The sequence below is a fragment of the Canis lupus genome, chromosome 12 (assembly GCF_048164855.1).
Source record: "Canis lupus baileyi chromosome 12, mCanLup2.hap1, whole genome shotgun sequence".
In the NCBI taxonomy this organism is placed as follows: Eukaryota; Metazoa; Chordata; class Mammalia; order Carnivora; family Canidae; genus Canis; species Canis lupus.
In genome coordinates this window covers 36,822,463-36,894,551 of record NC_132849.1, presented here as the reverse complement: position 1 = coordinate 36,894,551, position 72,089 = coordinate 36,822,463, and the positions used below count along the sequence as shown (strand labels likewise).

Below are 72,089 nucleotides of genomic sequence, written 5' to 3'. Positions count from 1 at the left end.
TAACATTAACATCAAAGAGCTAATATATCTATGATTAGAAAATAATGCTATAGATAAAAAATAATTCCTTGATTGGAATGAATTAGTTTCCTTAGGGGTTTTGCCATAGAAACTGTTTGCAGTCTCAGTGAAATTGTTTCCAGATAGTTTTGGGTCCTGGCTTCTTTTACCTGGTTTTAAAAGGTTCAGATATCTAATCTGAATATAACAATCCAAATAGGAAATAAATAAAAGATATGTGCACAATAGATTTATTTGTTTTTAGTAGCCATATCAAGATCACTGTTGACCACATGAGGTCCATGCCAATTAAAATTCTCTGCTAATTCAAGAGTCTTTCAGAAACAAAGCAAAACATAGTTTGTATATGGGACAATGTTTTATTCAGTTCAAATTCAATATATTATATTTGTCCTCTTACAGTTAATTGCCCGCCATCTCCTGACTCATGTAGAAGCCATCTACACACATGCTTTTATGACCCTAAAATTTTACATGTCATTCTCTTTACTTAAATGCCTTCTCCTTGTTTTTTTTTTCCCTTCTAATCAATTTCCACCAATACCTTAAACATCAATTCAAGTATACCTTGCCCTTGGTAAACTTGCATTACCTAAAAATAGAAGCAAATTTGTTGAATTGAATTGATTCTTTCCCAAATCTTACAATTTCAATCCATAGACACAAGTTGCTAGAAATGTACTTTGCTGATCCATGTTGACTATTTGACCTTGAAGGACGAGTTAGACTCTCAAAGTAAACTAAAGCAATCACTGAAGTAAAGTTTACTCTCGAATTATATTCTGATAATATGGGATCCAATGATCAAATAAAATAAAATTAGAAAAAAATAAAATTAGTTGTTTGCCTATTTGTAAATGATTATGATACATGACCTCATCAGGAAGAAGACATTTGCAGACTGCCAAAGTTGGAAAATTAAAAGAAATTATAGGATACATTATATTAATAGCCAATTCTGCCAATAATCACTTTGCTATTTTGAGAGGCAAAAGAAATGAGGGAACCAGCAGTTAATTAAATATTCAGGTGCTCTAGGCAATTTGCTGAGCACTTTGTTGTACATTGCTTCAATTACCATTATAATACTATCTTATAGACTGTTATCCAATGTTTATAAAAGGAAAATTGAGAATAAGAGAAATCAAGTAACTTTCTATTGTAAAACTGATTCTCTTGGAGGCCCACTCTGAGCCAGAGATTAGCATGCCGAATTTCTTAGGCAATGCTCTTGGGATCAACATCTTTGGAAGAAGTTAAGGAACCCAAACAAGGAGAAATTGGGCTGCAATTCAGTCTGAACAAGGATTCAGCTACCATGAGAAACTCAAGCTGGATGGCCCTTGAGACATGGTCAAGTTTGGGCTTAGGGACACAAACATGTGATACCACTGCTTTGGCCAATCATTTGATGAAAGGTGCCTCATATAATGAGTGCAAGCTTAGGCAAGGTGCCTTTCTTCATCCAAAGTGAATTACTAGAAAGGACTGACAACTGAGAGATTTAATTGAAAAATATCCCCAGCAATATGGACTAAACAATCTGGAGAGTACAGTTGAGCAGCCAAGATATTTCACTCACTGGGCTTCTCTGATATACCTGATTCATATACATCCTGGAAGTAGCTATCTTGGAACCCCAGTGAGTCTCTTTTCTTTGGGAAGTTCCCATTATAAGAGGGATAGTGAGTTGAACTGTAGGCCTTGCCAGTGAAACTAGTCTTTAGAGCAAACCAATATTTAATATAAAGTTTTCTAGTGAGCTCATGCAGATCCTCACGCTTGAGAAGTCTGAGCTCTTGCTTAGCATGACATCTCAGGTCCAGACTGCTGCACTTACCCATTTGCTATAAAAATTGGACAATAGAATAATTAGGAATGCCCAAGTAGATCCCTGAGATGCCAAACATATTACTCTTTACTGCCATTATATATCATCAGCTTTATCTCCTCCTAATGATTAGAGTCAATTACCCTTGCCAGATGGTTATTTTTCTTCCAGCCTCATCATCCTTCTGCATGAGGATTCAAAGTACCCAGGTGGCATTACAGCTTAAAGCTAATTTGACTCGTGCTAAGTCTACTATAGAAGTGTTCTCCCTTTAGAAACAATCACTTTTCAGCATAGAGAACTCAAAGTTACAGGAATTGAAAGAAGAAATTCTCCAAGAGTCACTTGGAGTGAGCAGTCAAGGTCCTTTTGCTTTGAGAGATTCACCAAACTATCTGCTCTACTTATTATGGATGAAGAACAATATAATAATGGTCAATGATTTAGTGTGCTTGTAACTAAGAGCATTTTACCTTGTCTTCCCAGGATATTGCCTCTGAATTAGGGCTTCAGCTGCCCCATCAATAGGCCATCACAATGCTGTTATATATTGAACAGTCCTGGGTTTTGTAATATGTGATAGGACTATAGGATTCCATGGTGATGTGCACATTACTGCATCTCCTTTGCTACAGATTGAGTCTCTTGACCATGATACTCTTTGGAAGGCCATGTAAGCATATCAGACACCTATAAGTCCCTGGAGTGTGGTCCTGAGTGAGGCCCTTTGCACAAGAAAAAAAAGAAAAACAACTTCACACTTAAAATATGTACCAATTCCCACAAAAATAAATCATTATACCTTTCAAGCGAAAGAAATCTAATGTAGAAAACCTGCTACAAAGGAAATGATTGGTTTCCTTGAGGGATAAGACCATATCCAGGGTTTATGTTTAGACTGTTGTTGACAGAATGAAATCCATTAGTTGCAGTACCTATATCAGATTGGTAAATGGGAACTGATGCTGTTGGCCCATTCTTGCCACATGACTCTTCTATTCAGTTATTTACCATGCCAGAACGGGGGAAGAAGGGAATAACAGAGGTTGGCTGATGTCCACCAACCAAGGCACACTCTACTTAGCTATTTAGTGCCACTTCCATGGTGGATATTCACCAGTGGGCATAAACATGAGATGCAAGGATTTTTACACTTTGTGTCCATGCCTAGAACATCCCATGCTGCTATTCTACACATCCTCACCAATTTTCTAATTTTTCTCTTTTCAGTTTCTGACAAATTTGCCAACTTGCCTTTGATGACTCTCCAAGCCATTTGCTACTGCCCCCGGAATCTATATACAGACTCAGGTCCTTTCTATTTAACCCAAAGTTGATTATCAGCTGCAGTAGTTTTCAGCTTGCAGTCATTTTATTGGAGACATAAGCATGGCTCTTTTTTACTTTTATCATTTGGTTGTAAGGAATCTACCATGTTGGTGTAGAGGTAACTTGAGGGGGAGATGCTGACTCAATAGTATTTCTTACATGAAGTCTGGGCAACTAGTTTGTGTGATATACTTAGGGTTTCTGGCTCTGTTTATGCTTGACTCCAAATGCTCAACTTCCATCTTACAGTGGATTTCTACTAATCCTCTTTGATATCATGACTTGGTAGGTGCAACAGAACCAAAAACATGTGGTTACATGGTAACTTGGTATTTGTCATTCTGTCTCTACCAAGGCATGTTAGTCTGCTAATTTCAGCTAGAGGCTATCTTTTCTTCACCTACCACTATGATGAAGTTTTTATTTCCAACAGGATTGGGGTGCTTTGTCTCCAAAATCTCATCTAAACATGTTCTTTCTTGGACTGCTCTGATCACTGACTCTTATTGGAAACAGGGCTGAGATGGAGATTAACATGGTAATTCAAGGGTGCTCTTGGAATCAATTTCGGGGAAGGGAGGAAAGGATTAGACAGAGACATAATGTTGGTTGTCGACCTGTCATAAGAAGGCTTAAGCCAACCTTACGTGAAACTCTGAAGACTGAGAGTTGTCTCAACTTGCGACACAGGATCTAATCCTCTATACAATGTATTGAACAAGGATTGATTAGGGGCTGCCCTGGAAAGAGGGCATGATTTTGGGAGAGGTGATCTCTTTAACCAAAGGCAATTTATTGAGAGGTCTGACAGCTGACACCTGCCAACCTTCCTTCCATGGGAGTTCAAAAGGAGAATGAGCCCCTCAATCTTGAAGAAGGATCTGAGCCAGCACCACATCCCTGACACTTTCAAGCATTACTTTACCAAAATAAGATTTTAAGCCAAGTTTTTTTTTTTAATTTTATCTTTACTCTAAAACCTTTGCTTTCTACCACAACAAAGTTTTATTTGCCATTCTGTGTATGGTATTAAGAAATGTCAAAGTGTTTTCCGAAGGAAGATATATTATATATAGCTATAATCATTATTTAAATGCAATTTTTATCCCACTAGTTTCACTTAAAATGGTATTTTTCAATATATCCTTTGGCAAAACAATTGCCTTTGTTTTTATCTTTGGCATATTTTGAACGTTCAAATTATAGAACTTTTTTATCATCTTTGCAATTATGACTGCAGGCAGGTAATTCTGTGAATTATGTTTAAACAACTGCTAAAGAGATTATAGCTCTTCTGTGGACATAATCAAAACAAATCAATCATTTCCTAGTCAATCTGTTTCTTTCTTTTTTTTCTTATAATGGCAGGTCAATGAATGACTTATTAGATTGCCACACAATTACTTTGGTTATTGGATTGACTAAAATAACATGGGTCACCCAGAATCTTTTTAATTCCATAACCGGTTATTTACTCTGAGGCATATAAAGAGTAAGGTAGTGTTCTACTGGAGTGGGTAGGACCAAAAGCCTCCTGTGACCTGTGACTCAGGGTAATAAAGCATTCACAAGCATTGCTGAATCAGGATCAGACCCAAGAATGAGGAGAAGAATCTAAGTTTTATCTCTATCTCTTAGCTAAGAGGTCAGATGAAACTACATCTATGCTGAACCACTTCTGTTTCCCTGAGTTTTCAATAGAATCTAATTTGAAGGATTTTTCAGCATATGTATACTTTTCCTTATTACCAACACATTAGTCCCTGAATTGTCTTTTATGACTGTTTTGAACACCAGTATTTACCTCTCTGCTGGTCACCAGAGGAATTTCAAATTTTAACATAGGACCTGACTTTTACCATTACTTTATTTGTTATGATACTTCAACAAAACATTTACAGTTTACTATACAGAGGACATGGGATTGTAAACTTTTCCTGTAAACAGCCATATAGTTAATATTTTCAGCTTTGTAGGCTATCTGGTTTCTGGTGCAAGGACCTAATTCTACTGTTGTAGCAAGAAAGCAGCCATAGATAATGCCTACAGAGGTATGACTGTTTCCAATAAAATTTTATTTATAAAAATAAGAGGCCAGAATTGACCTGGACCATAGTATATCCATGGGATGTAGTTTGTCAAGTTCTGACTTACATAATGGCAAAGAACAGAGCCATGTGAAAAGTAAGTCACTCCCATTAAATGCATGTTTGGTTTACTGAAACCCCCAAATTTTGATAATTGAAAATACTCAGTGATGGAGTAAATATCCTTAGACTAAATCTGACTGTCTGAGATTATGTAAACAGAGCCACCCAATCCATCACAGACTATGGGTGAAAGATGCAAGCAAACAAAGTTTTTTGAAATTCCATGTGTCTCTATGAAATCTAGCAATAAATTCCACTGAACAAACATGTAAGTTCTAAACACTTTCCTAGACATAGGATCATAAAAATACAGAATATTTTGTAAAACTATAGGTACCTATGTTTTGTAGGACTCTACATACAACAACATATATTTGAGCATGTCTCAAATTAGGTTGATAGGGCAGCCCAGATGGCTCAGTGGTTTAGCACTGCCTTCAGCCCAGGGCGTGATCCTGGAGACCCGGGATCAAGTCCCAAGTCAGGCTCCCTGCATGGGGCCTGCTTCTCCCTCTGCCTGTGTCTCTGCCTCTCAATCTCTCTCTCTCTCTCTCTCTCTCTCTGTCTCACTCTCAGGAATAAATACAATCTTTAAAAAAATAAAAAATAAATAAAATTAGGTTGATAAAAGCGTAGTTCTCATCATTCTAGTCCCTCCCCCAGGTAATCCATTTGTGGTTGTTGTTGTTGTTGTTGTTGTTGCTGTTTTCCTGGAAATATAAATGTATTTAATGTCTAGAAGGGTTTTTTTAACATGAAAAATCATTTCTTTTAATAGCCTATCAGCTTCGCATGGATTTTTTTCTATATATGATTAGCTAATCCACCAGATCTCAAAATTCGAGAATCTTATTACATCTTCCTAAGGAAGTCATATGCTGATCTATCATTTCTCTTGAAACATGTGGGGATTGCTTTTGAGGTGGTATGACTCTCAGATTTATTCATTATTATATTTAGTATCATATTTTTGGCACATCAAATTCCAAGCTAATGTTTTATACTTCTTCACACACAACTTGCAGTTCAATTGATGTCTTTAGTATATCATTTCTCTCATCTGCTAAGTGTATTTCAGAATGTTATATGACTTTTCTCTAGATCTCTAAAATTGTCACTGTAGTTTATGTGAAGCATGAAATTTATCCATTTTTGTCTAGTCCACCTTTGGAATGTAAAATTTGCTGCTAGACAGCAAAGTCTGAGACAAAATTTTATCTGACAGTGAATAGTACAATCTCTCCCATCCATATGCTTTACATATTTTTTCTTTGTTTCTGCCTTTAAGTATAAGAAGTTATTTATATAGAGATCATTATTACTTCTCTAATGCTGCATTCACTTTACACTATGATCAGGGATATGATACTTAGCATAATTAATAGTAATGACTGATACAAGGCCTCATATTAAACTTTGTCTTTGCTTAGTTTGCCTAAATTTCTTGGAAATTTATTTAAGTAAAATTACAGAAATCATTTACATCTTTCTTATAGTACTTCACAGATTTTTTTTTCTGCAATGTAAAATAACTGTGTGCATGTTTGTTAGAGCCTGGAAGAGCCACATCATAATCTCCCTCTAAAGAGAATAAACTACTTAGATAATGTCATTTGATCAATTACAGGAACATATGTGGAAACAATCAGATTTTCAAAATTTGACATCACTCTTTTCACTAAGACACCTACAAAAGACAACTACAGGAAATAATTCAAGTTTGAATATTTGTTTTGGAGAGTTCTGTGGGTACTCACTGAAGCACATTGAGAGTCTGGCTCAGTAGGTTTGTCATTGCTCTCCAAGAGGTAAAACCACGGCAGTTTTTAAAATGATCATTCTTTGTCATCATCATCATCTAAAACAGAGGCCAGACATTAAGCCAGACCTATTCATTGGCTATGGGACTTTTGCTGCTCTCTGGTTGAAAGAGAGCAAGTAGCACAAAAAGAATGTTCATCAAAGGGAAGTCCAATGTTCTCCACATATTGAAGGTATGAGTTCATGTGTTTATGTATGTGTGTGTGTGCATGCATGCAGAGTAAAGGGATGGGCTAGAGTAAACATTTATTTATTTTCTTCTGTTCAGAAAAGCTTCTCCCTTCTTAAGTGAATTATTCAGGTAGTATTATTAGTGTCTGACAGCCACAAATGTTTCTTCTATATTCAAAGGAATAGTTATGTGAGTCACTTTGAACCAACCATGGCCTCTCATCTCATAGTAATGGTGATTTGTTCAAGGACTGGGAACCAAAATTGGAGAAAAAGGAGTTTCTTTCTCAGACATAAAAAGTCAAGTTGATTGTCCATCTTTCCTACTAGATCTTTTGTCATATGGCATTAGATATACTGACCTACAGAATGGAGCTAATAGAAATGAGATAAGAGAGAAAAAAAGCAGAGGGAAAGATATATTTTTAAAAAATCTTCCAATATTGCCATATACCACATCTTCTTTATCCATTCATCTTTCGATGAACAAAGAAGATGTGGTATATGTATACAATGGAATATTACTCAGCCATTAGAAAGGACAAATACCCACCATTTGCTTCAACGTGGAGGGACCTGGAGGGTATTATGCTGAGTGAAATAAGTCAATCGGAGCAGGACAAACATTATATGGTCTCATTCATTTGGGGAATATAAAAAATAGTGAAAGGGAATAAAGGGGAAAGGAGAAAAAATGAGTGGGAAATATCAGAAAGGGAGACAGAACATGAGAGACTCCTAACTCTGGGAAACGAACAAGGGGTGGTGGAAAGGGAGGTGGGTGGGTATGGGGGTGACTGGGTGATGGGCACAGAGGGGGACACTTGATGGGATGAGCATTGGGTGTTATGCTATATGTTGGCAAATTGAACTCCAATTAAAAAAAAAGGAATATTCTATCACCATTGGTGTTGGTAGATGTATCTTATTAGTTTAAGAAAGGCTACTTGTATTTCAGGATGAAAAGTTTGTTGCTTACTGATAAATCCTCATTAAAATTTTTTTCTGTATCTAAAAAAAAAAAAATCTTCCAATATTAGTTTCCTGGAGCTGCCACAAACTGGGTGGTCCAAAATAAAAGAAACTTATTGTCTCACAGTCTGAAATGCAGAAGTCCCAAAGCAAGGTATTGTCAGGGCCACACTCTCTCTAGAGGCTCTGCCGGAAAATCCATTCCTTGCCTCTTCTGACATTTCCTGATCCAGTAGCCCATCATTTCAGGCTCTGCTTCTGTGGTCACATTGTCTCCTCCTCTTCTATGTGTTTGTCTTCCTCTGTGTTTCTTGGTCCAATATCTCTATATTTTATAAGGTTACATGTGATTGTACTTACGACCCACCCAGAAAAATGAGGCTAAAGTCTTGCTCTCAAGACTCTTAATCACATCTCAAAGTATCCTCTTATTGAAATAAAGTAACATTCAGAGGTTCTGATAATTAAAATGTGGACTTATCTATTTAGGGACCACCATCCAGCCCAGTACAGAATCTTTCCATAGTTTGATTATACAAGTCAGAATTCTCTTTCTCACTCCTCTAAATTTTTTTCACTTATTAACTTAGCTAAAATTAGATACTTCCTACTCATATCATAATAGTTTTCCATGTTTCAAAAGTAAAATGGTGGAATAACAATTATATGTAGTCTTCTCTCTTGTTTTGTTGTTTCTGTATAGTAGTAGAACTTATTGCTGGTCAGTATGTCAGTATAGAATCAAGAGTTGCAACTACATGTATGCTATTTTACCAATCAATTCCACTTACCTAATTATTTGTATAAATCTATTTAAAGTTATGCACAAAGATGTAGTAATGTTTATAGTAGAAAGTAAATTAGCATTCCAACAATAGAGAATTAGACTTCTGTCTCTGGTAATTTAGAAAACTGGATTATGTTCAATGTTTCTCTTCATTAAATCTATTAAAATGTTGAATGTATTTTTAAGTATATTTTTAAATACACCACTAAATTAAAAGAAAGAAAGCAATCCTCAGAGGTCAAACATAAAGTGAAAAGTAGAATCCAGAGAGATAAGTAGAACAGTGAAGCTGTGTTTACCCTGTGGGCATTTTTCAATTCTAAGCAACTTTAACTTGATTTTCATGGCTTTGCAATCCATGGGATGCAAGACCTGTATAGAGGAGTCTAGTGAAAATGATTTTCATAGAACTAGGATCACAAAGGCCTAATCTCTCAGTTTATGGGTGAAGCAAAAATCTCATCAACCTCCACACCCACATATAATGTATCATTAGAAGAGGAAAAAGGCATACAAGAACAAGCTCAAGAAAAGCTTGAGTTTTGTTCCTGGATAGAAGAAAAAAGAACACTTTCCCACACAGCTTCCCTTCCCCAGTTCACACTACCTCGGTCGTCTGAAAAAGAGCAGGCCAAGAATTTGGCTTTAAGAAGCCCAATTTCTTGTGTTCTTGGGTACTTGGTAGAAAAATAATGCAAATCTTTATGGAAATGCCCACTTTCAATAGAAGCCTCAAAGTATTGCCTCATTTAAAACTCCAAATGATATGAGTTTAGTGATTGAAAAAAAAAGTGAAGAAACAAAGAACAAATGAAACTAAGCAGGAAAAATAAATAAAAATGAATTCCCCTAAGCACAGAGTACAAAATAAGCATATTTATTCAATATAGAAATAAATAAAATGAAAAATTAATAATGTAAAGCTAAATAGTGTAATATACTTAGAAATTAAGATGATTGAAAAGTAAATGAATGGATCAATATCAGATTAGGTCTAAGAAAGTCGATTAACTTCTTTGTTCCAATTTCTTAATTTATGTGATTAAAATACTTATAATTAGTACTTACAGGCTTTTGTGTGAATCTAATGCAATATATGTGAAAGCACTACAGAATAAATAAAATAGTATTTGAATTCAATTATTTGTTTGCTGCTATATATTTATATATTAGCCTGTTATCTATATGCTTCCCATTACCCCTCAATTGGAGCAGACCAATATTCTGTTCTCCTTGTCCTAGGAAAAGTGCAAGACAGTCAAATAATGGAGGGAAAATTAAATCTAGGTCCTGGGCATGTGACAGAAGACATGAAAGAATATGTGATTAATCCTAGCCATTGTGAATAATTCTGAGGAAAGTACTAAGAACCGAAAGCCCACTTCTCCTAGCATAGTCCAGGGAGGGAGTATGGAGATGACAATAGTTCTACACAGGCAGAGAGAGAGACTGAGGCAGTTTCAAAGCATTTCCTTCCTGATCCAGTAATGTGCAATAGGTAGATGATTGGACTCCAATACACTAACATGGGATACAAGAACAACTTGCAATTGTGAGGAAAGCTTTAAATGGGGAACAGGGCCCATAAATGAAGATAAGACTGGATCGCAGATGTCAATATGAATTCCATCATAAACATATGATGACAGAGGCTACCAAATTGATATCACTTCCACCAAGTTACTTGGTCTTTTGCAATTTCAATATAATTTAAATTTGCTTCAAGGAAAGAATAGAAATGACCTTAAGTTGATTGATATTTCATTGTTTCCAGGCAGAATAAAAGACTGGAAGGATGATTAGATTTGATTATCATTATCAAGGGATGAGTTGTATATTATTAGCATTATATTACTTTGAATTTGTGGCTGAAGATTAATATTTATCACATATTCAGTATTAAGTATTTATTGCGATCATGATAGTGTGTTTTCAAATACTATACAAGGATTAAGTGATACAAAGACAAGCAACTCAGAGTATACCTTCAAGGATTTTATAGTCTAATAGAAGAGCAAGCATTATTACTCACTCAAGGAATTTTGTTTACTCCTGGAAAAATGTGAACATCAATTCATTATACCTTTTCAGGTCTAGTATCCTACCCAACTCTTCAGCTCACATTTGATGTATTTTTACATGTATCTCATACATTGCATAAGAATCTTTGCCATGGAGATTGTTTATGTGCTGAAAAGCTCTCAGCAAACTACAAGAAAAAAACAGAAAAATATCCAATGATTGCTTCAGCATTAGCAGTTTTTCAGAGATCAGCTACCTATATTAAATGCTTCAATATTTATACGAAATTATAAATATTTAAAGACTACAATCAGGTTGAAATGTTCATATGAAATAGAAACCAGAATGAGATTTCAACATGGGTACACAGAGCGGACAATGTTTCTAGCTCAATGGGAGTTTTACTGAATTCTTCAGTTATGTCCTGGTTGTATTTGCATATAGGAATGGGAAAAAAATGGAGAAATAAAATACTCTGTGAGCAGGTAAATGACCAAAGAATTTCTTTTTTTTTTTTTTTTTAAGACTTTACTTATTCATGAAAGACACAGAGAGAGAGAGACACAGTCACAGGCAGAGGGAGAAGCAGGCTCCATGAGGGGATCCCGATGTGGGCAGGACTCCATCCTGGGACTCTGGGATCATGCCCTGAGCCAAAGGCAGATGCTCAACTACTGAGCCACCCAGGCTTCCCTAATTTCTATGTTGTTAAATAGTATTGACATGGAGACAGACTATAATGGTCAAGTAGCCTGATTTAGGTTGAAAATTTCTCAGAAATTTTCTGATACTCTTCATGTAATGAACTGCCAACATATAAAATGAAAAAGGATGTTTAACATTTGATAATGATGAACTCTGAAGACTAGAGAAATGCTTACTGGATTATTCTTGATATTACTTAAATAATTCTATCTCCTTCCTTTAGCTCAGTTTCTTCAGCATATATTTAAATATTCTCCTAGTTATTTATACCTGGAGTTTGGTTTCTCTGGATGTATGAAGCACAGAAATCTCACGCACATATCTTTACGTACATCATTTACTCCCTAAATAAAAGCCAAGAAAATGTTAGCTCATTTACACCAAGTCGTCCTCCTTTCTTTCTTTCAATGTATTATAGTTTTATCATTCTCTTCCTTCATATCCTCTCCAACACTTATAACTTTAAAGAATATTGCTAAATCTTTCTCAGTTTATTATCTTTATATCTACTTTCCACTCTATAAAGTAAGGCAATTATTGTTCCTATTTTTTCTTAATCCTTCCATTTTCTAGTCCTCTCATCACACTATTGCCAACATTGTCATCATTATTAATAAATAGTTCTCGAAGCACAAATCTATCATTAGACTGGTTTTAGTCACATGTAGTGGGAGGAGACCCATTTTATTGGATTAAAGAAAAAAGAAATATCTCTATTTTTCTTTTTTTAAAGATTTATTTATTTATTTGAGAGAGAAAGAAAGCAAGAGCGTGCATGAGCAGGGGTAGGGACAGAGGGAAAGGGAGAGAGAAAATCTCAAGCAGCCTCCCTCCTGAGCATGGAGCCCAATGCAGGGCTCAATCTCTTGACCCTGAGATACTGTCCTGAGATGAAACCAAGAGTTGGACATTCAATTGACCGAGCCACGCAGGCATTCCATATCTGTTTTTCTTTTTAAAGAAGTATAGAGGTAGGTAGTTCTGAGTTCAATACCAGATCTCTTCTCACCAGATTTCCTCAGTCTGTTCTACTATTCTGCTCTACCATTCTAGGGCAGAGATGTCATTGTCAAGATCAAATGTGGCCCAAAGCAGCTCATGTGGCTCTAGGTATCACAGAAGCAAAGCAGGCAGAAAGTTACAAAAAAAAAAAAAAAAGAAAGAAAAAAACAAGGTGGGGGGGAGATGTGAGCCTCTTCTTTTTAAGAAGACTTCCTGTCGTTTCATCACATTATTCCCACTTTAATCTTCTTGGTCGTATGGCCATATTCAGACAGTTGCAGTCTGTGGTGGCCAGTGTATTTGTCTAGCAAAGTAAGTTCTTTTAGGAACTAATTATTTAGTAAGTAATAGAAGATAATAAAATTGTGAGGCAACTAGCATTCCTTTATACAACAATCATCCTTAGCACTTGGTTTATTGGTTACGTTTCAAAATTGGAAATTAGTAAACAATGTTTTCATTATGAACTTGGAGAGGCATTGTCCAATGGCAGGTTAGTTTCCTAGCATTATTTTTTTTCTCTCTGAATTCAATGCCAGGATTCTAGTTTGCTGACATAGATTCTCTTTTTTTATATTCAAACAATTGTCTAAAATTATATCATATCTAAGTTTGCCTTCCATGATTTTCTTGTAAGAATTATGCATTTCCTGGAATTTCAAATTATCTCCTTTTGTTTTGCACTTCTGTGCCTTTACATAACCACAAATAATTTACATTAAGTTTTCTTTTTTAATATTTTATTTATTTATTCATGAAAGACAGAGAGAGAGGCAGACACAGAAGTAGGCTCCTTGAAGGAAGCCTGATGTGGGTGGGACTTGATCCCCAACCTGGGATTACCTCCTGAGCTAAAGGAAGATGCTCAACCACTGAGCCACCCAGGGTCCCTACATTCCAAGTTTCAATATATCTATTGATTACTGTAGTTTGATTTCTGTTTTACTTATGGCTTTTTAAAAAAATCATTTTAATTTTTTTCTAGGACTCTAACTCTTCCTAGAATCTGGACTTGCTATCTAACTTTAAATAATGATTTCATCTTAAGACTTTTGATCCACTGTTTCATAAAAGTAATTTATATCATGTAATTTTGGAGAAGTACCTCCTCAAGCAAATCCCTTATAAAATCGATGTATAAAATAATTTTTCTGGTGTTGCAGCATGGTTCAAAATGTGTAGTATATACTCATGTAGCATTTTCTCATATATTATTAGTAAGTTGACAGTGAATAGAATTTGGCATTGAAACTTGTTTAGATTATACAAGACAAAAAAAATTATTCAAGGCATATTTCCTCTGTCTTCTAATATTCAAAGTTACTCATGAGAAGTTCTGATGTTGTTAATTTGTAGGAAACCAGCTGCTTAAACAAACAAACAAGCAAAACAAAAACAATAATAAAATATACAGTATTCAACTAAGGGAAATCAATTCCATTTTAAAAAATACACAGTATCCCCTTGCTTTCCTTCTTTCAGTTCTCTCTGCAAAGTTCCTAGACATGATGTGTTGAATTTCCTGAGCTGATTTCTAAAGGTCTTATATTTTCTCTTCTTTTTTTAAAGTTTTTATTTTAATTCCAATTAACATACAATGCTATATTAGTTTCAGGTATATGATACAGTGTTTTAACAGTTTCATATATCACTTGGTGCTCATCACAAGTGCCCTCCTTAATCACCTGTTTAACCCATCCTCTCCCCAACCTCGCCCATAACCATCAGATTGTCCTCTATAAGTAGGAATCTGTATCTTACTTTGATTTTCTTTCTCATTTTTTCCATCACTTGTTTTGTTTCTTAAATTCTATATATGAGTGAAATCAAATGGTATTCATCATTCTCTGATTTATTTTACTTAGCATAATACTCTCTGGCTCCATCTATGTCATCGCAAATGGCAAGATTCCATTCTTTTTATGGCTGACAATACTCCATTTTATATATATATATACATATATATATATGTGTATATATATATATATATATATTATGTTATGCATTATATATATGTTTCTTTACCCATTCATCAATTGATGGACACATGGACACATATCTAAATAATGCTGCTATAAACATAGAGGTGCATGCATTCCTTTGAATTAGTGTTTTTGCATTCTTTGGATAAATGCCCAGTAGTGTGACTGCTGGATCATAAGGCAGTTCTATTTATGGAGGAACCTCCGTACTGTTTTCCACAGGGGCTACGCCAGTTTGCATTCCAACCGACAGTGCACAAATATTCCTTTTTCTCCACATCTTCACCAACACCCATTGTTTCTTGTGTGGTTGATTTTAGCCATTTTGAGAAGTATGAGGCAATAGCACATTATAGTTTGGATTTGCATTTTCTGGATGATAAGTTATGGTGAGCATCATTTCATGGGTCTGTTAGCCATGATTCATGCATGGCTGTTAGCCATGAATTGTCTATTCATGCTTTCTGCCCATTTTTAAATTGAATTTTTTGATTTTTGGGTTTTGATTTTTATAAGTTCTTTATATATATAGGATACTAACCCTTTTTTGGATATGCCATTTGCAAATATCTTCTCCCATTCCATAAATTGACTTTTGGTTTTGTTGATAGTTTTCTTCATTGTGTAGAAGTGGTTGCTTGTTTGTTTGTTTGATGCAGTCTTAATAGTTTATTTTTGCTTTTATTTCTCTTCCCTCAGGAAGTATATCTAGAAAGAATGTGCTATGGCTAATGTCAAAGAAGTTGCTGCCTGTGTTGTCTTCTAGGATTTTTATGGTTTCAGGTCTTACATTTAGGTCTTTCATACATTTTGAATTTATCTTTGTGCTGGTGTAGGAAAGCAGTCCAGTTTCATTGTTTTGCATATTGCTGTCTCGTTTTGCAGCACCATTTATTGAACAGACTGTCTTTTTCCCAGATTAATTGGCTGCATAAATGTAGGTTTACTTTTGTGTTTTCTATTCTGTTCTATTGATCTATGTGTATATTTTTGTGCCAGTACCATACTGTTTTGATCACTACAGTTTTGAGCTCTGAAATTGTGATGACTCCAGTTTTGTTTTTCTTTACAAGAATGCTTTGATTATTCAGGGTCCTTTGTGGCTCCATACAAATTTTAGGATTATTTATTCCAGTTGTATGAAAAATGCTGTTGTTGTTTTGATAGGGATTGCCTTAAATGTGTAAATTGCTTTCTTTCAGTAGGACAAACATTTTAATAATATTTATTCTTCCAATCCATAAGCATGGAATTATTTCTATTTCTTCGTGTCATAAATTTCTTTCATCAGCTTTTTTTTTTTATTGTTTTCAGAGTACAAGTCTTTCACTTCTTTAGTTAAGTTTATTCCTAGATATCCTTTTTATTTTGGGTGCAATTGTAAGTGGGACTGTTTTCTTAATTTTTCTTTCTGCTGCTTCATTATTGGTGTATAAAATGTAACAGACTCTGTACATTGATTTTATATCCTATGACTTTACTGAATTAATTTATCAGTTCCAGCAGATTTTTAGTGCAGTCATTCAGATTCTCTATAGAGTACCATGTCATCTGCAAAGAGTGAAAGTTTGACTTCTTCAGTGATTTAGATTCCTGTTATTTCTTGTTGGTGTCTTATTGCTGTAGGTTAGGCCCTCCAGTACTATGTTGAATAAAAGTGTTCTATAGTTTAGGAAACAGTCTTTACCTTCCAGTAAAGTTTAGGAAACAGTCTTTACCTTCCAGTCTTTACCTTCCTGTATTTTAACCATCAATTATTTCTTTTTCTGTATCTATTTTTCATGATATTTTGTTTCTTCTAATGACTATGATATATTTGCAAATCTAAATTGGTTACATTACAGATTTATTTTCCAAATGCTTTTCTGTTTGCTTAATCTATATTTATTTGATTCTCTACATGACTACCAAGTCTATATTCTCTCTACAATTCTCTCTTCAATGCAATTATAATTAACAACTCAGCTGTAGTTTAGTAAAAATTGATAAGATGTTTCTAAGCCTTATATGAAAATGCAAAAGAATAGATATTGAAGAAGAACAGAAAGGAAGGATTTACAGAAACAGATAATACAATTTCCAATAGGGATAAAACTTTCCATTGTTTGTAGAAAATATGATTGTATGCATAAAAATAAATAAATAATATTAAATACATGTATTTAGAAAGCTTACTGGATGCAAGTTATAAAAATATGTACCTAAAGACAAATCCAAGAGTAATAAAACAGCATTATTTGTAATACAAAAAATGAGAAACAACCCAATGTTTTGTTAGGAATATATTAAGAAACAAATTGTGGTGTGTTCATACAATGGAATGCTATACATATCCTTTCCATGTAGCTTTATAGATCAGCGAATACCCAGTCATTTCAATATAAATGGCCAGTTGACTTGATTACTTTTTAAAGTATACTTTTCTACCTATATTTTATTTTGTATAGCATAAAAATCCATTCTTTTTTTTCATTTATTCATAAAATATTTGTTGAAGACTCTCTTCCAGGCACAAAGGTGGCTTAAAACACCAAGTATGGTTTATTAACAGGGAAATATCAATTAAAAATCCAGACAAATGTTAAATTATTACTGGAATGAACATCACCAATGAGAAGCATAGTGACCTTAGAGAATTCTTAATAGGGAAAAAATACAGTTTGAGTTGAGAGAAGTCATGATTGGCAAAGTCATTGTGGAGCTGATGTCTCAGAATTCTGAGTGGAAACTCAACAAGGGAAACGGATTGGGAAAAAATGGTTCCAAGGAGGGTCCCCTGTTACACTTGAGAAATGCAGTCTGATGTGACTATAGCAGAGACCGAAATGAACTATATATTCTGAGATAAAAGTCTGAAAATCATTGGAAGCTTAAATATTTAAGACCTTATCAGCCACATGAGAGATTTTGTTGAGGGCCTTATCAGCCATGTCAGAAATTTTGCTTTCTTTTCCCCCTAAGAGCAATAAATGTCCATTGAAGGAGAGTGACATGTTCTCATTTGCATATTTAACAGACCAACCCTGACACACTAAAACATCTCTTTTTCCTATGACTACTAGGCAAAGGTCCAGACATCAGGCAATGGTGAATTAACAAAGTTAAATGCTACCAACCTTAAAGCCATTCTATCCTCAGATAATCATCTGTGAAGATGAGTTCTCTACTAGCTTCCTTTCTGAAGATGCTCTTAATATATCCAACATACAAGGCAAAACCACAGCTCTGATTATAACAATCCATTACTAAAATTAAAAAAGTCTTACTTTTAACTGACAATGAATTAAGTATAGATTCATAGATCAAGGTTTATCCACTCTGTCCCCTCCCTACATCTTAAACCTAAATTTCCTCTGCTCTCCCACTTGTATATCACTGGTATGTTACATGTTATACACATTATTGAACAGTCTGTGCTTTTCTGCCTCTTCCTTCATCATGCTATTCTCTTTCCTAGAAGTCTCTGCCTATTGTTTGTTTCTTGAAGTCCTAGTAATTTTCAAGGTCATTCTCAAATGTCATACTCTTTATAAAGCTCTTTTGATTTATCCCCATCTAATAAAACTGTAATTGCTTAATCTTACAAATTTCCATAGCACTAAATTGTTCTTCCCCCCACACAGAACTTTTATCTTTTGCCCTATAATATCACTATTTATTCGTTTGCCATATCTCTTCCACAGGGAACAAATAGTATCATAGTCCCCTAGGCACTCACTAAAATGTCACATAAAATATTTCAAGGAAAATAGGTTTCCAAAAATATTTACATAATGGAAACTAACTAGGGATTTGGATATTTTGCCTATTAGTCCTCTCCATATGTATTTCTGGTGATGAAACCTGGAATATATTAAAAGCATTAAAATGGAAAAATGAAACTGTTTCAAAAACCACATTTAAAATTAAGTATATGATAAAGATCTTGGTGTTTCTTTAAATCTTGCTTATCAGAGAAAAAATATATATACACATATCTTCAAACCCTGTTAAAATCACCTATGTACACTTTTACTGCCAGGTGGTGTCATATTAATATCAACGAAAAGAACCTGCAAATCTAAACTTAAAAGTATAAACTTAAAAGTATGATGAGGTCATCAAAAAAGGTTACAAAAATGCTGAAGGCCAACACATGTTCAGAACTCATTTAAATTGGAACTTCATAACATTTAACACAGATAAATTTCCAGTGTTCAAACCTCATGAAAAATTCTTTGGTTGAATTACTGCTAACATGAAATACAGCTTTTCTTCAGGAACCATAATGAAAAGGCAATGACAATGATCTACTACAAAAATGCTACTCGCATTCATGTTAAATCAGAGCTTAATGTTCATCTCTTTTGATTTGCTGTTTCAATAACTAAATTATTAAATTCCTACTATGTTCAAGGCAATACATATAAAACTTTAATATTAATTAACATATAGATATCTATTGCCTTTTACATAGTAGGAGAAACACATAAATGATATACATGTATAAATATAAATTTATAAATATAAATATATATGAATGCATGATCATATTTACCAATGTAAGTACTTAAAGGAGGGCTATAGAGATGCTATATATTGGGGCAGATTGAAAAATCTCATCACATGCTTAAACAATCATTTAAAGAAGCTGAAAAGTAAAAAGATCAGTAATGATCAAATAACTAAACTGATATTTTATTAAACAAAGCAACATAATCAGATTTTATCTTATTCCATCTAAAGAATCAAATTAGATCACTCAGGCAACATCTCAGGTTGTCAGACAGCAAACCAACTAGAAAAGAAGGTTTGTTTATCTACGTGTTTAATAAGCCATTTAGATCTCAATGTAAAAAATTATAGTATAAAAAATTAAATATATACCTACTGAATTGAGATAAGCTAAGTTTTCACTGTACTTTAAAAAATATCTCCACTTCTTTTTTACCCACATGCAACCATTCTATTCCCATCTCATTATATATGACTTCCCTCATCCTCCATGCACATCCATTGTACAACTATTCCTTCATTGCAGAATGCATCAAGATCAGAGGCTCTACATAAATAATTGATATCATGATAGAAATATAGCATGAATGACATTCACAAGGATTATGTTCTCATGCTTGATCTAAAAACTTTGAAAAGTATTTGCCTTCAGGGTTCTTGATTATCTCAAACTATAATGCTGCACAGTTACAATGAGGAAGTGGCACATTTAAGAACTGTGAAAGATTTATTTTTGAAAATAACAGAAGGAAAAATTGTGGGCTGTTGAACTATCATATAGAAGAAAAAAATCCATCCCACTCTTTTTGCTATTATATTGTTTGAGAAGTTGCAGTAAATCTTCACTCTGGCTACCATCCTATTTTATTTTACTATAACTATCATCACTTTTACTATGGAATGCTTTATGGGGCACTTTAGCCCTTAGCTCTTTTGCTAAGCGCTTGTACTGATATCACAGGATCTATCAAGCATTTTAACCAGTTTATTCTTTGCTTTCAGACCATGACGAGAAACCATTATCATGGCTTTAAAAAAGTATATTTGGCCATCACATCCCAAGGAAAAAATCCTTATTTTAATCACATTTTAGGATATCTCTCCCCACTCTATCATAATAGAAATTTCTGTAAGAATAAAACCACCATAGAAAAGGTGAAAGAATTTCTTGCCTGGAAAGAGCCCCTCCCTTCTCCATGCTGTACCAGCACCAGCTAAAGAGCAGGTGGCATGAATGGTTGGTTCCTGTTGTTTAGGGGCTGATCCCACAGTTGCACATCACAAGTGTCAATGAAGGAAATGCAAACAGAAATGCTCTCCACTCAGACTCACCTCCTTCAGTTCTTTATTTTTCTCAAAATATTTTCTTTCCTGAGTCCCAGGGAGAGTTTCCAGATAATTTCCACACTTTCCAACAGAACCGGCCAAGAATGTCATCCTTCTTTTTTAATTATTATTTTTAAAGATTTTATTTATTTATTTGAGAGAGAGAGAGAGAGCGAGCACACAAGCAGAGGGAGGGGCAGAGGGAGAGAGAGAAGACTCCTCACTCAACAGGGACCCTGATGTGATGCTGGGCTCTATCTCAGGACCCCAGGATTATGACCTGAGCTGACCTCAGATACTTAACCAAAGGAGCCAACCAGGTGCCCCTAGAATATCATCTTTCACATTCACTAGTTAAGTCACAATTCCAATAAACTGTAATCACCCTTAACATCATGAACTGTATCTATCTTGTTTGTTACTATATTCCTGATGATAAAGATTATGCTAGGTCCAAAACTGTAACCTAATAAATATCTGTTAGATGACAAATAAGTGAATATATAGGATAAAAAATACTAGAAATTTGAAGGTTTATTTATAGTTGTGTACCTTAAGAACTGTCCAAAATATCCAACTATATATGCAGAAGTAGTGTCTTTAAATAGAGAGAACAAGGGCACTTGGGTGGTTCAGTGGTTGAGTGTCTGCCTTTGGCTCAGGTCATGATCCCAGGGTCCTGGGATTGAATGTTGTATCAGGATCCCCACAGAGAGTCTGCTTCTTCCCCTATGTCTCTACCTCTCTTTCTGTGTCTCTCACGAATAAATAAATAAAATCTTTTAAAATAAAAAAAAAATAGAACAACTACTTTAAGCATTAGGTGATGTTCAGCATCTCTTAAAATAGTAGCAACTTCATCATCTATACAGATGGGCCAACTAGAGCTCATGGGTCAAACCTGATCCACAACACATTTTGATAAATAAAGCTTCATTTATTTATACACTTTTTTATACAGTTTTTAAATAGTTGCTTCTGCACAAGACTACAGCAGAGTAGCAGAGTTGCAACAGAGACCATACAGCCCACATAACCTAAATATTTGTTATCTGGCTTTTTACAAAATGTTTGCCAACCCCTGATCTATAAGAAAGACACAAGTATGTCCACGGGAGATAGACTCGGACCGACAAATATTTTGCGAGATGAATTCTGTTGGGCTGGCGAGACTGGGGACCTCAAAACGGTCGACCCCAGGCCAGCAACCTCCCAATAAGGCCGCCTTGCCGCCCTACCCTACCTTAGCACACAGAGACCCGCAACCCTTGCCCTGCCTGGAATGCCGCCCTACCCTCATCTTCCCACTAACACCACTTTGCCGCCCTACCTTAGCACACAGAGACCTGTAACCCTTGCCCTAATCGGAATGCCGTCTTGTCCCCATCTTCCCTCCGAAAACTCTTTATAGACCCCCCTGCAGTTTGCTTGGGCGGGACTCCCCCGCTCTCTGGCTCTCTCCCTCCCCTGTGGGCCCCGGAACCTCCCCCCCAAAAGCGCTTCCCATTAAAAGCCTGTTTGGACCAACTTTTGCCTGGCCTCTCTATTCCATTTCACTACCGATCGGATTAAACCTGACAAATCCCCTTGCCAAAGGAATTATCACGCCAGCCTTATCCCTAAACTCCTATGTTCTATCCGAGAACTTGTGTTCTCCATCCACCATGTATTTAATGCTCCTATCACCCCCAAGCTGTATTCCACTCTTTGTCCCAACAGTGAAATGCCAGCTCCTTCTGCATGCATCCTGAAGTATGATGTCACTGTTCCTCCATTCTAACACCCCATTCCCACACTCACCTCCTAGGTCATTCAGTGAGCTATCCATTCTCTGCTTCTCTCAGCTCCACCACATTTTATGGTCATATTCCAGCCCATTTCATGCATTTATATATCTGCCAGATCCCTGAAAATATTTTGGTCTGTGCCTGCCTTCCCCTCCTGGTCCTGTGATAAAGTTTATCATACAGACTTAAGTCTCAAGTCTATTAAGTGAGTCTCATACTAAACTTATTTATCCTGAAAACCCACTCACTCTTCTACTGATTCATAAAGCATTGCCCAGTTTCACAGTGAGCCTACAAACTGCTCAAAATCTGCTTTAAGAGGAAAATGCCCTACCACACTTGGGAAAACCCAGAAGACAAGACTCAAGGGAAACTCCTATAGGTTTTTAGCAAAGGGCAGGGCAAAGACAGGCTCACCAGTAATTTTTCATATTATGACAAGTCTGCCTCGGGCACTTGGTCAGGATTTTCTGAACCCTTATGGCAACTACTTGATAAAGCTCTTTTTTAAAAAAATAAAAATACATAGGATTTGTTTGAAAGGAGATTAAAGATAAAATACTTGGAGGAATACAAAAAAAACTAAAAGTTGCTGGCAACCCTAGATACATTTGTTCTAAAGGGGAGAATATATGAAGTTCAAAAATGTTGCTAATGAGGCTAAGGCCACTGCCTCCATCCCTCTATGAGTTTATTAGCTTTATACAAAGAAAGATGCAATTTAAAAATCACTATCTAAACCCTTAACCTCAATCCATCTGCTGATAAATATGTGCCACTGCTCTGGAAGGAGACCAGGGTCTGGCAACAAGTCACCATCAGCCAACTACCTTCACTGTAAGGAAAACTCACTCACACTGCTGGCCAGCATTTTGTTATGTATACAATTGAGTAAGAGTTAAAATAGCCAAGTAAAAATTTAGTCTTTAAAAGTAACACATTATAAAAATTGACTTGAAGTGTTCTCTGGGCAAACTAGTTTACACTTTCAAAACATCCTGGTCCATGTACCTACCTCTCCAATGGACTGTTAGAAAACCCTCCCTCTGGGATTTTGCTTCTTGCATGACACTTTCCAATCTCTCTGCCATTGGCTTATACAACATTAGCAAAAATTCAAAATAAAACATTATATTTTCCTTCATATAATTACTTTGTGGCCTCTGATCCTTTCGAGATTCTATCCATACTATTTTTTTTACAACAAATTTGAGATTCCTTTTTTCTCTCTTTGAAACCCTCTGCATTTAGACAGTTATCCCAAATTTTCCACAAATATATGCAGTTTTAGTAGATTTAGTAATGTTATTACTCTCATTTTATCTAACATTCAGTTCTTAGGCAACTTTTACTTGACCTATCGATGATATTGGGCACAACTGACCACAACCACCTTCTTTTTTTTTTTTTTTTAACAACCACCTCCTTTATTTTTTTAAAAGATTTATTTATTTACTTATTCATGATAGACAGACAGAGAGAGAGAGAGAGAGAGAGAGAGAGAGAAAGAGGCAGAGACACAGGAGGAGGGAGAAGCAGGCTCCATGCCAGAAGCCAGACGCAGGACTCCATCCCAGGACTCCAGGATCGCGCCCTGGGCCAAAGGCAGGCGCTAAACCGCTGGGCAACTCAGGGATCCCCACAACCACCTTCTTTAAAGCATTTTCTTCAGTTGACTTCAGGACACATGACTTGGATCTCATCCTTTCTCTCCAGGCATACATATAACCCAATCAAAATAAAGATGTCATATCATTCTACTTCTCACTTCAACACTTGACTTGTCATCTTGCTCAGTCATTGTGAAAGTCCAGTATTATGCCCTATAAGCCCCTCTGAGCTAGGAGCATCATTGCCTCCCTCCAGTCTACACTCTCTCGCACCAATTGGTTCAGGCACACTTCTCTATGTCTTTGCATTGATTGATCCTTATCCCTGGAATGCCCTCTGTCCCCCTACCACATATGGTCATGTCCACTTGGCTCATTTCTTTCTATTGATGGCTTTAAATAAATGTCATTTTCCCTCACTGCCCTCTGATATTTCCTATTCTCACTACATTATTTTTCTTTTAGTGCTTATTTTTCGTTCATCATCCTGCACACGTTTTTGTTGTTGTTGTTGTTGTTTGTTTTCTTTTTTAAGGCCTATTTTTACCACTAGAGCATAAGGACCATAAGGGCAATGATTTGTCTCCACAGCTTTACTGCCAGAATCTAGAATATTGTAGACTCTCAATAAATGTGTGTTGGATATATTTACAACAGAATGACTAAAAGGCTCCAGTCAACTGAGTTTTGTTTGCTTCTACAACCAGCTCCTTTGTCATGCCTGTGACTGAATACTACAGCCTGTTCCCAGAAACCCTAATGAAGGCCAGCTGCTCTTGCTTACTGGACTTCTGCACTACTTTTTCAGCTTTACAAATATCTACTCATCATCAACACCTTCCTGAAGCATTTCTGCTGCTACTTTGCCTTTGTCAGAATCATATGCAGATGGCTATCACCCAGTACAAAGTGTTTGCAGGCACTTGCTAACTTGTTTGTCTCCCCCTTAGCCTTAAGCTCATTGAGGATATTTAGAAAGTAGATAACAAACACCATGCAAAGCAGAGACATTTTACCCTCTAGCCAACGTCTGCTCAAAGAGATAATATATATGCTAAAAATTCTGAATACTTAAGTATCTAGAGTTTAGAATAATATAAACAAGTTAGAAAGGAAAAAGCGCAAAGGTGAAAAACAGAAAGAATGATTTAACATGAATTTTTACTTTTTGGGAAGCAAATTACTCATTCAATCATTAATTCACTAAACAATTTTTGATGGCCTATCCTAGGCTGTACACTATTCCACGATGTTGAATGTGAAGGAGAATAAACCCCAACCACCAAGCTTCATGGAACTCACACTCTGACCAGGAAGACTTGTAAGAAGTACGTCTAGATCAATTCTCATTTTTCTACTCCATCTGCAATCACTGCCATAATACAACTCTCCATTCCTAAGAAGAGTTGTAAAATAATGGAATCATTTATTTTTTACCTAAATTTGACACAAACATCTGGTGTCTAAAATATTCATTAATACTTTAAATCTCCCAAGAATATTTAAATCTCACAATTTTTGATAACATGTTCAATTCTAGCTTACATGTTAGTGAGGTAAAACATGGACAGCCAAACTTAAATGACATCTTCTCTCTTTTGCATGACCTGTTTTTCAAAAATGTGTTAATTAATTTAACAAATATTGGTTGTTATATAGCGGGGATTTTTCTAGCATGGAGGTCCCAAGGAAAGACAAAAACAGACAATGTAACCACATGGAGATTCTATTCTGGTATAAAATAAAAAAAAAATACACATATGATAGATCAAGTGCTGATAAAATCTATGGAGAAAAAGGAACCTGGGTGAGGGACTGATCAGGTAATGAGGATAGAAGGTGTGTTTGTGTTGGAAATGCTGTAGAGAAATCCTAGGTATATAGAGGAGCTGGTAAAAAATCTCTTGCATAATCACACTTAATCATAAACCTGGAGGAACTGAGAGAGAGAGCCATCTGGAGGAAATCTGGGGGAAGCAAAAATCTAGGGGAAGAATTAGGTGTGTATATGTGTGTGCATTTCACAACCTCTTCTTATTACACGAATTTGAAATTTATTTTATCCACTCAAGGCAATTACATTTATTTTATTTCAAATTAAACTTTCATTTTCTTTTTAAAGAAATGCTTGTTGACTTTGATGCCCTTCTTGCTGGACCCAATATCCGATTTCCTCAAATGCCAGGAGATTCTCTGTTGGACATCCATTTTAATTTTAGAGCTTTCCACAAATACTATTTCAGCATAAGGCAGCACACCATCAGTGATCATGGGGACAGGATGAAGTATGCATTTGCAGCTCATCCCCTGGGTATAGGATGCAGTACCCATTTTTTTTTATGTCCCCTCCTGGGTGTCCATCTGTCTGTTGCCTGACGATTTGAGGCACAGCAATGTGTCTGGTTGTTCCTCTTACAGTTACACTGGCCATAATCCTGAAGGCTGCTCGAAAAATCTCTCCTTTTTTCATTTGCTGCTTCTAAGCAAGTAGCTGCTTTCACCTTTCAGGCAAACCTTCTCCTATGGAAATGGTGCTCAGTCATTTCTTCTGTCTTTCAAGCGGTCATCAGACTTTTGGTTCCATGAAGTGTATACCGTGTATCCCAGAGCTAACTACTTAACTGTAGTTATGTATGTGTGTTTTTCCCAGAAATTTAGAGCAGGAAGGAGATGTATGTGCTCAGTTGCCTTGATCCAATCACAGTAAACATGCTTTCACTAAAGATCATATAAGTACCTTATAAATTAAATTCAGAATAAATGAAACCAATTTATAAAACATAATTTAAAAGTACACATATATATAAAGTATATGTACATATATATGGTTAAACAGTGTAATCTCTGTGATCCTTATAATTAAAAGGTGAGATATAAATTTAAAAATAAGTAAATTTTGTTATGAAATTTCAACAACTTTATATCATTTTATACTTTTCATTTGTTTCTTTATCATTCTCTTCTCCTAAGAGGATTTAAGCAGAAATGTCTCCATCCTAAAGTGTTACAGAAATCCTTATTTAGCTGTACCTAAGGAAACTCTTGCTGAGGCTTCTTTCCTTTGTATTTTCCCATTGTCAATGGGTCCTCTTTGTGCCCTGTGTTGCTCACATCTCTTATGAATCCTCTCAGGGTAGCCATCCATTCTCTCAGGTCAATTTTTCCTCCTTCCTTATTTCCTTCCTTCCCCTTTTACTACTGTAGAAAACCCATTCTTTCTACAACTACTAAAAGTTTTCAGTAACGGTGGAAACAATATAAGAATCATCCTAGCTTGTTCAATTATTGATGCTTCAGCACCTTCTATGCATAAATCATAATAGCAAAATTTGAGTGAACACTGCATGCCAAGCAGTGTTCTAAGCATTTCACATATAGTCAATCATATTATCCTCACCCTGGCCAAGTGGTAAGGCACAATACTCCCTTTCAAAGGTGAAGTAACTCATTCAGAGAAAGGCTACATTATTCACCTAGATGGTAAGCTAGGAATTATGAGGTAAGGTACATACCACGGCATTTTTAGCATTCCAGCTCTTAACACTACTTGGCTTTATGACATTAGGTAATAGGTGAGGATACAGATTAGTAGGACATGACATGGGTTCCACACTCTAGGATTTTACAATAAACAGTGAGTAGTTATATCAGTTCCTTAAAGCCTCCTTTCCTGAAGGTCAGCATACACTATGCCTACTGATCTTTAGTAAAGTATTTAAATGGCAAAACACGTTTGCTAATCAGAACTTACAGTACAGTCCTTTCCAAAATTGTTTACTAGAACAGCACTGCCCGCAATGTGATTTATAGAACAGTGACTCTGTAGCATGTTAAGCATAACAATAACAAAGGAATCAATGGTGACATGATAAGGGTGGGGTTAATATTTTAGGGTGAGGAGCTCTGAAAACCTCACAGCAAAAAACTCACAATGGGAGTTTAAACGTGGAGACTAATTTGGAAATAAGGTTTGGAACACCAAAGAATCAATGACTGACTTTAGGCTGAGAAGTCTAGATATGATTTCATAATTTGAAAGAAAGAAATGGGGGGAAAAGTATGAAAATAAAGTTAAATGACTCTAGTTAACTTGGGTCGGGTATGGGAAAACTTCAAGCAGTCTAGGTTACTGGTCTCAGTACTCAGAATACTGTGCAGCTAATAGGTTGTATAGTTCCTTTTATCATTCTGCAAAATTACCTTCACCATATCAAGTAGAGGAAAGTGGTTTACATTATTTAGCAAAACCGTTAGGATCATAAACAAGTTCTAAAATAAAACAACTAATTTTGATTCTTATATATGTAAAAGTTGAGGGAGTAATTGTCTTTTATTTGGACGATATCGTAGGCTGATAATATTTATAAATAAAAATGGAAATGTCCTACTAGAATGTAGTTATGTGACTCCCCCCCCAATATAATAAAAGAAGTGAGAGGTTTAATCACAGGGTATTAGTAAAGCACTTAAATCTTCATAAGGATCATTTGAGAGGCTATAATTATATTATATTACTTTAATATTGGAAAAGAAAAATCTGCATGCATAATGATTTCAGTGTCTAAAGATATAGACTGTAATATTTCAATTCATGCAAACAAATTCTCAAGTAAAATTTGTTGTTCATGCTCATAAACATCTTTTTGATCCTATCAAAGTTTTCAACTAACACTCCCAAATATAAACATTAAATATTTTACTTGCAATCTAAGATATTAAATATAGTGCACTCCTAATTCACTTATATTTGGATTATCTGGGCAATCCAAGCATTGTGGCCATCTGTCTATTTGACTTGGCTGCTGGATCCAGATTGAAAAGGATAATTACTCACTGTGGTGGAGGAAGGTCAAGGAGAGACAGGGAAGAGTTGCTTTTTCCCAAGCTCACACTTCAACCCAACTTACTTATCAACTTAGCTGCCAAGCTGGCTTTGTTCTGATGGAAACTACCAACTCAACCTGAGGTAGAAGACTCAGATAATTAGAATTGGAGTAAGGTTATCAAAATACCTTGTAAACAGGTGAACCCATAAGTAATGTGGGCAGTAAATTCCATTGCTAAGCATAGTCTTTTTCATCAGGGGGTCTCTTGTAGGCATTTTCCATTACTGAGCAAGATCCCTTGTCAAGGAATGTGCTTGGGATCTAATCTGCAAGTTCAGAGAGGAAACAATTTCACCTGGCAGGAAATAGGTTAAATACAGAGCAATAGTTTCAGCAATTATATAATTAAAATAATATATATATATAATAATGACAATGTCTAAAATGATAAGACGAGGATGTCCTAAGTATTAAGCAGGTCCTAAGGACATCATAACGAGTTCCTACTTCTCTCAACCGACTGCTTTACAGAAGCATGCAATTTCCATAAGAATCCAGGTAAACATATCAAATCTAGAATTATTAAATATAGTAAGAATATGAATAATGATAAAATAAATCCAATATTACAAAACAATAAAATTTTCATGACTAATACTTCACTTAGCCATTAGAACAGCTTTATCAAGGTAGATATTTAAGCTAATATATTTAGATTTTGAATTATAATACCGAGATCCAAGAATTGGCAGTTTTCTATTTAAAGACATGAGCTTTAATAATGCTAAAGCTCCAAACAATAACTTACTTTCCTAAGCTTTTTATCTTTATTTTGCTATACCATACCTAAGAACAATTATTGTTAATATCATGCATGAAACAGAGCAATTTCAAAATATTACAACTGTTCAAGTAGAATCTAAATGAATATCATTATTTGGGTAAATAAAATTTTAAGGTCATATTTATAACAATATAACTACTCGGAAATAATAAAGATATAACAATTTGACCATCATTATTTTCTTTTATAAAAGCCAAGAAAATGCTTAAACTGAAAAGTGATGTTCATTTTATTTCAATATGTACTGGTGAGTTTTTCAATTTTTAAAATATAATGTTTATTCACTTCCTGATTTATTTGGTAATATTAATTTCCTTAGAACATAACTTAGAAATAATAAATACTTGATGACAAAGATGGATTGTTTTGAAAAGAAATCTCAGTCAATTTTGGTAAGAGTTTAATAATACTAAGGGGAACCATAAGAATATATTGAAGTGGTAAATGAATAGAAATTGCCCTTTTCAGATCAGAGAAATAATTTATGATAACCTTAAATTTCCCATTACACCATGCACCAGAATAAACTTCAAATAGATCAGAAATGTGAATGTTAATAAAAAAAGAAACAATAAAAATTCTGATGGAAAGCTTGAGTGAATTCCCTTATAACCCGGATTTGAAGAGTCTTTCAAAGAATTATTTCAAGGTCCAGAAGCCCCTAAGTTAATAAATTTGGTTATGAAAACTCAAAAAAATTTCCTGGCAAAATGCACCATAAGCAAAGATAAAAGATAAGTAATAAACTGGGATTTCACAATCTATGTAACAGAAAACTAATCTTCTTTAATGCAAATTAAAATGTACTGTGGTGCCTTTTCTCACCTATCAGATTGGAAGAAATTCATAAGCTTGACAATGGGCTGCTGGAGAGGGTTGGTAAACAGGAACTCATCTATTGCTACTGAGAGTGCAATATGAAAAAACTATTTGTTTATGGAGAAGAATTTGGCAATATTGAACTAAATTCTGTATGCATTCCTCTTTATCTTAATATGTCCTTTTCTAGAATTTTACTCAAAGTAAAATAGAGATCTCTGCAAACTCAAAATATCATAGGTGAATGTAGATTTTGCCATGCAAACATTTTTATAGCCATATATATCAAACTGCCTAGAAAAGAGAAAGGAGACAAATATGGTGTAAAGAAAAATAAAAGTTCCATGCTGTTGGATTTGAATGGAGAAAAATCAGTCAGAGTTTGGATTATTAAATCACTTAGAGACACAACACCCCAATAAGCACACATAGTGCTAAGATCTTGATTTCCAAATGACATTTCCCAAAAAAAGGGCACTGGCAAATGGATGATTCAGTTCTAGAGTCAGAAAAGTATATAATAAGCCTAGAAATGTTTAAGACTTAACAAGTTATGTCAAAATGTACAAAAAAAAACTTAAAGGCTCCCACTAACCCAATTTGAGAGGATATGAACTTCAAATAAAACAGTTAAAGGATTGCAACATATTAACAACTACAAAAAAAGATTTATGGGTTCACAGGGTAACATTTTTTTTTAAGGGGAGAGAAAGAAAAAGGGAAAAGGAAAAATAAAGCATAGGAGAGAATAGTAAAGGGACAGGTGTAAATCACTTTTTACACAATGATTCTTAACTATCAAATAAAAAATAAATAGTAGAATAAGAAGTCATCATTTTTCAATCCTCAGTGTAATACCTGAAAGGAGTAATAATTATTAGTGGATCCTAAAGGTTGTTGGGGTAAAAATGTTTGTGGGGTCTCAAAGTGAGCCCAACTAAATACTACAACGGAAAAACATCAGTTTATGTTAGAATCATTTGGTGATCATCATCTAAGTAATAACATTTGGCACAGCATTACCAACACAGGCATTACCACCATTCAGACAGACGTGTCTTTTGAAGCGATGCAATAACATTGTTTATTAAATTAAAAGTACACAAATCATAGATGGTTCTCCTTTTGCTGTTGAACTTGTCTTGCTTCCATTTTGAAGAAAAAGCTAATTTGTGGCAAGAGCACAGAGTCAAAAGAATTGCAGCAAATCAGGGCCAAAACCCAATTTCATCACCATGGAAACATCCTATATATGGACTTTCTGTTATTTGAGATAATACAGCCTTTTATATTTGAGCCAATTGAGTTGGAGTTTATTGTGATCAACTGCTTGATCCTTCACACAGAAAAGTGAAAAATGCTCAATCTTCTGTTGCACAGGTTGCTCCTATTTTGTCCCAAAGAATTTATCAGTTAATATAGATTTCATTTTTAAAAAATCTGTGAAGAGAGTTAGCATTTGTTCACAGTGATCTTCATATAATATTTTAAAACTACTTAGTTCTTCATGATATCAAGGCTAAAATAACACAGACTTTATTCTTTGTTCAGCTGAATATAGTGACCTTCACTTTCCTTACTTTTAATGATAATATGACATAACTTTCACTTATCAATTGACCCTAGAATTAATTACATAATTAAACAAATGCCACATGTCAATATATTTTGAAACCATATAATATTTTAGTTAAAACATTTAAGAAAATGTTGAATAAAGATAACAGCCATACGCACATGCATACACACACTTTATATCTAAGATATATCAAGTAATCATTTAGCAAATATTGTATCTTAAGATATTGCTAATATATTCTAGCTTAGTGTGTTTTAAACTTTCTTTTACAGAATATTCATGAAAATGAATTGTAAATAAATACTGAACAAAATATGTCATAATAGTCAATTGATACCGGACTGAAGTTCTACCTCAATTTGAAATATAGATGGTCATTCCTAAAAAACACAAAAAGAATAATATCTGGAAATCACTAGAAACATTTGTGAAAATACCTGCTATAATAGGCAAGCCAAATAGATCAATTAGGGCTGCAAAGAAGCAAAAATGATATGTATTGCTTCCACCCATATGTGGAATAGTAAAATATGCTAATACCTAAGTCCCTTATTATAATTAATATAACAGAAATATTTGTGACCATAATTCTAACTAATTTGGAGCTTATGCTGTGCAGAAAACAATGTGTTTCACATACGTTTTAGTTATTCTTGTCATAAGAAAGAAAAAACAGCAGCATTTGCTCATTTTACTCATATGCATAACTAAAGGTGCATTATTACTAATGAAGATATCTAATTTGAATTAAACACCTTTCTCATACACCCCAATATAAAACTTATTTCTGAGAAAAACCTTACTAATAGTGACAATTTGTCCTATCATTATAAAGTAATATGTAAACTTCATCTGACATTCATAAAACACAGGAAACATACATGCACACAAATACCATGCATTTTCATTGTCCAAAAGTAATCTAGAGTTAACTTTTAACATGTTCATGTAGGTCTTTCTAGTTTGTTAAAATTGTTTAATTTAAAACACTTTAAAAAGTAAAAAAATACCACTTTAAATTTTTGATAATACCAATATAAACCTATTTTTTTCAATTCTTAGTATTTTATGTAAATTTCATATTCTAAGGTACATAATCAATGACTGCAAAAATTTAATTCTATAGCTGTGTTATTATTTTAATTTTTCTCTTTATTGTATTTTATTATACAAATAATTCATGTTCTTACTGACCAATTAAAAAAAGACTATAAACTATAAGAAAATTAGCATAAATTATCCCAAATTGTAATCCTATATATAATGCCTTAATATGTAATGCTGTAGTCTCTTATGAAAATATATAAAAAAAAGAAAATATATAATATGTAAGGTAAAATAACGCTTTAGTTTCTTATAAAACTACATTCATACATATGATTGACAAAAATGGACATTCAAAAGTACTTGCATTTTTTTCATTAAACAACACATTTTAGAATTATTTGCAATTTGATAATACATTGTAGTGAATGCAACGTGGGGTATGACATTCTTAAGTTGTTAAATAGGTGTCTGGGTGATGGTGTCTTGTCATAATCCCATCTTGATAACCTATACCTTAGATGCTAACTTAAAAGTTAATTATCAACACACTTTGTAAAACATAGCAGTATAAAGGGAGAGAAAAACAGATGACATTAGGCTAGAGATCACGAACTAGGGGTGGTGGAAGGGGAGGAGGGTGGGGGGTGGGGTTGAATGGGTGACGGGCACTGAGGGGGGCACTTGACGGGATGAGCACTAGGTGTTATTCTGTATGTTGGTAAATTGAACACCAATAAAAAATAAATTTATTTAAAAAATATATATATATATGCATACAACCTATCTATAGATCAAATAATAAAATATGGGAAGCTATTATAGGCCTTGTTTTCTTTCTTTCTTACCCAATTAAACTTCCATTTCCCTTAAGCCCATACTTTCACTGATTAAGACTTTTTTTTAAAACTCTGCATTGAAACCCAAAACTATATTCTTAATAGATGTCCATAGATGCATTGAGTTGCTATTGTTGTTCTTTAACTGATTCCAGTGTATTTAAAAGTACTGGGAGATGTCTCAGAGGATCTCTTGTGTTCTACATATCACTCCAGTAGCAGCTCTATTTCCATTTAATAACCAGAATCAATATCCTTAGGTAATACCATAGTCCTCTGCATTGCCTGTAAATTCAGTGGCATGAGGATTCAATGGCCAAGAAGCATCTTAATTTCCAAGTCAATGGAGTCATTGTTGAATCCCTTGATAGAAGTCCAAGTCACTGTAGAAGACCAAAGTCTTGAAGACAAGAAACAAGAATTTAAGAATGTTGTTAGTTTCTAACATCAACTTCCTGATTCCCCTTCCCCCTCTGTTTCTAGAGCCTTAAATGCTTTCACTGGAGAAAGAGTTCCATAGAATGGTAACTGGCTCAGATAATAGACCATCTGCTCTACAACAGAACGTCAAACACAGATTTTTATCATCCTTAGAATTGTCATTTTGCTTGTAATAGAACATTAAATTGGCTTCTAAGTCAAGCTATTTCTAGGTCAAGGGGTGCATGGTAAGACCTCTGAATTACATAGGTTTGAGCCTGCTTCATTACTTCTTTTGCCTGAAAGAAATTTTATAGTCAGAAACAATATTTATTATACCATATTCATTAAACCCAAGGAGTGTGACAGTGCCATATTATGGGTAGAAGAAATGAGCAGAAAAGGTCAATCCATATTCATAGTGTATGGCCATTCTAGTGAAAGCACATTTCTGCATCTCCTCTCATATAAGAAATTTAATGTAAAGCACCTTCCAGTAGGTGACTGGCTGAAATACCCCTGAAAGGATGTTACTAGAGTGAGTATAGAGGAAACTTTAAAAAATAATATGGTTAAATGACTTATTCCTAGAAGTATATAGATTCTCAAAACTGATCCTTTAACCAGGGGGAAAATTGAACCAGTAGTTCAAAACATTCCTACAAAGAAAATACCAGTGTCAGAAACTTTACATCATAAAGCAATAAACAAACAGGAAAGACATGATTCTGATTTTATATTAATATGTCAGAGCATAGAAAAGAGGAAACTCTGCAACTTGTAGATGAGGCTAACAGAATCTTAATATCAAAATAAAATAAAACAAAATATAGCATGGGTAATATAACTACATATCAATTTCAGAGAATGTACATGTGAAAATATTAACAAACTCATCAATGTATAAAATGACACTAAATATAATGGACTTATACCAGAACAGCTAGTTTGCTTTATTATTTTAAAAGCATACTAATAATAAGGCAAATGAAAATCTTTGTCTCAATACAAAGATAATTTGATAATTCCAACAACATTTATAATTAAAAACAAGCTAGAAAAAGAAGATACAGATTTTAAGAAAGGATATCATAAAATCTTATAGAAAACAATATGCTTAATTTAAAAATGTTAAATGAATTCTCTTTAACTCAGAGAAAATGGGTTTAACAAGAAACCCATTATCAACACCTTCTTCAATATTTTACTAGAGGTCTTATATAAAAAATAGAAAATAAATGAAAATTCATATGATTTAAAGGGAAAAAAGCATTGCATTATTCCAATATGATATGTATATGATTGTTTATACAAATAAACAAAATTAGTTAATAACTATGCAAGTTAAAGCTAGACTTTTGAAATTATACTAGAGGTAAGATTTTAATACACATACATATATAAGTTGCGCACTAACAGACACAGAAAATTTCATTAAAAGATATTCACCATAGCAATAAGGCATATAAATTACATTAGAGTCTATCTTTAACTGGTTTTCAGGATTTTAAAAAATAGATACCCAATAATCCTGGGTAGGAAGACACATCCTCTTAGCAATATCTTTTCTATGAAATTACATTAATGTTAAGGATCTTAAAATAGATCCTAAAATTTACCTTGAAGGATAAAAGACCAAGAGCAGCTAAGATAGTTTGAAGAAGAATGAAAAGTTAGGACTTCTAGGCAACCAATATTGTTTATAAAGCAATAATAATTAAATTGTCATGCTATTGGTCCAGAACTGGACAAATAGACTAATGGAATAGAGCTGAGAGCCCAGACTAAAGTCTCGCATATATAGAAATCTGAGATATTGCAAGAAGTGGATATGTATATCAGTGAGGAAAAGACAGGAAAGCTTTCAATAAATCGTGGAAGGAAAACAAGTTATACACTGAGAGACTTAATATACAGAAGGGCAATGACTGGACCATGTAGAACAATAGAACACTGCCTCACAATCTATGCAGGAACCAATTAGGAAATTAAGTCACAATCTCAGCAGCGGTGTGTCCAGCCTCCATATTTTTTGCCCCTTTTCCATCTTTGAATCAACCAAAGTAAGCCAAGTATGCTCCCCAAACCAACCACCTAAGGTGTCCCACTTCTAGTTAGCCTGCCTTCTAAAATCTCCAGAGTATGACTTTAATGATTTTTTTTCATTATTATGAAGCTTTTCCCACTCCCTGCCTGCCTTTGAGTTTCTGTCAGATGCAGGTAACAGTGGTAGAATGCTTTGCTATAGCAAACTCTGATTTGAAAGCCTCTATTCTTATTTGGGTAATCTCCATTTATTGGCAAACTACATGAAAAGTTTATACTATATAAGTATAATATACTTATATTATTAAGTTAAGTCATTATTTCATATAGAAATTAATGACTTAAACTTGAAAGGCAAAACTTGACAGAATTTTTTATGACATTTGGCTAGATAACAATTTCACAAATGGGACACGAGGAACAATCTAGAGGAGTAAATTTTATAGCAAAAGTGTCGAGCATATATGTTCATAATTTATTTTTTAAAAACTGAAAAAATGAATCACATGGAAAACAAATAAGAAAACAACCTCCAAACTGGAAGAAGCCATCTGCAATGCAAACAAAAAGTATCTAGAGTTTAAGCAAGAATCATACGCTCAAAAATTTAAAATATTTAAACCGGGATCCCTGGGTGGCGCAGCGGTTTAGTGCCTGCCTTTGGCCCAGGGCGCGATCCTGGAGACCGGGGATCGAATCCCACGTCAGGCTCCCGGTGCATGGAGCCTGCTTCTCCCTCTGCCTGTGTCTCTGCCTCTCTCTCTCTTTCTCTGTGACTATCATAAATAAATAAAAATTAAAAAAAAAAAAAGGGTGTGCATGTAGCAGGGTGCAAAACCAAAAAAAAAATAATAATAAAAAAATAAAATATTTAAACCAATCAAGCTGAAAATGGGCAAAGTACAAGAACACAGAACAGTATAAAATACAAGTGTTCAAAAATACATGAAAAGATACACATCCTTAGTATCAGAAGAATGCAAAATTGTGTTTATGAGGACAGAGGATTTATAATTTATGGATATTGCAAATGGTAGTGTAAATTTTTATGAAAAGTTTTAAACACAATAAATGTGAAGATGGACATACTTAAGAATCAACACTTATCCCTAAATATACGGAAAACCCAGGGACACCTCAGTGGCTCTATGGTTGAGCGACTGCCTTTGGATCAGGTCGTGATCCCAGGATGCTGGAAACGAGTCCTGCATCAGGCTCTCTTCATGGAACCTGCTACTCTCTCAGCCTATGTCTCTGCCTCACTCTGTGTCTCTCATGAATAAATAAAGAAAATATTTTTTTAAAAAATCCATTGCAAATATGAACCTAGATGCATGCACAAGTATATTCACAGAAGCATTATTTATAATAACACAGCCTGAAAACAAAAAGAAACTTTCATCATCAGAAGAATAGATAAATATATTTTGGTATTTACACCAGAGAAAACAAATAAATTATAACTAAGTAAATCAATATAGATGAACCCAAAAATTTAAACTTGAGTGAAAAAAAAGCCATTCACAATAATATGAGCATAATCCCATCTGTATTATATACAGGCAAAAACAGGCAAAAAATATTATTATGATGTCTTTAATATGTACACATATGTGGAAAACCTTTTGATACAACAACAGCATAAAAAAGCAAGGGGAAAATTAATAGCAATTTTAGAATAGACTATGTTTTCAGAAGGAGAGGATGTCTTTCTGGGTAGCTCACAGAGGCTTTAAAGTTGCTAGCATTAGTTTATCAATTGAGCTTGATAAATGGATAGATATATAAGTGCTTATTTTATTAATATACTTAAACTACATATTAAATCTAATGCATTATCTTTCATATGTGCAATATACCTTGCAATAAAGGGACTGCAGTTTAGCCAAACAAGATGCATCATTTTCTGTTAAAGCAGAGAAGTCTCCCTATTTTGACCAGCTGGATTTTCCATGACCTATAGATGAGTATCTGCTATATGTTTTTATTCTTTCTTGTTTGAAATGAGGGTTTTGCAGTTCTTTCCTACTTTCTCCATCATCATGCATTGAGCCCTTTGGAAGCAAATGAATTGCCTTTTAGCTTACATGTGGTTTAATATGAAGTGTGACAATCTGGATCACATAGCAAAGAAAATAGAGTACAGACTTATGGATGGATACAGAAACTGGCTTGATGAGACAGAGGCCAGTGTGGTTGATTTTGTTTGTTGTATGTTTTGAAGTGTTTCTATAGCTATTGGGTATCCTATGGCAGTCATAGTAAAATGGATATTAAAACTTCTCCTTTGCCACTTTCCACTATAAAGATTACATTAAAAACAAACAAACGAAGAAACAAATTCAAATTCCGGGTTACTTTGCATTTAGGAAGGACAATATGATTCAGTACTGGTTCATGAGACCTGCACTGAAGTAAAGCCTATAATTTTCTTATCAAAGACCTTGTCATTTCCCTCTACATTCTTCCTTGAATGCAGATGTGATGTCTGGATGGGAAGAATACTAAATAAGTCAAATGCATAAGTCAAAATTTATAAGATGGTGGAAGGAAAAGAGCGAGGTTTGCAGTGGGGCAAAAATCTAATCCCTGATAGCCTTATAGACTAGCTGATGCCACTGTCACCACTTTCTGTATTTTTTAAAAAATGATGAGCTGCAATCTTTTCCTTTCGACAGATTAAAACAGCATTCCTAGCTGAAATACAATAAAATTAGTTCTATTTCATTTTAAATATCTCTGCCTCACCTATGCCATGTCACCACTACCACCACTTACCTTAGCACAAATGTTGCTGGTCACTTCCCACCCCTCCACACACATGTTCACTGCAAGGATGTTTCCTTTATGTAATGTAATTTAGAAATAGGTGTGAACAGTTGAGGTTTGGGAGTGTTTACAAGGAGAGAGAATCTGACGTGGCTACCTCAAAAAGAACAGCTGCCTGTTTTTAGAGACAGTGGATAATTCAACATGATCTGTCTGAATTCAGCTCTATATATTTTATAGAGAGTGAAGAGTTTTTCCCGATTCTTATTTTATTGTTATATATGTATTAGTTTTCTTTGTGTTTTTTTTTCCTACTATGTCTTCTGTCTTCATGGGTACCATAGAAGGAGTTACAGAAGAATGCAATGTGAGCTACTAGCCCTTCATTGTATACAGATATTCTTATCTATCCACATATATCCTAACCCAAGGTTTGTATACTAGATAGTGGAATTTTGGTCACTGTGAATGAGAAGTTAAAGATGTGTTAGGTCAGGTTTATTGTTTGGATATTTCAGTTACAACTGGATTTTATCTATTAGCTTAAAAACAACTAATATGATCAGTTGTTGGAAAATGTCAGTGCAATTATTGTTTTTCTTAATGATTAGGTCACTCTAAGTGCTTTCTGATGCTCTTTTATGGCACTGACAATTCCTCAGATCAAACTTATTTGGATTTTTCCATTGGAATTGCAAAGGCAAAAAATCATTTTTAAGCACCCCTCTAAAGAGCTATTTTTGTGATTCACAAATTAATAAAACATTTTAAGGAATCCTCAGTCTCCCATTTATTTTACTAAATTCATTTGAAAAATGATCCCGTACTTCTATAGAAATACAATGCCAGGCTTAAGAATTCACTGTTAGTTGTATTTCAAACTTATCTCCAGTCACAAAGTTAGAAGTGAAGACATGAAATTCTTGTAAATGAGTATTTATGGGTGTTAAAAGTGTAGAAATAGAACAAGTAAAAGCAAGTATAGGTTCCTGTTATCAAATTATGAAACTATTCTAGCCTAAAGAAACAGAAAAATGATGTAAAGACAATATTAAGTGCACTTTAGTTCTAGATACATTTTAGCAGAGAAACATTTTGATGCATTTTTTTCTTCTATGCTTAAAGGGTTTTAAATATAGCATTGGGTTCTAAGTGGTAATTATCATTCTGTATGGCTAGACACCAATATAATCTGGTTGTAAATCTTGGATAAATAGTCATTTCATAGTGCTAAAACTAACATATTTATCTGGGATTTTTTTTTTACTAATAGGCATTTTTATATAGCTCAAAAGAGTTAAGTGTTGTCTTATGACAGACTATAACATATTTTAGAAAATGTTAGTCTCTTTGCTGGAAAAAGCAAACTTTTAAATGTTATTCAGTCAGATTTCCACCACTGATAATCAAAAAGTAGGGTAAAGTAATTTGAAAGAGATTATACCTCAGATACTCATTCTTTTAGTCCCACATTAAATTGTATTTTAATAGGTAAAGTGCTCTGGATCAATTGTTTTATAATACTGAATTGCAGACATAGTGATTTTCTTGGATGGGAGAGGGATGTTTGGAAATGAAATTTGTCTGAAGGGTGATGGACAGATAAAAAATAGCATCATTAACAATTATTTATTGAGTACCTACGATGCACAGGACTGTGTGCCAGTGAAAGACATAGATGTGCTTTCCTGAAATGAAGTCTGGAAAAGTTCAGGTAACACAGGCAAAGTAGGACTCAAGCTTGACTTATGTCCTCATTACTTTCCCCTTTCATTTCTCCCTCTTGTCCAATTCCCACAGTATTTTTATTTTTTCCATGTGACCCTCCTTCCCTTTATTCCCTTTTCACCTTTGCTGTCCTCTTGCAACATTTAACCAGAATTTAAAATACATATGCATATCTAAATATCTGAAGTTTATGTGGTGATATAGGTCAATCTGCCTTCTGAGACTTCATATCTTCAATATTTTACTCATGTGAACCCTCTATAGAGTTTAGGACTCTGGAAATTGTCCATTCTTTTTCTAAGATGGTAGACCAAATTTACTGACGGTTTTTTGTCTTTCCCCCATTTTTCCTTAAATGTTCAAGCCAGATCAGAGCAAACATGTTGCTGGAATATTTTGCCAGTGAGGTGAAATCCTGTCTCCCCTGTGGACAACTTGTCTCTTTTCTGCTAACGCAAGTTCTGCCCTTGAACAGTAGAGTCTACATTGTCTTTACATAGTAGATTAAGTAGGTCTTTATTTTAGGTTGAACTTCCTTTCCACTCCCTCTCTGCTCATTCTTTCTCTCTAAACATTTTCCATTTTAATTAGATGAGTCAATTACTCACACACAAGAATATCACACATATTCAAAGCCAGCAGAGTTTTCCATCCACTTTTTCAAATACGGCCTCTTAACTTAGTTAAGAGCTTTTCAAAATCCTATCTTCTTAAAAGCACAGATAAGGCACTTATTCAAACTTGAGATTCTCTACTCACTTCAATTATGTCTCAGGCAAGTTGTTTCTCTGTGTCATAGTCATCTTCACTGCTTTCAACATTTTTCCCTATTTACAATCCCTACTTTCCCTTTTGTTTAGAAAGCAGAATCCTTCTGGATGATTCAAAGGGTATTCCAAACAGTAATTGGAAATTGGGCTTGCTGCAGGAATTCATTAGATTTAATGCTTAGACCATAAGTCTAAAATCAGAAGAATTTAAAATATGTTCAAAAAGGTAAAGCAGCCAAAGGCAGAAGAATTGTGACAATAACAAGTCGTAAGTTAAGGCAAATCTTCAAGAGTACTGTGCAGTCAGCTTTAGCTTTGCATAAACCTAACTATTCATCACCTTATTATTTCCTGAATTCATATATTATGTAGAACATAGATATGAAAATCCTCCAAATCACCCAGGCCATTCCCTGATATGACCAGTGTGTCTCTACCTTTGGAAGCAATGCTATAAAACCCTTTCAAATGTCAGAGGGGTGTGGCATTGAGTATAACCAAGAGAAGTCAATATTTACTCCAATCTTTGTCCTTTCTCTCTTAACGATATGGTATTCATCAGTGGAGTAACTAATAAAATTAGTCTCAAAGGCAACATCTAACTTGAGGCCCTCGCCTTTGCCATACATGACTACATACACTAAAAAAAGAGGACATTTGTATATTCTCTTGATATTAATACAGATTTGACTAAAGGAAGATGAATTTGATTTTGGAGAGGGAACAACTATTCTGATTGACCATCGGGCAGTGGGAGTCCTTGCCAAAAATAACAACTGTGAGAACTCTAGGCTATAAGCAGTATGAATGCACATTGGGCTCACTACTCAGTGTTCTTTGGGATGTTGCCCAGCATGGAGATTTTGCAAAAGGAAGAGGTTGAGATCAAAACAAAAAGTACTGGCAGTTTATTTCTCCAAAACCAGAAAACAAAAATACTCTTAAGGGGCTCACATAGACACTCATGAACTATGTCAGTTACTTTGGCTTAGCTTTACTACTTATACTAACATCCCTTCTCCTGGTCCTTAAATAGAGGGATCCTTCTATTTTCTTTCATATTTACACACACAGCATCTCAATAGTAAATAAACATGGTATTAAATTTTGTATGTTAACCAACTGTCAATACATTTATTTACATATAACTAGTCTTTGGAGGAAGAATGAGAACTTACAAAGCTGAGAACTACACACTTTTCTTGAACGTGGTCAATCAATGGTGAAGTAGAAAGAGGGTAAAAGGGAGACTATTGGAAATTATGTTTTATTTCTAGATATGCCTCTATCTTTTCTGGTTGAAATGCTGGTATACTCACTTTTCTATCTCTATGATAAAATATTCTGTGATTAAATAAATAGAAATTTGGAAAACCAGATGAGACTATTAAAAAAATGGCTATAAGCTTTCCAGAGGAAGATTGCAAAAGCCAGGTCAACTCATGCATTATGGAAACACTAATGACATTTTCAAACAACATTTATAAGGCCAGAAAACAAATAAACAAATAAAAAAGAATAAAAGATCACAACAGAGGTTAAAGCAATTCTTTCTTGGTTATTTTTCTTTCTGTCATAATTTACAAAGCACATACTGAATTGTGTACTGATTGGGTAGTAAGTACAGTTTCCAAATTTTTATAATTCATTTTAGGAGACATATAGACAAGAAGGACTTGGTTCACTATCCTTATTATATTTAGCATGAGTAGAAATACTTGTGATTAAAAAGTTATAAAGCTTTATTGTAAAATATAATTGATAATTTGTGTTTCTATCAGTTAAGTGAACTTATTTAATGATTAAATTACAAAATTGATTATGGTTATGCCACCCTACTATAAAAAGAGTCATTGTTTCTTAAAATGAATGGTGTGGGTGATCAAAAGCGTCTTTCACTGCATCCATCATAGCAAAAGACTTGAGTTGAAGTTGTCAAAGTCTCTTTTATTACATTTTTATAGCAGTAGCATGCCCTTATCTGGCCAATAGAACTGCCAATATGGGTAGAGACCTTCTTGGTACCATAATCTTGATTTGGTATGTCAAATGGCAACAAAGATGGCCAATTATGACATAATCCCAAAACAGACATTCCGTCAATGCAGCTGACCTTCCCCAGCCAGTCTCGTACTTATCTAATCAACAGGTCAGCAGCACTCCTTTTGTTTTTGTAGTACACAGCAGTCTTCAATCGTCAGTCATTAGAAATCTCTACTTTTCTCCTCCCTCAACTTCACACTATGATGCTAGACTCTGTGATGAATTACTGGTTCCTTTGCTTGGCGGTAGAACTTTGCCATTCAACACTCAATTTCTGGTCTTTTTGCCTTTACTTTTCCTTAAACAGTAGAGTATCTGCCAGAAGATCTCTGAAAAGGGTACTAAATCTCAAGGCCTTGGTAAAGGCCAAAGAGATGATTGTGAGGAATTTGCAACTCCTTAAAAAATAAATACAAAATGTCATACCATTCTAAAATAATTTCCACTTTCTAACTCATGATAGTATCTTGAGATAGAGTATTAAATATTAAAAAACTGTGCTAAGAATTTATGGGTAACACCAAGATTAGTCATGTAAAACTTTCTATAGCCATGTGCAACCAATTTGAACCCTTGTGATGATTTGTCTGTGTAAGCAGCTCTCTTCACAGTTAAATAATCTATACAGACAGACTGAAAAAATTATCATTATGCTTACACAGTGGACTGGATTTCTCAGAGTGAGAATTTTTTCTTCCTTTTTTCTTAGGAGGCAAAAAATAAAAGATGAGAAGGATTTGTGCTGTCAACAACAGTTATTGAGCAACCGAATAGGTGCTAGGTGCTGTCCTGAGCACTTTACAGAGTTGGTTAATCCTCAAAATACTCTCCTAACATAATTAAGCTGAGGTTGTCATATAGGTCATTATATAAAGTGCATAATCACTTTTTTCTGTAATCAGCCTATTCTTCCAAATATTTTATTTTATACAAGATCATCATACAAAAAGATTTATGACATGTAACATTCTATACTGGCAATAAGGAGGGTGATGATAGCAGCATTTGCAAAACTTTTGTATAGATTTATTTGTTCATAGTTTATTTTTCAAATACATATTAATTGTCTACATAAACTAAGGACCATGCGTAGAACTTTGAACAAGACAGATGTGGGGATCCCTGGGTGCCGCAGCGGTTTGGCGCCTGCCTTTGGCCCAGGGCGCGATTCTGGAGACCCGGGATCGAGTCCCGCGTCAAGCTCCCGGTGCATGGAGCCTGCTTCTCCCTCTGCCTATGTCTCTGCCTCTCTCTCTCTCTGTGTGACTATCATGAATAAATAAAAATTTTAAAAAAAAAGACAGATGTGGTCCCTTCCAAAGGTTTTCTGGTCATAAAGAGGTGGCTATAATTTTGTGTGCCAAGAGAAGAACACATGAGATGTGGAAATATATGTGGGGTGGGGGATCTAACTCAATTTAGTATTCAGAGAAAGTTCACATCAGGAAGAGGCATTGGAAAATTTGCTGTGCAAGAACAGAAGGGAAAGTGTTGAGATAGGAACTGAAAACAGAGAGAGGAACCAGAAATTGTAGGGCTTCTCAAACTAGTAATTAACCATTTTGAGACTTATCCTAAGGGAAGGTAGACATGAAAACAACTCTGATATGGTAAAAAAAAAAAAAAAAAAAAAAAAAGTATGACATTAATTAATCGGTGGAACTTCCACAATATTGACATAAGTACCAAGAGAAAAATTTTGATTCAACCCACATTTGAAAGCTCAGGACTGACCATAATCTCATCCTATGACCATTCTCCTGATTAGATCTTCCTCTTCTACCACAATTTCAGAGTGTAAAGGCTCAGAAAATTGAATTGCAACCTTTCATTTTAGATTTTCCATTTTTAATACTTCTTTATAGAGTTCTGTTTTCTTCAGTTTGAATACCTCAATCTTCAAGTTTTCTCAAGTGAAAATCTTATAGCAGGCAATTTCTCTTCCTATAACAGTTATCCTTTCTTTATTTGGTCACATTCTTGTTCAGGGGTTGAAATATATAGTCAGAAGAGGGCCAAATAATAAATGTTTTAGGTGTTTCTGTCCATATGTTCTCTATCACAACTCTCAACTCTGCCATGTAGCAGAAGCGCCATAGATTATATGCCAATAAATGGGTTTGGCTATATGCCAATAAAACTTTACTTCCAAAAACAGTTTGCTGAATTTGAGCAGTTTTTGAACTCCTACTCATAACTAATTTGTCTCTCCCCAAGCTATATAAGGTCTCTCAATATGTTGCTCTTCAGAGAACCCTTCTGGGTTGTGTATACTACCATAATTCAGACATCATTGCTGCTATATAATTTGTCCATGTAAGAGTGTACCCTGCTAATATTACAGATAGTGTATTAATATTTAAGAGCATGATAGACTCCTAATTTTTACTGGGTTGACTATGCTTTTGCTCTGTTACTCATGACAAAACCCCAAATTTCTGTCCAGTGAAGATTTTATGGCAGACTCCCTACCTAGTGTCCAACTGTTTTTGGTTCTGATTTCTGCTTTGCCTCCTAAAGTCAGTCCTTTACTCTAGTTCCCATGGTTTCTCAACCTCCTGCAATTTAGTCAATTGTGCATGGCTGGTTGAATAAAATATTGCCTTTAGTTGTTTTCTTTGACAAAGATAATATAGGTGTTTTTATATGTAAATTTCTGCACTAAATTGGCAAGTATTTTTCCTTGGAATTTTGAAACTATTATGTTTTGTTTATTTTTTCTGCCTATAACAAGAAATCTTAATCTGATTGCATTTGGACCTAGCTCTAACCTCCCGGAATGACATCAAACTTCACTGAACTCTAGTAGACAATTTCCTATGCCTCAGCTCCAGACCATAGTACCCCTCAAAATTCCTCTTCCATACAGTGGACTACAGCCACACTCTCTCAAATGAAGCTGAAAGGTCAGACTCCGAGTGAGGTGGGAGGAGAGATGCCCTTCCAAATTTGGTCGTTCCTTGAGTACTTTCCTTCACCCTTAAAGGAACTATGTAGTATCCCTAAATTTGTTATTTCTATATTCTTTGGGATTCTCATTTACCAACTTTTGTAGTTAACCTTCCTTTTCTAGCTAGTAATATTTTATATCAGGGACCCACACACACTGGTCCATGGGCCAAATATTATTTGCTATTTGTTTACAAATAAACTTTTACTGGAACACAGCCACTTGCATTTGGTTCCCATATTATCTATGGCTGTTTTTACTCCACAAGCACGGAGTTAAGTAGTTGAGTTGAGTAGTTGAAAATCTTACAGTCTGAAAAGCCTAAAATATTTACTAATTTCTTTCAGAAAAAATTTGCCCATCCATTCTTTATAATGAATTTTCCCTGTGAAATTACAAGTGAGTCTTCTATGACTGGTACTGATTTGGCAACAGAAGTTAACCTAAGAGACAGACCTTCAAAAATCAGACGTTTTGGATTGTTTTAGTCATATCCTTGGCTCTGGCAATAGGAAATTAGTACTAGTAATTCGTAAAATACACCAATGTCTCAGTGAATCAAGCTATCTATCTCTAGTCATATTGCTTAGATAGTGCCAGCTAACGAGAGTTAGTGATTAATCTTGTTGACAGAAAGTTTTGCATACTAGATAGTATATTTGTTACTATGCACTGCAATAACTCATTTAATTCTCATGAAAGCCTTTGAAGTGGGTAGATATTGTTATCATTCTATATAAAGGAAAGTGAGATAAATCAAGCAGCCAGCAAGTGTAAGAATCAGGACTGAATTCATTGTTTTATGACTCAGAGTGGAGTGTTATCTATCCCAAAAATTTTGTCTTCCATATTTCTTTTTATTGTTTCCTCCACTAACATAGCCTAGTAAGTCCCAAAAATAATGAACACTACGTAAATTAATTTTCCAAAATGAACACTTCCCTATTTTGCATAAAATAAGGAAATTCATTAACGGCTTCAGATCACAAGAATGTAATAGGTTGCAAAGAAAAATGAACTTATTGTCAACTCGGTTATTCAATAAGCTTTGAATAAGTTTCTTATAATGTCCAAGTTAATGTGAAATTGAGAAATATAAGTACTATATAGTGTATAATCCATTTTGTCGGGTAATTTACAATCTAGTGATACTACTTCTGGGGTGTTTTCCAACACCAACAACCGATTCTCAGATTATCCAGACACCAACTTGGTGCTTAGCAATTTAATTCAACTCTGACACTAATTAATCAGAGTTAGCACTCACCCCACAGTTTAAGGACTCAGTCACACAGAACAGTACCCCCCACTCCAGATGCCAATCACAAATCCTGGGCCACCCACACATCTGATCAAGTGGTTATATTCAAGAGTTACCAGGATCTCCTCCTCAGGTTCAATAATATGCTATACTGTCAAACTCACAGAACTCAAGGAAGCACTTTAATCAGGTTTGCTGGTTTATTACAAAGGATATGACTCAGGAATAGCCAGATGGAAGAGATGCATAGGGCAAGGTATTGGAAGGGGAAGTGAGGAGCTTTCATGCCCTCTCTAGGCACACCAACTCCCAGTAGTACCTCCATGAATTCACCAATGTAGAAACTCATTAAATCTCCTTTGAATAGAGTTTAAAAACCAGACACCCCCTTCTCCACCCCGCCCCCCATCTATGGTGGGGCCTCACACTAAATCACATCATTAGCATAAACTTAGGTGGAAAGACACACATTATTAATAACAAATGACATTCCTATCACTTGGTAAATTCCAAGGGTTTTAGGAGCTCTTTGCCAAGACCAGGGACAAAGACCAAATATACTTTGTATTATACTATACTACTTATTACATTGCATCTGTATTCTGACCTAGAAGTCCTCTAACCCATCCTAAATGTAGTGACAATTTGTATTAGTTTTAAATATCCAGTAGCCAGTCCAGTATCCTAGCTAAAGAATGTTTAATTGTGAGGATAATAATCTAGTACCTTAAAAACAAAGCTAAAACTATGTTATTAAGTCAATGATAATATATTAAACCATAAATAAGTTTTACTAATAAAAAAAGTGATTGCTATTATTTTGTTTTTGACCTCACCTTTTAGATCTTCATATTAATTATTTAGTTAATTTTAATTTTTTTAAGTAACTTCAGTGGTATTTCCTACTACACATATCTTACCCCCTATCTCCAGGTTACTGAGTTTGTCCCACATAGGTACAACAAAGGAAATAGCCCATTCACAAAAGAGCTAGGTTTCTTCAAGCATTTTTTTATTATAAATTTATTTTTTATTGGTGTTCAATTTGCCAACATATAGAATAACACCCAGGGCTCATCCCTTCAAGTGTCCACCTCAGTGCCCATCACCCAGTCACCCCCACACCCCCTCCCACCTCCCCTTCCACCACCCCTAGTTGGTTTCCCAGAGTTAGGAGTCTTCCATGTTCTGTCTCCCTTTCTCATATTTCCCACTCATTTTTCTCCTTTCCCCTTTGTTCCCTTTCACTATTCTTTATATTCCCCAAATCTTCAAGCATTTCTAATTAATCGATTAATAAACCAGAAAAAGTGTCTTAAGGAAAATATATTTCAAGTAGATATTCAAAAATATATTCTCAAGAAATATATGTCTGATATATAGTAGAAGCTCACAATACGTGGAATGGATGAATAAGTTTCACATTCATAAGGAAAAAAATCACAGCCCGATTTTAATTAAAAGTCAGTCATTTTAATTCCATTTTGGTACATATTATATTTGGTTAGTAAGGACTGTAATTATTAACCCAGAAATTTTTATGAAATAAACTATTATAGAACAATATAGATTATCAAATGAAGAAGGAAAAATAGTAAAACATTCAACAGAGGACTAGGCTTACATGCTTCTGATAATTATAATAATCTGCTAATTGACTTCTCCCCCCACCACCCCCCCTCACAGGAGGGTGCCAATTAAAATAAACTACAATTTTGCTATTTGGTCTTTAGAATCAGAGCAGATGTGTTTGAGTTTATGACCGGTTTTCTCAATGTGTTGTCCAATTAACCTCAATGGGAGTGATTCACAGCAAATCCCTGGGGTTCTCTCTGAAAGGAAAAGTCAGACAGGCTACTACAGGGGAAAGAGCTTTTATATGTTCTTTAAAGCTCACTTGTGGACTACTCTGGTGAAAAACTGGTGCCAGTGGAAGCATTTAACTATTGAGGTAAAAGCCCCCCAGAGTTTCTTTGTGGCTGTCACTGAGGGAGAGGAGATGAACTATAACTGAGACAAAGGGAAATTGGGTACACTCCTAGTGGGATCTGACTCATTCCACTAAGAAGCTGAGAAAATGTATATAAATGCCACACAAATAAAAAAGGTTTTCGAGGGCTCGAATTAGAGAAATGTGTAACACTTGCTGAGGAAAGACCTTTGAAATGGACTGTTCTATCAGATATAGGAGCAAATCATTTATAAAATTTAAATATCTACTTAATTTATTTTATTTATTTGAGAAAGAAAGAGAGACAGAGCATGAGCAGAGGGGAGGGCTGGAGGGAGAAGGAGAAGCAGACACCCCGCTGAGCAGGGAGCCTATCATGAGGCTCCTTCCCAAGACCCTGAGATCATACCTGAGCCAAAGGCAGCCGCTTAATAGACTGAGCCACCCAGGTGCCCCTTAATTTCTTAATATATTTGGTATAGTCAGAGTCTCGAATGCAATTGTATTTCAGTCATCAGGATTATTTAATTTGTAATTACTAATATTAACCCAAGATGCTAACATTGACTGAGGTAAAACAATGGAAAACATTCATTTACAGAATTTTTTATAGTGTAATATTAATATATATTTACATATATATATCATATTGATATATAGTTATATAAACTTGAGATGGAATTTTTTTGTGTTAGTTCACACTAAATTCTAGATTATTGAAATACTTAAGATAATTCTGAACATTAGCCGATAAACAAGTGTTTATTCACAAAAAATAGTATTGAGAATTATTATGAACCATGTACTATACTGGACACTGGAGATAAAATGTTGACTGTCTTCAAGAAATACTTATAAAATTAGAAAAGAAAATAACAGATAAATGAGCAGTCAAATAAAAATATAACTATACTGATGTGGCCAACAACAGGTTATGTGACAACATACAACAGACCAAGAAGAAAATAAATAATTTGAATAAAATAACTATACATTTGATCTAATAAATAGAGAAATGGAGAAGTCTGAACACAAAGAAACATACGCTGTCTTTTCAATGAGATGTTGTCTTAGTCCATTTGGACTGATATTACAAAATATTATAGACTAGCTAGCTTGTAAAAAACAGAAATTTATTTTTTTACAGTTCTGGTGGGTGGAAGTCCAACTTCATGGTGCCAACACCACTGAGTGAGGGCTGTCTTCTGGAAAATAGGACTTTTCGGTGTATTCTCACCTGATTGGAAGGAGCTAGGTAGCTCTGTGGGATCTCTCCTTTAGAGAGTACTAATCCCGGGCAGCCCGGGTTGCTCAGTGGTTTAGCACTGCCTTCAGCCCAGGGCGTGTGATCCTGGGGACCCAGGATCGAGTCCCACATCAGGCTCCCTGCATGGAGCCTGCTTCTCCCTCTGCCTGTGTCTCTGCCTCTCTCTTTCTCTGTCTGTCTCTCATGAATAAATAAATAAAACCTTAAAAAAAAAAAAGAGTACTAATCCCATTGCCGAGGGCTCTACTCTCATGACCTAATCATCTGCCAAAGGCCTCACCTCCCATAACCATCCTATTGGATTCCACATGAGAATTTTGGGGAGACATAAACATGCAGACCACAGAAGATATAGAATTAGAAAATATTGATGACTTTATTAAGCCACAAAGGAAACACTTGCTTAATATTAAAAAAAAAAAACAAAAACTAAATAGATCTAAAAAGATTGGCCAAGCTGTATTCATACACACATTTGTATGTCTACAGGTCTACAGTTTGGTCATTTACATACCTGTGTGCACATTTATATACATATATGTCAAATTGATATATAGTTATATCAACTTGTATAATTATGTTATTCAAATTATATATGTATATATACACATTTATATGAAAACATGATCACTAGTATCAAAACCAAAAGAATATCAAAGATATTCTCAGGCAGCCTGGATGGCTCAGCGGTTTAGCTCCACCTTCAGCCCAAGGCCTGATCCTGGAGACCCGGGATCGAGTCCCACATTAGGCTCCCACATTAGGCTCCCTGCATGAAGCCGCTTCTCCCTCTGCCTGTGTCTCTGCCTCTCTCTCTCTCTCTCTGTGTCTCTCATGTATAAATAAATAAAATCTTAAAAAAAAAAAGATATTCTCAAAAAACAATCTAGGAAGAAACAATCTGCATACAACTTTACCTATTAAAGTAATTGAATCAATAATTAATGACCTTCCAAAATAGAAAGCACCAAACCCAGATGGGTTTATGGGTGAATTCTATCAAGTATTGAAGGAAGAAATTGTACCAGTGCTCCATAATCTATTTTAGAAACTAGAAGCAGAGATACTTCCTTATTCACTTAATGAAGCCAACATTACAGATACCAAAGCCAGAAAAAGACATTACAAGAAAACTACAGACCAATATCTCTCATGAACATAGACACTAAATCCTCAACAAAATATTAGAAAATATTCAAAAATTGAATCCAGTAATGTGCAAAAAAGATTATATATCACAAGCAAGAGGAATTTATCTCAGGTATTCAAAGCTGATTCAACATTAAAATATCAATTAATGTAATCCATCATATCAACAAAATAAAAAGATAAATCACATTATCATATCAAAAGATTCAGAAAAAGCATCTGACAATATCCAGCACTCATTCTCAGTAAACTATGAATAGGGGGAACATCCTCAATTTGACAAAGAATATCTATAAAAGCCTATAGCTCATATCATACTTAATGGGAAGAAACTAGAGGTTTTCACACTAAGATTAGCCATAAGACAAGGATGTTTCCTCTCACCATTCCTTTTCAACATCATACTGGAAGGCCTAGCTAATGTAAAAAGGCAAGGAAAAGAAATAATAGGGATACATAGTGGGAAGGAATATATAAAACTGTCTTTAAAAAAAACTGTCTTTATATGCAGACAATATGATCATCTGTGCATGAAATTCAAAAGAGTTGACAACCCTCTTGGAACTATTAAGTGATTATACTAATGTTGTAGTATACATAACTAATTGCATGAGAGTCAATCATCTTCATCTATACCACAAATGAACAAGTGGAATTGGATATTAAAAACACAATACCATTTATTTTGCCACCCTAAAATGAAAATTTTTTTAAAAGTATTTATTTATTCATGAGAGATGCACAGAAAGGGGCCGACATAGGCAGAGGGAGAAGCAGGCTCCTCACAGGGAATCCAATGTCGGACTCAATCGCTGGACCCGAGTTCATGCCCTGAACCTAAAGCAGACGCTCAACCAGTGAGCCACCCAGGCATTCCCAAAATGAAACTTTTAAGTATAAATCGAGTGAAATATATACAATATCTACATGTAGAAAACTACAAAACTGATTAAAGTACTCAATTCATTAATAATTTGAGAAATATTCCATGTTTAAAGATAGGAAGATTCAATATTGTCAAAATGTCTTTCTTTATAACCTAATCTGTAGATTTAATGAAGTTCAATCAAAATATCAGCTTATTTTTATGGATATCAACAAACTGATTCTAAAGTTTATATAGAGAGGTCAAAGACGTAGAATAGCCAACAAAATTTTGAAGGAGAGGGAAATGGTGTAGGACTTATACTACCTGACTTCAAGACTTTCTATAAAGCTATAGTAACCAATACAGTGTGATATTGACAAAGGAATAGCAGATTAATGAAACAGGAGGAACAGCCCAGAAATGCACCCACAAAATATAGTCATTTGATCTTTGACTAAGGAACGAAGGCAATATAATAAAGACCGTCTCTGCAATAAATGTTGCTAGAACAACTGGACATCCACATGCAAACACATAAATCTGGACACTGCCCTTGCACCCTTCACAAAAGTTAACTCAAAAGGGATCATAAACTTAAGTATAAAAGAAATAATTCTGAAACTTCTGAAAGATAAGATAGAAATAAGAAAACCTAGATGACCTTAGGCATTATAATGACTTTTTAGATATAACACCAAAGGCAGGATCCGTGAAATCAATAATGAATAAGCTAAACTTCATTAAAATTAAAACTTCTGTGAAAGAAAATACAAAGAGAATTAGAAGGCAAGCCACTGACTAGAAGAAAGTATTTGCAAAAGGCACATCTGAAAAGAAATTGCTATCAAAAATATACAAAGAACTCTTAAAACTACACGATAAGGGGATGCCTGGGTGGCACAGTCAGTTAAGTGTCTGCCTGCAGCTCAGGTCATGATCCCAGGGTCCTGGGATCAAGCACTACATCGGGTTCTCTGCTCACCACGGAGCCTGCTTCTCCCTCTCCTTCTACCTGTTGCTCTGCCTGCTTGTGCTCTCTCTCTGTCAAATAAATAAGCAAATTCTTAAAAAAAAAAAAAAAAAAAACCTACTAAACAATAAGGAAACAAAGATCCAATTAAAAAATTGGTGAAAGATTTTAACAGACATCTCATCAAAGAAGATATACTGATGGTAAACAGTACATGAAAATATGCCCCATATCATACATCATCAATTAAATGCAAACTAATATATCAGCATAGACCTATTAGAATAGCCAAAATCTAGAACACTCACAACACCAAATGCTAGTGAGAATGTTAAACAACAAAAACTCTCACTTGTTGCTGGGGAGAATGCAAAAATAATACAGCTATTTTGGAAGGCAGTTTAACATTTTCACACGAAACTAAACATACTCTTACCATATGATCCAGCAATTACATTCCTTGGTCTCCATACAAAGGAGTTACAAATCTGCAGGTGAATGTTTGTAGCAGCTTTATTCATAATGTCAAAACTTGGAAGCAACCAAGATGTCCTTCAGTAGGTAGATAATCAAACTGTGGTAGATCTAGACGATACAATATTATTCGGCACTAAAAAATAAATAAGCTATTAAGCCGTGAAAAGATATGGAGGAACATCAAATGCACATCACTAATTGAAAAGGTCTGAAAGGACACACACTGTAGGATTCCAACTATATAACATTCTAGAAAAGACAAAACTATGGATACAATAAAACGGTCAGTCATTCCCAGGTTTGGGGATAGGAAGGAATGAATAGGTTGGATACAGAGCATTTCTAAGGCAGTATGATCCTATACTATACTCTGTATGATACTATAATAGTGGATATGTGTCATTATATTTTTGTCCAAACCCACAGAATGTGAACCCTAATGTAAACTATGAACTACAAGTGATCATGATGTGTCAAGGTAGGTTCATAGATTATAGCAAAAGTACCACTACAGTGGTAAATGTTCACAGTGGAAGAGGATATGTAGGTATGGGGTCAGGGGTATAGGGAATATCTTTTACCTTCCACATAATTTTACTGCGAACATAAAATTGCTCAAAAAATGGACTATAGGAAAAAAAACAATTTAGAACTAAAAGGTATATATATTTTTTAATGCCAAAAATACTGAAAAAAGGGAGGGACAGAAAATCTTTGATTTCCACTTTAGATGTTATTAAAAAATAAACATTGGAAATAATAAAAATAACAGAAATTGATGACAAAAAATAATCAGAAAAGTTAATCCATAATGTCAAAACTGGTTCTTTGAAAAACCAAATAAATTAGACTATGTTTTTAAGAGTATTAAGAAAACCAGATATTTCCTTCATATATCCATTCTAGATCAGATAGAAAACATGCCAAATAAGATAACTTTTTTTTAGAATCTAGAAGTGACTTCATACAAAATCAAATTAGCAAAGTAAAACAAATAAAAACTGCAAGTCACTTATAAACAAAAATACAAGTAATCAATGTGAAAAATGTATTAAATGAATTTAAAAGTCTTAATTATACCTTTTGCCCAAACAATGTTTATTGATGATATATATAAAAAAGTTAAAAAATTAAAACTCTAACTGCAATTCGCTGTATTAATCACACTGGGAATATATCAGCTAAAAAAATCCCTTACTAAAGCACTTCTATCAAAATCCATAATATCAATTCAGATCCAGTTAAAAGATTCTCAAAATTGTTACCATGAATCAACTCTTAGCTAGCTACGGGAAGAAGACAACTCCTTAGATTTATGAAAATGGAATCCTCCACAAACTCTCTCACACTCATATGCTATGTATGATACATAATAGTGGATACATGTCATTATATTTTTGACATGACATAAATCTGTAGCCATCCTTCCCTACTTTCTATGTCTCACAAAAGAAGAAATGACTTGTACAAGTCTATTCCTAAACCTTCTAACTGTGCTCTGCTTTCCATCTGTGTGACAGCCACTCCCAAATATTTTGTACTTTTCTAGTGTTTTCAGCACCTGCCAACTCTGTATTCAGCTGGCTGACTCATACCTTAACATCCAGATATGTTCACTATGTCAGTTTACTATGTCATAATGAAACAAACACAAACAGAGCTATGTCATAATGAAACTGAAGCACTCTTTTTAAGTTGGGAACAGGAGAAGGATGCCTTCTTTCACGTTTTTTTTTTTAAGATTTTTTTTAATTTTTATTTATTTATGATAGTCACAGAGAGAGAGAGAGAGAGAGGCAGAGACACAGGCAGGCTCCATGCACCGGGAGCCCGACGTGGGATTCGATCTCTGGTCTCCAGGATCACACCCTGGGCCAAAGGCAGGCGCCAAACTGCTGCGTCACCCAGGGATCCCTTTTTTTCACGGTTTTTATTCAGCACTGTCTTGCAGCAGCTAATCATAAAATAAGAAATAAAAAGCTATAGATATTTGTAATAAATTATGTGCATCAAATAATTTTTTAAATTTTCCTTTTTTTAAATTCCAAGAGCCAACTTAACTGTGATAAAGAGAATTTATAAGAGTATAAGAGTTCTTATAAACTAGGATCAAAACACAATAATTTTCAAGTACGTGCCAGCTATAATCAATGGCTGCGGGAAGAAGGAAGACTGTTCATGATGGCAAATTATGAGTTTTCTCCTTTCAGTGTATGCTGATATCATGTTGTGTTTTTTTTTTTTGAAATGTATATATATATTCCTCACATAAGGAAGTCTGGCTGCTGTGTGAACAAGAAACGTGGAGAGAAAATGAAGATGAAGGGATTGTAAGATGGTTCTTTAGAAGCCCATGGACTGAACTAAGGTGGAGACATGGAGAGACAAGTGGATAGGTTTTATTTTCAAATTAGAGTTAACATATTTTACTTACATGAGTGGTAAACAACAATTATTAGAGGTAACTCATACATTGGTAAGGAAACAGCTATGGGTATTAAGGTATGAGTCATCCAGCTGAATACAGGGTGGCATGCGCTTAAAGCACTAGGAACGTATGAAATATTTGGGAGTAGCTGTCACACAGATGGAAAGCAGAGCACAGTTAGAAGGATTAGGAATAGATATGTACAAGTCATTTCTTCTTTTGTGATATGTAGAGAGTAGGGAAGGATGGCCACAGATTTATGTCATGTCTAATAATGTGAGTACCCATGGAAGGCAAAAAGTTTGCATTACAACAGAGATGTTAATTTGCTCAAAGTGCAGATTTTAGAGGCAGATAAACCCGGGTTCCTACACCAATGCTGCTACTTAACTGTGGGGTGAGTGACTGGCGGCAAGTTATTTAATGTCTCTGAGCATCCATGTGTTTATATATATTTATTTATTTTATTTTTAAAATTTTTTAAAAAAAGATTATTTATTTTAGAGAATGCAGGCACATGAGTGAGAGGGAGGACCAGAAGGAGAGAATTCCCAGGCAGACTCCTCATGGAGCTGGGAGCTCACTCCAGGAAGCTGGGAGCTCCATCTTACAACCCTGGTGATCACAACCTGAGCCCAGACCAAGGGTCAGGTGCCCAACCACCTGAGCCACTCAGGTGCCCCTTTTTCTTTGTATTTAACGAAAAAAAAATTCTGTATCTTCTTCATCACAGGCTTGTGTGAAGATTCCTAACATGGTATATGAAAAGGATAATTATTGTCAGTGACATGTTGTTACAATTGAATCAAAGTTTTCCTATGACTTTATTAAAGTTCTGACGCAAGAAATCCACAACAGGTTGTAATCAGTGTTTGTTAAGCCATCAATTATGAAACACAAATCAACCTGTACGTGTATTTGACTGTGTTTGACCCCACTGAATGAGTACACTGCTATTAAATAATTCTAGAGTGAATCCTAAAAGCAGAACTGTTTAGTAACCCACCCAAAAAGTTGCTGCTCCATGATTAAAAACAGCATATCATAAAATAAATATCTATTCCTGTGTGAAAGCCTGATAATTTTATTAGAATCCTCAGATTTTCTTGATAATGTATGATTCATGAGGAATTTTTTAATATTCAGATATAAACTTGGTTCCGTTTTATAATGAAATCTCAGTAGGTGATACTTTCTTCATCTTAACTAAGATGATTGCTTCTATTGATAATTCCTCTCAAAATCAGTGAACTTCTTCGGAAAAATGAAGGGTTAGAAAGAGGGTAAAGAGAAACAACATTTTTATTCTGAAATAGAAATGTAATTTGGTAGTAGTCACCATATTACAGTCTTCACTTCTGCCGAGACTTGAATTGGTTTGGTATGTTACAAGAAAAGAAGGGTCTAATTAGTACCTGCTTTATCTACTCTATATTTTTCTGTTTTACAATTGTTTAACATATACATGTTCTTGGTTCAGTTTTAGATATTTGCATAGCCTCTTAATTTTCAATTTGATATTGCCTAGAGAATCTTTCATAGGGATGTTTCATAGGGAAGGATGTTTTCATTCATTTATTCATTCATTTGGTCTATCTGTAGCCTAGATAACTTATTTTGAAATCTCTGTTTTATTTTTCTGCTTCTCACATTTTGTTATCTTTGGTATATATTTACGGTACTCATGCTTTTATACTCTCAACTAATAAACAGATCTAGCTATTTAACAATGGTCAATTTTCTGTGTCACCCATGCATTCTCTTGTCATATTATGCTGTTGCTCTTGCAAACCTTATGAATCTTCACAGGAATCTCATTTTATTATGAACCTTTTGCTGGTGAGCAGTTATTTCTTTAAGGAAGTTCAAATCAGGATTTGTCTTTTTAACTTTAGCATTACAAAAACAAAAAACAACAAAACAAACCCAAAACAAAAAACTCTATGTCAAATTTCTGGTTCATTTCACGTGGGATTGGGCTCTTCTCTGGATTTTTAAGTTATTATCAAAGTTATTTGTTAAACTGTTTAATCTTTTCTTTCTTCTGCTTTTTCCATTTTTAGGTAACATTATTTATTAGTATCAATACTTTTTAAGCCAATCATATTTGAAATGCTTTAGATTTCAAGTGGGTGAGTTTTTTTTTTTAAGATTTTATTTATTTATTCATAAGAGACACAGAGAGAGAGGCAGAGACATAGGCAGAGGGAGAAGCAGGCTCCCTGTGGGGAGCCTGATGCAGGACTTGATCCCAGGACCCTGTTATCATGACCTGAGCCAAAAACAGATGCTCAAATACACCCAGGTGCCCCTAAATGTTAATTTCTAATAGCTGTTTGAATTTATAGCAACTTGCATCTTTTTAAAAATGTTTAAATTCAATTAAAAACTGAATTAATGTATGATGTTTAAATTCAATTAATATATGGTGTATTATTAGTTTCAGAGGTAGAGTTCAGTGATTCATCAGTTCCATATAACACTCAGTGCTCATTACATCAAGTGCCCTCCTAGTGTCCATCACCCAACTACCCCATCGCCCTACCCTCTCCCCTCCAACAACACTGTTTTATTCCTAGAGAGTCTCCTACAGTTTGTCTCCCTCTCTGATTTTGTCTTGTTTTTCCCTCCTTCCCCTATGCTCATCTGTTTTGTTTCTTAAATTCCACATATGAGTGAAATCATATAATTGCCTTTCTCTGACTGACTTATTTCACTTAGCATAATACCCTCTAGTTTATTCAGTTTATTCCAAAATTTATATCATTATACATTTCGATTAGTTGTGCTCTGAATATTAACTGTAGTACTAGATAAAATGTATAACAGAAAGTCTCTCACAAGTTCATAATTTTCTCATTTGTGAATGACATAATTTATTTTGGCTCATACCTAAGGTTAAAAAAAATAAACCATATGTTCAGTGTTGAAGTGATTATTTCCAAAGACTTCAGTTTTCTTGGAAGAAGATCTTCTGAGCTTGTATAGGTAAGTTTTAAAAGGAACAAAATATCATCTCTAATATTTAAGATTTCAGATAAATATTTAATTTTATTATTTTTAATGTAATTAGCCTTCCACCCGCCACCCCAGTGCATTCAGTTGAAATAGCCTGGCTTAGTCTGTATTTTTCTCTTAGTCAACTGTGGTCTATTTTTCATTTGTTTCTCCATAAAAAGTCACTATTATGAAGAGGCAAGATGTTTCTGCAATTTTTTAAAAAAAATAGGCTCCATGTCCAGCATGGAGCCCAATGCATAACTTAAACCCATGACCCTGACACCAAGACTTGAACTGAGATCAAGAGTCAGATGCTTAGCCAACTGAGCCCCCAGGCATCTGTACAGTATTTTTTTACAGAGGTTTTAATATAACATAAGATGAAACCCTCCATTTTTGAAATTGTATTAGGGTATATCCCCATTTATCCCATAATTTATAGCACTATGGGTTTTTAAAAAAAGTATTTTGAATTAAATAATTTATTCTTATAATTAGCTTTTAATAATTTAGAAACATTTAAATCCAAAAAATATACAAAGGACACTCAAATACCTAACCTGAAAATAAACAATTGTTTGCAATTTGTCATATTTAGTTCACTGATTTTTTTTAAGGAATTCAATGGTAGAAATTCTGACAAAGCCCCAATCCATTCAACTCAGCAGTCCCCAGAAATTAATAATATCCTAACATTAATGTACATTACATCCATGTGTGTTTTGAACTTTTCAACTCACTTGGTAGTATCATTAATTAAATATTCATCTTATGTATTTGTAAACATACATAACTGATACCACATAGAGTATATTACTTACTGCCAAACATTTTCACATAACATTAGGTTTCTAAGATATATATGTGTTTAACCTTTTAGAATAAGTTATTTCAACTGTCCTTTTTTTTCTCTTACATGAAAAAGCCAAATAATTTTGTATATTCCTATTGTAGACGGTTGGGTGATTATCACCATTTCAAATAGTGATTCAGTTTCATCCTCTATGTTTTCTTGTTTATATATGTGCATGTATGTCTAGGGTAGATACCTGAAAATGGTACTACTGAGTGTAAAAAGAAAAACACTTTTTAGGTTTCATAGATATTACTAAATCATTCTTTCAAGTGATTTTAAGAATAGACATACCCTCAACAATAGCTAACAAGTCTCATTTTTTAAACACATGCAACAGTATTTGGTAGTTTTAAACATTTACATTTTTTGCCATGTGCAAACATAGTTTATTTTATATTAGTCCACATTTCTTTGAGTAGAGAAGTGAACATTTTCTTCTGAATTTGTTGCCAATCCAATCTTCCTCCTTAGAGAATTTTCAAGTTATATAAACAATCTTGTTGGCTCTTGATTGAACTTGCTTTCAATTTATTATTTTATTTGGACAGAATGTCCACCTTTATGATATTGAGACTTCCTATGCATGGCCACACTCTTTCGCTATTTATCTAGGCCTGCTTTTATATCTTTCAATAAACTTTTATCATTTTCTCTATGAAGTTCTTATACACCTTTTGTTTTAAATTTATGTCTAGTTTTCGATTTATTGTTTTTGTTGCTAGGGTAAATGGCATCTTTTTACTACACTTTAAAGTTTGTTACAGGTACAGGAATACAATTATTTTCTTTTTTTTAAGATTGTATTTATTTATTTGAGAGAGAGAGAAAGTACAAGAGAGCAAAAGAGGTGTAGAGAGAGAAGCAGGCTGCCCATGGAGTAGGGAGCCCGATGTAGGGTTTCATTCCATCATGATCTGAGCCAAAAACAGTCCCCAATTATTTTCATTTTTAACTAGCAACTTTGTTTAACTTTTATTAGATTTTCTTTGATAAGGCATAATTCTTCTCTATTTATCAGACTTCCAAAAGGAATTTTTCCTGAAATCTTCTTGTCTCTATTGCCATCACTTATCCTTTAATAGAGCACAGAGGATTACTTTCTCAAGGGCAACAGCTAGTGGAATACAGTTTCCATTGACTAGACTCTACCCAAAGTCCTAAACACGGCTTTACCTCCTTCTCACCTTTTCACTACTTTCTCCATCCCAGACTACTGTGCCTATTCAAGAGGTCAACTTATCCTTATGTGAGCCATCTGGACACAGTGGTTGATGAGATATGGAGAAAAGCAGGCTCTTTGACTCATTTCTAGCATAAAAACTTATCTGCAAGAAAAGAGGTATTTGACTTCTGGCAATCTTTCTGACTTTCCCAATTGATTAAAAGATTGTAACTTCATAAACACCAAGAACTCCAGAAATTAGTGGGTTTTTCTGAAATTATCTATTTAGAAATACCCGACCGTCTGTCACTAAAGAAAATTGTGTTTATTCTTTTTGATCACTGTACATCTTATTATTCTTGCTATTCTTCAGTGGCTGAAATGTTCAGGTAAATGTTGAAGGCAGTTAAAAGGCTTTTCTATGTCTTTTTCCTGACTTAATGAATCATAATGAAAAAAAAATGAATCATAATGTTTCTAATTAAGCAGCATGTTGTTTACTACTATATTTGATAGCTCAGTTTTACCTCCTTAAGGAGGTTCCCATCATTTCCTGGTTTTGTCGGAAGTAATCAGTTTTCAGTAATGTTGACTTCATCAAATCATTTGTGTTCATATGTTCACATTGTGGTAAAGAATATCTAGGTTAAACATTTCATATAGGAAGTTATATTACAGATAATGTTATAACATTGTTAAATGTTAAATCATCTTTGTATTCCTGGAATAAAGCCAATGTCATCAGGATATATTTTTAAATAATGGTTATATTCAGTTTAAAATTTTATTTAGAACTTCTGTATCTATATTTATAACCAGGACATGCATAAGGCATCTCTGTTTCTATTGTCCTTCTCTGCTTTTGCTATTAAAGTATTTTTGCCTTTTAAAATGAATTATGGCATGTTACCTCATTTTTAATTACTGACAATAATTTTTATGAAATATGCAAGATATCTTCACTCAAAATAAGGTAAAATAATCCTTTAAAATTATCTAGGCCCTACGTTTTATAGGGAAAGATTTCTAAATTAGAAATTAATTTATAATGATTTTCAGTTTGTTTAATTTTTCTTTTTCCTTGGATCTTTATCTAGAAAAATATCCACTTTCTATCTTTATTTGTGTTACTTTTGTCAAATTTATTAACATTATGTTATTCATAAGCCTTTAATCTTTATTACCTCTGTGTCAATATTTATTATTCATCTAAAGTTTATTCCTTTCATTGCTCTCTTTCTCTTCTTGATCTATCTAGTTAGAAATGTACATTCTTCATTACTCTTCATAAAACCTACTTTTGGTTTTATTGGCCTTCTCTGTTGTTCATGTATTTTTCTACTTGTAAGTGTTCTGTTACATACTTTATTTCTTGTTTCCACATGAATGCATTATTTCTTTTCTAACCCCTTGGGTTACAAAGCCAACACGCTAATTATTGTCTTTTTAACATAGCACTGTCTCTCTATAAATATTCCTTTATTTGCATAGTATAAGTTTAGAAATGTACTGCGTTGTGAGTGTTGACATTGAGATCCAAGTATTTCATACTTCTCCTTGCTAACTATTTCTGATCTACAAACAATAAAGAAATGTGTTTTTAAATTTCAAAGTTACACAGGGATATTTGATTACTTATTATTATTCAATTATATTTTTATTTATTGATGTCAAAGAATGAAGTCTTTAAACTATTGATTCTCTGATAATTATTAAGGCTTATACTTGCTTCATAACCTAGAACTAGTTATTTTTTCTAAATATTCTGAAATATTTTAAAGCATATGTATTCCCTAACTAGTGTATAGAATAAAACTATGATTTCAATCATGTGGAATTTAAGAAACAAAACAAATGAGAAAAGGGGGAAAAAGAGATACAGAAAGGCAAACCAAGAAATAGACTCTTAAATAGAAAACAAACTAATGGTTACCAGAGGGCAGGTGTGTGGGGGATGGGTGAAATAGGTGATGAAGATTAAGAAGTGCTCTTGTAATGAGCACTGGGTGTTGTACGGAAGTGTTGAATCAGTATGTTGCACACCTGAAGCTAATATTACTGCATTTAAATAAAAACTTTTTAAAAAGAAAAAAATATATAATTTTTATCTCTAATGATATTCATTCTATTAGTTCCTTGATGATGTTTGTTCTTCATTATTTTTTAATAACAGAGACAGGTGTTAATGTTTTATACTATGATCATATATCTATTCATTTCTATTTTAAATTATGTATTTTTATGTATATATTGTGGGGATATATAAATTCAGGATTTCTATACCTTACTGATTATTTATTTTATTTCCTTTGAGTAATGCACTTCTTTCTGTTGACACATTAATTTATCTGCATGTAACTTAAATTGATATCTGTGGACTTATTTTGGCTAACATATTTTGTACTATGTATTGTTACATTTTTCTCTTTTTCATCATTTGGATTCATTCAGTTTTATTTCAAATTAAATGTTCAATGTGCATGCTAACAACATCTAAAATTGATGAATACTTCTCTTTGTTTTGAGTACATGAAATTCAGGATGCCTCAATGGCCACTATTTCCATCATCCATATTCTTCATAACTTAGGTGTTATTATTATTTTAAAATTAAACCTTATTTAGAAATAACTTCTATTTGCTTATTTCTTTATACATCTTCATATATTGCATTCCACTAATTTTTTTTGCAATGAACATATGTGTCAAAATTAAAAACAAGACTCTGTTTCCATTGATGAAATGTGGCAGTTTTAAAACATTCCCCAAAATTCTTTGATACTTCTTCCATCCAGGGTAGTGGTCTATGTTCTCTTCCCTAATATCTGAGCAGTTACTGACTGACCAATAGAATCCAGCAGAAGTGAGACATAGCCGTTTCTAGGCCCACAATATTAAAAAATTAAAATAAACACAAAATAATAAACCCAAAAAACTGGCATCATTGACTGCCTGTCTCTTGGAACACTTGTTCATGGAACTCAGCCATCATCCTGTAAGAAAGTTCAAGTAACCTACAGAGAGGATCATATGGAAAAGAACTAAGGTCTCTATCCCTCAACTCCTGTGAAGCCCCCCACAAACAACCAAAAGCAACTGTGACCATGAATGAATTACTCTAGAAACAGACCAACCAGCCCCCTGTCAAACCACCCCACCTGACACTGTGTAGAGCCGATATGAGCCTCCTTCACTGAGTCCTACAGCTATGGGACCAAGATAAATTGCTGGTTTTGCTTTTAGGCAACAGCAGCAACAAATACTATTAAGGGAACTAAAAATTAACCTATAGACGAAGAAAACTGCAAATCATTTATTCAACAAGAGACTTGTATTTAGACTATATAGAGAACACTCAGAACTATACAAAAACAAATAACTATATTTTTTAAATGGTAAAAGAACAGATACTTCAGCAAGGCAGACACATGGAAGGCAAATAGGCACATGAAAAGATGCTCAACATCATTAGTCATTAGAAGAATGCAAATTAAATTCACAATGATAAACCACTACACATCTGTTAGAATACCTAAAAGAAAACAAAACTAATTAATATGATAATTTCAAGTGCTGACAAGGAAGCAGACTACTGTTGAAACTACTTTTTTTCTGAAGAGTATGCATATGTATTTTTATTGTAAATAGGCAGTTAACTTGCTGAACTCATACTGCAAAGCTTTTCGCCTCTAAAGGCAGCTGCTCAAATTTTGGTTTATTTCTTTTTTCATTGGCTGAGTTGATTGAAGGCTTCCCTACTGTGTTATGTCATAGAGGTCATCCAGAGACTGAGCCAGAGTTCATACTCAGAATTTGTTGTCTTCCTTTCTGACTACTCCTTTCTTGGATTTTCCTCTTAACTTGCCAGCTACCATAGTTGTCCTAAATAAAACCTGTCCTCTGCTTCCCTAAGCCAGTAAGACTGCAGATTTTCTATTGGCCACTTCACATAGTGCAGACTGGTACAGGTCTTTGTTTAATAGCCAGATAAAATCAGAAATTCATATTATAGCATTACCTTCTTCAAAGTATTAACTTCCATACATTATTTTCCAGCTTTTACTCTTCAGATAGTTGGGTGTTTTGATGTTTTATCCTGAGTTTATAATTGTTCACTGTGGGAGGGCTAGTTTGATAGACTTTATCTCCACAATATTAATAGTAGAACAGTAGGGCTGCTTTTTTCTGTACCTCAGCCTTCTTCACTTTAGTCCTTTGATCTCATTGCTTTTTACTTTAAGCATCTGAGTAATATAATAGTTTCATCTGAAGGAATCACATCTTTTTAAGTTAAGAAGTTCATTTAGACTCTACAAACATGTATCTGCTTTGCATATTTTAAAATCCCTTAGCAAATCATTTGAAGGATTCTAAAATCTTATATAAACTTTCTGTTCCAGGCTTATTTCTTGATACTACACACCATAAAGGCCATTTTTTGAGAAATCGGTGCTTCTGAACTTACTGTATAATTTTACACACTTCCATGTCTCTGATGATGAATGTCTCTCTAGTTCAAATGTTCTGTCAATCTGATAAAAACCCATTTGCTCAGTTCAGCTAGAAGTATCCCACCAGCAAAAATATTTCTCTCTCATATATGCCCCCAATGAATATTTATTCTTTCTTCAGTAGGTACTTCTTACATTGCATGATGGGCTGTAGTATGTGTGTCTATCTTCTTCAATAAATTGTTCCCCTGAATAGTTCTTCATCTCTATGCCTAATGGCACCTAGAAGAAGTTATGCCACGTGGCAAGAGTTTGCTAAATGAATATCACCACATATATTCCTACATGTTTTCTCCCCAAAGCCTTTTAGCCAGACAGATTTTGATCTTCTTTCCAGATAGGGCTTATACTCTTTCCTAGATACTCTGATATCTCAACAATTGGCTTGAAATCTGCCCTTCTGGCTCTGACATTATGTTTTTCTTTGCTTATGTGCTTTTGCACACATCTAGCCTGTGAAATTAACCAAAACATGATCTTTGTCTGGCTCCTGATTTATAACTATTCTGCTAATCCAGCATTCAACTTCCTCTGATCCAACAACTTTATTTGTAGATAACACTCCCCCATATCTCTCCAGAAATAAGACAAGGCTGTGGGAATTTTGACACAATCACACCTTCAAGCATTAATAATGAAAGCAATCCATAGCTTCTCTCATCCAATAGAGCTTAAACACAGTTGGCAATTTTTTTATTACAAGGTGGGGTTATTAAGTCATCCAGGTGTATTAACAGGATTATAGCAATTACCATGCTCAGTCATGTTTGCTCTCTCAGTAGTCTTCTGATGTTCACACAGCCAGATAGGTTCTAATTTTTTGTTGGTGTTCATCAGAGGTATTAATTGAATAATCAATGCTTTTGATGAAAAAGGCCTGCCTTTGTGTCATGTGAATTAACATCCACAATGTAAAATGAATCATAGATACTTAATTCTCTGAATGGAGACTTATTCCCATGGTAGAATTTAATTCACCTAAAAATTTAAGCAAGAAAATATGCCATTTTCCATTAAGTCATTTGAGGGAATTGTTGTCAGTGAAATGAATGGCCTTCTCAGTATAGTTTGGGTCCAGGAATCTAGGTGAGCAAGAAAGACTAGCATATTTTAGAGTGGGAATAAACCAGAACAACTAGAAGGACTGAGGCAAGAGAGTCAGTTAATATAGGAGCAGTCTAGTCAGCAGGGTGTAAGTTATCAGACAAGGGGTAAGCTCAAAAAGTAGATTGCAAATATGATCCTAATTATTCCCCTTCTTTATCCACATACCTTATAAGATGTCTTGGTAGATTTTTTCACTAAGAGGTGCAGGCTGTTAACTACCCATTTCATTTGAAATGACCTTGTAATTACCTTTGGGCAATAAAATGTGGCAGAGGTAATAATGTGCCAGTTCTGAGCTTAGGTCCTAAGAAACTTCCTCTTCTCCTCACTTTCTAGGAAGCCTGACAAACCACTATGAGGTCAACAACATAACAAGCTGCATGAGAGACAGACAGCCTGGTCACCCTCTGGACCCCCACAATAGCCACCAAAACTCTAGAGTTTCTATGCCAACCTAGACAAGGCATCCCCCAGCCATCCTGCCAGCTGATTACAGAAATATGAATGAACCTAAAGAAAATAAAGAAAGCCTGGACCAAATTAGCAGAACCTCCTACTTGATATGAATAATTGAAAATACATACATATATACATACATACATATATACATACATAAATATGCCTGTATTCTGTTGCAATTTTATGGTACTTTTAAACATTTATTTATTTATTTATTCATGAGAGACACACAGAGAGAGAGAGAGAGAGGCAGAGACACAAGCAGAGGGAGAAGCAGGTTCCATGCAGGGAGCCCGAAGTGGGACTCGATCCCAGGATTCCAGGATCAGACCCTGGGCGGAAGGCAGGCACCAAACTGCTGAGCCATCCAGGGGTCCCAAGTTTTATGGTACTTTTATATAGAAATAGCTAAATGACTAGTGAATGCTGTCTGTAATTAGGGCATGGAGAGCTGACTCTACTTCACATAGAACAAGCCCAGCTACATTTGGTAAGGTGGGTTTTTGAAGGCAGCACACAGATATGGGAGCCTAGTTCAAAGGCCATAATCAGGCAGCAGGGCTGGTAAAGGCAGGTCACCTTACTGCGTTGTTAATCTAAAGATTTATAGTGACAGGAAGGAGAATATACATATGGTAAGTAAGCAAATTTGACATACTTAAAGTTGTGACTTTAGTCTGAGCTTACCAAACTCAGTGAGACATAGGGACACCATCTAGAAGAATGATACAGGATAATAAAGAGAAAAGCAGATTCAGGATCCAGGTCCCCATGAATTGGGGACTTTCTGGATTTCCTTTACTACTGACTACATGTGCATGGGACAAAAAATTTCACAGGATTTTAAAATAAAGGCATATACTTATAAGCAAGGTATAATTACAGATAATGAAGCAGACAGAGATAACAGAAATTCCTTTAGTCTGATGAAAACTCATCAAGATCAAACTGAAGGTAGTAATTGTTGCATTTTGTTCTTACATAAAGATGAGAGCCAGTAACTTTGCATAGTACTACATGTGAGCTGGCTTCCTTCACAAGCAAAGGGTGATGGTCTTATATAGTTCCACCTAAAAGTACTCTATTTGGGGCAGCCAGGATGGCTCAGCAGTTTAGCATTGCCTTCAGCCCAGGGCCTGATCCTGGAGACCTGGGATCGAGTCCCATATTAAGCTTCCACGCTACGCTCCCTGCAAGGAGCCTGCTTCTCCCTCTGCCTGTGTCTCTGCCTCTCTCTCTCTCTCTCTCTCTCTCTCTCGAATAAATAAATAAAATATTTTTTAAAAAGTATCTATTTGGTATTCCTTTTGATGTATGTTAAATGCTAAGCAAACAGGGCTGGCCATTGTTAAGGAAGATTTTCTGACTATGGAAAGGATCTTCTTGCTACTCATGTAGCAAATCTCACTACTTTTCCGTCAGCAATTGCTTTCTAACTATTTCTTGCCAATAACGAGATCAGTTCCACCTCCAGTATTCATATGCATTTCAATATATCTTTATTTCCATAGTAATTATTCCAGTCTTCTTTCTCATCTGAAAGGAAGAGAAATGATACTTACTGTAAAAGAGAAAAATAATCTAGCTTTATTCTCTATATCCCATCATTTTAACGTCTTCTCATGGAAATTTGACTTTTTCTCTACTGTTTCTTTATTCTTAACTTTCAACTGTGCAGATAATGTAGATGAGAGAGATTATGTCACTTGCAAACTATTACCTTTGAAAAGTCATCTAGACTTTATGAATCTCCGTCTTCCTATATAAGTGGGGAGAAGCAATAATGTCTATCTGACATGACTACTTTCTATCAGAGTTGAGACCCCACAGGAAGAGGTTGGCACACTTGAATGAAGTAATTAAGGAGAATTTAATGAGGAATCAATTTACAAGAGTGCAGGTAGAGTAAGGGGGAAACCAAAAAGAAATGACAGTCACTTAAACACTAACACAAACAAAGAGATGTTACCTACCACCCCGAGTGTGAAGGCAGGAGAGTAGTTACTGGAACCCAAAGACAGAGTGGTAGCTGTAAGACAGTGCTGCATAAAAGGAGAGAACAGAACAGCTCTCCCTGTTTGCAGTTCTCACCAGGTTTAACCTATTTAATAGGTGACTTTATTTCTTCCCGTTGTCCATTCAGCCAAGGGCTGGGGATGGGAAAGGAACTGCTTCTCACTGCTGCTAAACATCTGGGTAACTCATCATCCTTCCTTTTGTTCCCTCCCTCTACTCAGACATCTGTAACTATTCATTTCATAAAAATCTACTCCTGTGAAATGCCTGGGGGTAAATTCTGCAAATAAAATGCATTATTGTGTATTTGAGGATATTTGCACTTATTTTATTTAAAATATTTTTTCATGGCATTTTCCCTCTCGGATATGTGATTGTATATTAGCTTTGTTTTTGCTTAATCTACTTGAGCAAATTTCTTTTCTCCCTCCCCAAAGTTGAGTGTACTCCAGTATGAAAAATGCTTTCAAATAGTCCATGAATATTCATAGCAGCAATTATTTTTTTGAAATCATGACTCCCAAATATTTACCTTCAGATCTTTCACTTGAGTGAGTCTTGAAATGGTTATGATATATGCTCAAAGAATGTCTGTTGGAACACATGAAATCCTAACTTACTACTGTAACTTTAAATATCCTACCCTAATCTTGAATTCAACTTGTGCAAACTTGTATACATATATTTATTATAAGGTGATCACATTTTATTATAATTTGTCTATAGTTATGTATTTGTTTCCTCAATTAAAAAGTAAAGACCTCAAAGCTATTCTAGCTAGTATTTCTATGAATTATAGCTTCTAGCACATAAGTGTTTAACAAATACCTGCTAGATGAACAATTCTTTCTTTATTTTTGTTTTTAATTTTTTTAGGTGAACAATTCTAAAACTAATCCATTAACTTCCACAGAAGTCATATTCCCCACCAGTTCTCATCTCTATCAAATTCTTCTATGCACTGGAATTTGAAATATTGGAATCATCCAAGATAGTTAACTTAGATCCAATTAGTCTCCAAATCATATTGATGCATTCTTAAATGAGATATATACTTCTTATTTTGTCTTTTCTTGTCATTTCCCTTGATATACTTTTTATCACAAAATATGTGGATTAAAGAAAATATAAGGGGGCCACTGGGTGGCTCAATGGTTGAGAATCTGCCTTTGGCCCAGGGCATGATCCTGGGGTCCTGGGATCAAGTCCCACATTGGGCTCCTATATGGAGCCTGTTTCTCCCTCTACCTGTGTCTCTGCCTTTCTCTCTCTATGTCTCTCAGGAATAAATAAATAAAATATTAAAAAAAGAAAATATACAATTACTGCTTTGATTATAGGCATTTCTTTTCCATTTCCTCCTGTAATCATTTTTGGAACAAACTTTTTTAAATATCATGCATATTAAATCATTCCCAGTCATTGGCTATTCTGTGACAGCTTTGAGTGTTGTGAAAGTTAATGAGAACTATTTTGAACTTCCATAGGTATTACAAATTGCTTTCTCATTGAAAATTTGGCTAAAAAGTCAGATATGTCCATGACTAACAGGATTCTTCCTAAGCAAAATAATTTACATTATTTATTCCATATTCATCCTCTAACCACATAATGAGATAAGAAGCAAGATTATTCACATTATTTCCAATAATTTTTAAACTACTTGAGTATGCAGGTATTATGCCTCTTATCAGAAATTTTCCTCATTATATGTTATGTTTAAGCTAAATAGTTTGGTATCATTTAGTATGGGTATAAATTTGAATATGTATCACATTAGCAAAGTTATTTAATAAACCCACAAATAATTCAATATGAGACTTTTATTGACTACCTACTCTGTTCTCTGAAGTCACTTTTAGCTTTTAATAATGTAACATTACAGTGTCTGCTCAAGTATATATTATTTTATGATTGAACA

At 34.5% G+C, this 72,089-nt stretch overlaps 1 long non-coding RNA gene across 2 annotated transcripts; it reads right to left on the bottom strand.

Annotated features, from left to right (window-relative positions):
* Positions 1-26,142: 26,142 nt before the first annotated feature.
* On the bottom strand, positions 26,143-54,762 carry LOC140600708 (uncharacterized). 2 transcript variants are annotated; one of them, XR_012003871.1, is made up of 4 exons: positions 54,590-54,762; positions 34,229-34,361; positions 29,023-29,191; positions 26,143-26,747 (listed from the first exon to the last, which is right to left on the bottom strand). It is a non-coding gene; the product is annotated as an uncharacterized lncRNA (long non-coding RNA). The 2 variants fall into 2 exon arrangements; XR_012003870.1 differs by having other exon boundaries at positions 29,023-29,162.
* Positions 54,763-72,089: the final 17,327 nt, after the last annotated feature.